Raw genomic sequence first — 72,089 nt, forward strand, 5'->3', positions numbered from 1 at the left:
TTGTGCTATAAATGGGGCAATACAAAAAGCACTCGAATCACATTTTGTTTACACCTTCCAGTTATTATTTTATTATTTGCAGACTCCAGTCTCAATTAGTCTAAGTTTCAACATAAATTCTGTGAGTGTGCAGTATTTTCTTTGCTAGGGCTTGGTTTATAAACAACTGTAGTAGATGCTTTCAAATTCTCATCTATATATTTTCCATTACATAGACCACAGGATACTTGCCATTGTTCATTTGAACATTATATAATTTACAGTTTAATCTTTATAGTGCAAATAGACTAATCACTGCATGTGATCCAAGCCAAATTTATTTTTAAAGAACAAGGAATGTTACTGAAAATGCATACATAAATATAAAAAGACTTGTGACCATTTCATAATATATTAGGGTCTAAAGGCTTTATCCTTCACCCAATGAAGTCAACAAAAAAGCCTTCAGAATCTGAACCTATTAGTTATTGAGCTACCTGAATTCCCATTAACTCTAATGGGAATTGAGACCCTCAGGAACTGGCATTCTGTCTCTGCCAATCCTATCGGAGTAGATCTTACTGAAAAAACACAACTGTCAGAGCTTTTCAAAGAACTCTTGCTGAAATCAGTTTAGATTTCTTTAATTAGCACTGTGAAATAGTATTATAGAGATATTGGACTAGATTATAGTTGGAAATGTATGATTAGAATCTCTAAACACTAACATTTGAGATATATATTGATCTCAGCAGAACATTTCAGATTAGGTCTCCAAAACGTTGCTTCTTAATTTCCATAAATTATTCACTAAAAAGTTATTAGGGACCCTCTTATGCCCTGGGCACTTCATCCTGCTCACATTTAAGTAAATGGAAAAACTTCCATTAGCTTCAATGGTGCAGGATCACGCTCTTAGTGAGGGGGGGAAAAACATGCATTTATGCAAACTTTTTTCAAAAATATCGATCATTTGTCCAAAATGGATCAATGAAGTATAACACCATAGTACTGAGAAATTTACAACAAAATAAATACCCGACAAAGTTCCAAACATAAATTAGTTTATTAAAATTTAGTAGACAAAGAACCACTGCATAAATAAAATTAATATCTGGTGCAATCTTCTTTCCAACATATTTTACAGAAAAAACATTTTCTTAAATTTTGAAACAGATGGGTATTTCAGGATTTTAAGTCCTGGAACTGATTTAAAGGACAAAAAGTTCTAATGGTGAAAAAATACATGTATTATAATTAAAGAAATGCAATTCAATTGTTTTGTTTCTCAGGGTCTCTTTGTAATTAGAGTTCATGCTCTAAATATTACAACCAGTCAATTACTATGCACAAAAAAATAAGATTAACAGAGAAAGTACACAACTATTCAAAGCTTAAGAGAACTAGATACAGTGCACATTTTCAGGACACAACCTGAATGAGTATCTCATATGATTGTCAACAATCACATTTTCGATAGTTTATGAAGTAATACACTAGTCTGTTCCGTACATCCTAAATGACCTTCTTTTAATTTTAATAGATTTTACTATTATACCTATTTGAAACAGCAGATCCTTTTACCATGTAAGTACAGTTTTCCATTCTGACATGCTGACAAATTTTAGCAAAGCACCTGTATATTTTCTTGACAGATCCAATACCTCTGGAATTTTGTATTTTAATTATCAAAAATCATGGCAGCAATATCTTGGGTTCTCAGTGATACATGAACTTTGTTTTGACAGCTATCAGACATTGTTAATTTTCCATACACATAATCTATTCAAACCAGTTTTCCTTTAGTAGAAAATATACAGCATCATCAAATCCATTTTGGTACAGTGATTCCATCTTCTTCTGGCTTGGTGGGAATAAAGCTTGATTAAGTCTTATCAGGTTGGCCACAGACAACTGCAACAGAGAAGTATTCTAAGTTGGGCAACTGTAAGGACAAACTATTGTATTTGATTTTTCTTGTTCATCTTTCCTACCCCCTTTTAGGATAGATAAATGACGTTTCCAAAATCTAAAGACTATTCAAGACCTCAGTAGATCATCCTGATGGTGTCATGATTGTCTGGTTATAGGCTTGCTCTCCCTCCTTACATTTTAGATTCTTTCACTAAGACTATTTTATTTGTAGGTAATTTAATCCAATAATAAAATTACAATGAATAAGGTATTAGACATATTAGTTTAAATGATTAACTCATTTAATATATATTATGTCTTATACACTTCACAAATGGTGCAATATAATTATAGAATAACCTTTTATTTGAAATAAATAAATAAATCAAATTTTGCAACTATGGAATCACCAAGCCTCTGGAGGCTTGTTTGAGTTGACTAGGGCAGTTCAAAACTCTCAGAACTATTGTTTCAGGTTGACTGCAGATTCAGACACACATCACTGCATCTGTTTACTTGGTTAACATTTTCAAGGTTGTCTCTAACTCTAAGGGCTAGAAACTGTTTTATGTGACATCTGAGATTCTGGAACACAATTGTGGGGCAGGAAGTGACTTCTGTGGCAAATTCCAGAGATGCAGAATCACAGAAAACAGAGGGCCTCCAAATAAACTCTTCAGCATGTACAGATGAGGCACCAAACTTTGTTTATTCAACCAAGACTCAGCTAAATGACTCAGTTGGTCAATATCAACTTATTTTCTATATGGATACATGGTGCAAATAGTAGCCAAGTAAATGTGTGAAAGATAGCATATACATGTTAATTTCACCTACAAAATCATCTTTCCAAACCATTCCTAGTGCTGAAAACCTTGTCCATATTCTAATCATCTTACCTTGAATAATGCAACTTTTCCTGTCTGTCCTCAGCACTCCCTACCTCCATTAGTTCAAAATGCCACTACCAAAGTAATCTCTCTCTCATCACTTCATCCATGTCCCTGAATCTTTCAATTGGTTTATTGCATCTCAGGATGATTTCACTCTTGTACAGAAGACTAGCACATCACTGAACTCCCAGTTAAGACCTATTTTAAGTGCTTAATTAGGCCTTTGGTGGTGCAAAGGCCTTGTGCTGGTCATCTGCATAGGAAAGAATTTGTCATACTGCATAAGATTCAAGTTCCTCACTTTCATCACAAGTGTAAAAGCAGAAAATACTGCAAGTTAACTGTTAGCTGAATGCCTGGCTTTGATTTGTAGAACACTGATCCACATTGCTGTGGGACAGAGGACTATACAAACAAGACAGCCTGCATCTCACAAGCAGGGAGCTAATCTTCCCAGTTGGAAACTAACTGGGCCAGCTAGGAGGGCAAAAAAGGAGGAGGAGGCAAAAGTGGTAGAAACTCAAATCCAGTGCATCATAAATAAAGTCAACTGATGTGACATAGAATATGAAGACACAACATTTTTCAACTGTTCTATGGTAGGAGTCTGGACAACAAGCAAGAGAAACTGGAAGTTTATATTGGTGAGAATAAATTTGATATAATTGGCACTACTGAAACAGAGTGGGATGATTTGCATGACTGGAATGTTAAAATCATTGGTTATAACTGGTTTAGGAAGGACAAAATGGGTGAAAGAACTCGGGTGTGATATTAAAGATACCATTACTTGTTTTAGAGTTATTGGTAACTCAGAAGAATAGGACCTTGAATGCATATGGATCAATGTGCTAACGAATAAAGCCCAGGAGAGTGTATTCGTGGGGATTTGTTACAGACCACTGAATCAAACCAGAAAGCAGGATCAGTTACTACTTTAAGCACCGGTCTTTAATATGAGGAAGGAAAATTTGTGCTGTGATGGGGGACTTTAATATCAGCAATGTATATAGGAAGTCTCAACCAACCAACAGAAAAAAATATCAGAGTGTCTAAAAAATTATAATTTCCTAACACAAAAGTATTGCACCCAAAAGGAGTTAACTCTATTTTGGACCTCATTATGATGGAAAAACAATCACTGGACTAGAAGTTGGTATTTGCCTAGAGATCAATGATCATGACATGATTACATTCAAGAAAGGGCAAACAGAGGACAATCCCAGGCATATTTGGTGCTTCAAAAGGGTTAATTTCCCAAAGATGAGGAATATTATGAGCAAAATGGATTGGGAGAAAAAATTTAAATCTGAATGAAAATTGTGAGTTCTCGAAGATCTTATTAGATATCGAAAAAGCCATAATTTCATAATCAAGAAAGAATACAAATTTGGCTGAAAGCCAATCCTGGTTCATTAGAAAAGTGAAGGAAGCAATTAGAAATAAAAAACCCAAATATATAACAAAGGGAAATAAACAGTAATGGATAATTAATAAGGGAAGCTAAAGACTTCAAGGAAAAAACAACGGTTGGAAAGGCTAAGGACAATAAGGAGTGTAAGGACGTGTCCCTACCAGCATCCCAGTGCAAGAAAGCAAGAAGGCCACTGATATCTGGTAGTGAGTTTCAGCTGGCCTGGTCCACTCACGGTGCCCCAATTCGTTAATGTTAAATTAATGATAGGTGGCATGTCATTGGAAAACTAGTAACATGCTGATAATTAATATTCTTAAGTGGTGTATGTATGATGATAAATGTCCAAAGGATCATACAAATAGGAAGAAAATGTACAAAAGGTGTTTACCAGACAAGTAAACAGGTTTTTCCCAGACAGGGCAGCTTGATGTCAGAGTCAATAAGCAATCACATGTCATTTGCATTTTAGCAAACAGTGGAGGAAGAAATCATGGAAAGTTCTTCATTAGCAGACTCCATGTCTCCTTCTTCACAGCTTGAATGAGCTTTACTTTGGGCGGGCGGGAGAGGGGGTAACCTTCAGAAGAGTCCATTTCTAAAGTTCACTAGACTATAAAAGAGAACGGCAAAGACCTCTAAGATGACTAAGGAACCAAGCACTATAAACTTGTGGGACATTTTGACCAGAGGGGTGGTCAGCCATCTTGCTCGAAGGTTGCTTGATAAGGAAACTGCCTTTGTTCAAACTGAAACTACTTTGAAACTACCTTGAACAAAGGCTGTAGCTTGTTGTGTACTGTAGGTTAACCACTAGAAAACATTTTTCACTTTTATTTGGTTGGAACCATTTCTAACACTATCTCTTGTACCTGAACTCACTTAAAATTCGATATCCTTTTGTTAATAAACTTGTTTTACTTTCAATCATACTAACCCATCATTGTAACAAAATGATTGCTAGCTCCTGTTAAAGAGATAAAACTGTGCATTTTGTCTCTTTAGAGCAGAGATGGGCAAATGACGACCAGCGGGACTGTCCTGCCTGGCCCTTGAGCTTCCAGCCGGGGAGGCTAGCCACCGGCCCCTCACCTGCTGACCCCCCTCCCTTAAAGCCATGTGCCGTGCGGACAGGGCCCTGGGGCTGCGTGCTCCTGCAGGGCAGTGTGGCAGGCTCCGGCCGGGTGGCGCAGTGGCCAGACATGCTGCTCTGAGAGGCATGGTAAGGAGGCTAGGGTTGGGGGATTGGACGGGGTGGAGGCTTGGGGGGTGGTGGTCAGGGGATGGGGAACAGGCGGGGTTGGATAGGTGTGGGAGTGCCAGGGGGCACGGGTGTGGATGGGGTCGGGACAGTCAGGGGACAGGGAGTGGAGGGGTTAGATAGGGGGTGGAGTCCCAGGAGGGGGTGGTTAGGGGACAAGGAACAGGGGGATTGGATGGGTCAGGGGTTCTGAGGGGGGCAGTCAGGGGGCAGGAAGTGGGAGGGGTCGGATGGGGGCGGGGGCCAGGGCCAGGCTCTTTGGGGAGGCACAGCCTTGCCTTCCCTTCCCTACCAGGCCCTCCATACAGTTTTGCAACTCCAATGTGGCCCTCGGGTCAAAATGTTTGCCTACCCCTGCTTTAGAGGAACAAACAAACCTTATTATTCCATTGAATGGTCCAAGGCTAGGGTTTAACAAGCTAGAGTTGCTGGTTCAGAACTGCTTATCACAGACACAGTGCATGGCTTGTCTGCAGGCTGTAGGTATCTAGGCTGAGCCACAGCAGCAAAGCATTTAAGGCACAAGCATTACAGGCAACCGATGACAAATCCCTTACTGGTTTGGCTTGCAGTATATTAGGAACAAAAGCAATCCCTTAAATGGTATACTATCCCATATTCCCTTGTTAACAGATGGAGATGGTAAAATTGTTAATGATGCAGGAAAGTTCCATAACTATTTCTCGCCTATATTTTGAAAGAAAGGCGATGAAGTATTCATTTCAGATGTGGATGATGTACTTTCCAGCCCATTAGTACCAAAAGAAGTTAGTCAAACAACATCTACTAGGAATAAATATTTTTTTAATCAGCAGACCCAGATAACTTCCACCCATGAGTCCTGAAGAGTTGACTAAGGAGATTTCTGGCCCACTGATGTCAATTTTTAATAAGTCTTGGAATAGTGGGAAAATTCCACAAAATTGAAAGAGTGCTAATGTTGTGCCAATACTCAAAGGGCAAGTGGACAGGTAACTATAGCTAGTTAACTTGACATAAATCCCAGCCAAAATAATGGAAAATTGGATATGATATTCAATTGATAAAACATTAAAGGATAGGAATATAAATAATGCCAGTCTACATGGTTTTATAGAAAGTATGTCTTATTAAACAAAGCTAATTTCATTCTTCGGGGAGCTTACAAGTTTGGTTGATAAAGTTAACTGCATAGACCTAATATATTTCGACTTTTAATGTGTTTGACTTAATACCGCCCCACATTCTGATTAAAAATTAGCACCACAAACTATCAATAAAGCACACATTAAATGGATTAAGAACTGGCTAACTGACATCTCATAAAATAGTTCCCAATGGGGGATTCATGTTGAATGGGATGTTTCTAGTTGAATGGGAAGTTCTGCAGGGATAAGCACTAGTCCAGACACTATTCAACATTGCATCGATGAGCTGGAGGTAAATATAAAAACACCGCGGATAAAATTTGCATATAATACTAAAATTGTCCGGGTGGTAAATAATGAGGAAACGGCAATTATATAGAACAATCTGGATCTCTTGGTAAGTGCATCCATTCAAACGAAATGTGTTTTAATACAGCCAAATGCAAGGTGATACATCTAGGAACAAAGAACCAGGAACAAGGCTATACCTACAGAATTGGGGACTGTGTCCTGGAAATCAGTGAGTATGAAAAGGATATAGGTGTCAGAACAAACAACTCAAAATTAGCTGCCAGTGCCATGCTGTGGCAAAAAGGGTTTGGATGTATAAACAGGTTTTACCTCTGTACACAGCACTGATGCAAGAGATACTGGAATACTGCATACAATTCTTGTGTCCACATTTTGAAAAGGATGTGTTCAGCAAAGAGCCACAATTTATTATGGCTTGAGAAAATGCCTTACAGTGACAGACTAAACAAGCTTAAGATTGAGGTGACATCATTACAGCACATAAATGTAGAGAGAAAATACTGGGTACTAAAGAGCTCTGCAGTCTAGTGGAGTAAGGCACAACAAGAACCAATGGTTGGAAGCTGAAGTCAGACAAATTCAAATTCGAAATTAGGCATACATTGTTAACAGTGAGGATGATTAACCACTGGAACTAAATACCAAGGGAAGTGGTGGATTTTCCATCTCTTGAGGTCTTCAAATCAAGCCTGGATGCCTTTCCGGAAGATATGCTTTAGTCAAAGACAATTTATGCTTTAGTCATACCAAATTACTGGGTTCTATACAAGGGTAACTGGGTGAAATGTAATGACCCGTGATACACAGGTCAGACCAAATGATCTAGTGATTTCTTCTGGCCTTAAACTCTATGAATCTATGAAGGCCCTTACGCTTTGTGTACAAAGGAAATTCATCCGAGCATAAGATTGCCACCTGTTCAGGTTTTCCCATGATCATCCTTTTTTGAGGTGGATGTCCTGGAAAATCTAAGTGTGCTCAGTACACACTGCCAGTTGTCCAGTTTTGTGGGCTCAGAATCATCCTGGATGTCTTGGATTTTTGTACCTCAGAGCTGACAACCCTACTGGCATAGCTACTGCAGAATAGCTCCTTGTGTGGACACAATTCTGGAATAAGAATCACTTTATTCTGGAATAATTACTCTACTTTGGAAGTTGTAGGTCATGCTGTCTAATCTTTCCCCAGGCCTTCACTGGAGGAATTGTATTAGGATAGAATAACTTCTTTAAAAAAAAAGAGAAAGATAAACATTGCTCTATAGTATGGAGTTTGTAGCCCTTTTTAACAAACTGTGCATGTGCCAATTGAGCACATTTTATAAACTGAAAATCCAACACTTCATTTTTTTAAACCCACCTAAAAAAGATTAGGTTCTCAATCCCCATAAAAAGTCAATGGGAGTTGGGTACCAAACTATCTTAGTTGCTCTTGACAATCACATAAAACAGCTAGCAAAAATAAAAATATCACCAAAATTAGTTAAAAACAAGTCACTCACCAATAAGTCTTGCTTTGCAACTTTAATATAGAGATCTACATGTCCTTTGTCTTGTGGACAGATATCTAATCGACCACTGAAAGGAGAAACAGTGACTGTTCGTCCCACAGGCAGAATAGGGAGGCCATTGGTAAGTCCACCATCAATCCATTTCTATTGGGGAAAAAGTCAGTTTATGTGCTGACTAGAGCTGGGTCAAATTTTTCATAGTGAATATTTTATTTGTTGAAAATGCAGTTTTGGTCAACCTGAAACTATTCATGAATTTGACATGAATTCACTGAATAGTTTTCTCCCTAAACATTTTTCTGGATAGAAGAGGAAGTGGCCTTTCCCTTCAAACTGTCAGTCCACTAGTTTGATCATTCACCTGGGATATGGAAGACACAAGATTAAATTTCCCCTTGACCTGATGTAGAGAAGGGATTTGAACTTGTTCTCCTTCATTTCAGGAACTATCCCTAACCACTGGACTGTGGGATACCCTGAGACAGGTATCTCATAATCTTTCCCACTATGTATAAATAATGAAGTAGGCACTGGAGTGGGGACTTGAATTTGGGCGTCCCACATCGTAGATGAGTGTCCTAACCACCAAGCTACAGCAATATTCTTACTTACTCTCTCTGGCCCAACGACTATTCTCTATTCCAATGAATAGTGACTGGGCCAAAAGGAGAGAGAATATCTCTGTAGTCTGGTAGCTAGGGAATTCATCTACAATGTGTGAGACTCGAAACAGATTATTTTTTATTTGCCAATTTTTTTTTGGCAAGTTTTTAATTCAGTTCGACCCGATTCAATTTTTTAAAACTGCTAACAAACAGAAAAATCAAGTATTTGCCCAGCTCTAGTGCTGAACCTTTTTCATTGGCCCCATTAGACCACAAACAAAAAAAATGTTAAACATGTTGAATATATATTGTCCTTCTTAGGGCACTATAAAAGCATTCTGTTTTCCTTCCCACCAAATAATCCAAAATTCTAAAGTCTGGACAACACAAAGAATTCAATGTTCAGTGGGTGACATTATACATATGGTATTACTTTTATTAGTGAATGTTTCATATATACTAGTAGTCTGGACTTGTCTTAAATCTTGACTCAGTGCTAATTTTGTTTTTTTTTGTTTTTTAGTTAACAGATTAATATGAACATACACATCAGTAAAATGAAAACCTCAAAAGCACGATACAACAGAATTCCTCAGATTATATAGAATTTGGAATACTAATTTACAATTTTACATGTTGATATAATGTACGTGTGTGTATGCATATACATCTATAAACAATAGAAATGTTTTATGTATATGTGCTTGCATATATCTATATAATAACTATAAGATCTAACAGGGTATTATAGATCAATTATTCTAAACAAAACAAAAATCACCACATTTACACAAATGAGGTAGCAAAATAAAAATAGGGATGCAAATGAACTTTTTGCAGAAAGTTAAAACTGGAATTCCAATTTCCATTGTTCAAGATGGAATTTCTATCTAATCATACATGAGTGCTTTTTATATAACAATTCTTTTATTTAAACTATTATTTTTAAAAGACCAGTTTGTTCAACTAGTTAACAATACAAGTAACTACAACAGAAAGTACTGTTTGCACGTTTTATTTATGAGGGCTATGAGCAGCATAGTACACAAACTACAGAAGTGGTCAGTCAAACTATAGTTATAGATAAGAAACCAACGTAAGAGAACTTGTCTATCCCATCCATGAGATTTCTCATTACTTCTAGAGGAGCAGTTCATTGGTACCTATCATAGAAAGGATGTAGATAAAACACCACTAAAGTGTGTAATGAAGTTATTACTGTCAGTGTTCAAATAAACACATTACAACTCACAATCAAATATTTCTGGGGAAATTCTGCACCATTGTGCAATGCAGAATGTTGCAGAAATTAACATTGTATGTGCAGAATTTCTTTTCCCCCATAGAAATGGGCTGCAGTGCTGCTAGCCACCAGTAGGGGATGCTGGACCTGGCAGAGCCCAGCTCGCACATAGAAGGCACTGCTGGGAGGAGGAGCTAGAGCAGTGAGGAGCTGCCAAAATCTTAACAATGAGTTCCCTCCTCACCCCACGAGGGGTCGTTGCCCACCCCCGCCCCTGGGACTCCTGCCCCATCCACCCTCGTCCCCTGACTGCCCCCAGAACTGGGCAGGAGGGTCTCGTGGGCCACCGTAGTGGGTGCCTACCCCACCCTTAAGAGCCAGAGGCACCTGCCAGGGGGTGGTGGTTCTTACCTAGGGCAGCTCCCAGGAAGTATACAGCAGGTCCCTCTGGCTTCTAGGGGTGGGGGAGTGTAGCGCAGGGGGAGCAGACGCTCCCCCCCCACTGAAAAGTAGTGCCTTAGGCACCAACTCCTGGGTGCCCCGGGGCTGGAGCACCCATGGGGAAAATTGTTGGGTGCAGCACACCCACCGGCAGCTCCCCGCCCTGCCCCAGCCCCAGCCCACCTCCGCTCCACCTCTGCCTCCTTCCCTGAACGTGCCACCCCGCTCTGCTTCTCCGCGCCCGCCCCGGCTTCCCACGAATCAGCTGTTCGGCGGGAAGCTGGGGAGGGATGAGAAGCAGGCCGTGGCTTCCTGCTCAGGCCGAGGGTGGCGCAGGTGAGCTGGGACGGGGAGTGGTTCCCCTGCGTCCCCCTCCCCCGGGTTACCTGCTGCGGCATGGGCGGCCCTCCTCGTGCCCCCCGCCCCAGCTCACCTCCGCCTCCCTGGGCCTGAGCAGGAAGCCGCCACTTGCTTCTCAGCATGCCCTGGCTTCCCGCGCGAACAGCTGATTCGCAGGAAGGCGGGGGGGGTGGGGTGGGGCAGAGAAGCAGAGCAGGGATGCATGTTCAGGGGCGGAGGCAGACCGGAGGGGGGCCGGGGGTGGGGAGCTGCCGGTGGGTGCTCTGCACCCACCAAATTATCCCCTTAAGTGCTCCAGGGCTGGAGCACCCGTGGAGTCTGTGCATAAGGCGCCATTTTTGGCCAGTTAAATTTAGAAGCCCTTTTAGAACCAGTTGTCCCTCGCGGAACCACCGGTTCTAAAAGGGCTTTTTAAATTTAACAACCGGTTCTAGTGAACCGGCTCCAGCTCACCACTGAGCTCGAGGGTTCCTGGCAGCTGCAGTTCCCAGCACGCCCTGAGGGAAGGAGAGGGCGATGCACAGGAAACACCATGCAAGTCTAGGACTGAGCATCAGGCTGTACGGAAGGGGCTGTGGGTATCTGGTCAGGGGGGACCCGCAGCTAGGGTCTGGGGGAGGTAGGGGGTTTGGGTGTATTGGCTAGGGGGGCCCCCGCAGCTGGACTTGGGGGGGCAGGGTTGTGGGTGCCTGGCCCCCCAGCTTGGCTCTGCAGGGGGTGGGGGAGGAGAGCAGAGAAACAGGAACGGGGTTGTCATAGGGTTCTTTTTTTAACTCTCTATTCCTGGGGGAATTTTGTGTGTGTCTGTATTGTTACAGACATACTTGCTGACAGGTATTTTGAAATAAATTACCAAAATAACTGAAACTAGCATGATTATGTAGCATTATTTTGACAAATTGAAGAATTTTGCAGCATTTCAAAATATTGCGCACAGAATTTAATTTTTTGGCGCAGAATGACCCCAGAAGTAAAGCTAACCAGTATCAAGTTTTATACACACTGATACAAATTTGAACGTAGTTTCAGAATTCTCAAACAAATAATTGAACACTAATGAGACTGTATACATCAAAAGTCCTGTCTTAACTATTAAATTAGTAACTGAAATAATCAATTTAAAGATAAACCACTAGATCAAAAAACACTACATTAGCCAATTGGCATATTACAGCAATCTTTTAAAAAAAAAACAGTGTGTGTGATACTCCATTTATTCTTTGCTTGCCCAATGCTAAGACAATTTGGATAACACAACTCAAAGGACAAAAGCACATACATTCTAACTATGAAAATCAACGACAGAATGCTGACAGGAGATGAGTATCAGGTTAAAAAAAACTATACCACATGATGGCGATAGGAATAGTAACATATTACGTTTCCCGATTTAATTATAGCAATTTGTTTCATTATATTACGAGTGTTCTGAGTGACCATGAAGTTAATAGTTGCTATTCCAGGCACCTGCTGTGGAAACATGGACATTTTATAATTTTCTGCCACTAATTAACATTATCCGGACTGGTTAAGTTTTTTGAGGAAACAACACCTATCAATCAATTTCAATAAATTATTCATGTCTAAACTATTATTATATTTATATATTAACTTGGGTCAGAAGATTATCTTCCCTAATTTGGCAGCTAGAGTATGCCTCACCAAATCTACACCAAAATCAATGGGTTTGCTAAAAGAGATTAAATTTGTTATATACTTAAAGGGACTGCTGAGTAAAGCTTTTGACCTCCCAAAAAAACAAATTTTGTACTTGGCTGAAACAATTTTAAAAACTTTATAACTTTGTTATTTTACTAATTGTAAATTGTATTTCTACAAACAACACAAGAGATAGTAAGTCCTCATTGGAGGAATGAGCTGATGGCATGTACGCAATTTATAAGTGCCCACTATCCAAGTGCAAAATAGTGCAAATTTCTGTAAACTTAATAGCAAATGATGAAGATACCTCTGGGGTTCAGTCACAGGAAATGCAGTTGTGACAGGTTTCCAAAAGAGCCCATTACCTCTACTCTGTCTGGAAATGGTTTATGGCCTTTGTCACATGAACTGAAATCAGTCCTTTAAATTAGGAGGACACTGCAAAACCCTAGCAATAATCAATGATGTGACCAATGTATAGCAAGCATTACCTCTGGCTATAACATCTGTTGGTTCAGCATCTCTTCTGGGGCTCTCCATATTCCACTATTTGGCTGTAAAGCTACCTCCATAGTGGACTGGTCTCTGCTGTAGGCCAGTCTATTTTTCAGCTCTAAAAAGGCAGTTGTCCTTGGCCCAGCTCCCTATCTGTGACCAGCCATGTGATTCTGTAATCTGGCCTTCCTTTTATAGCCAACTCCAAATCTGACAATTCCAGAAGACTGCTTCCTCTCTCACATGCCCACATATTGTGACTATGACAGTCTTCTTTTTGCCTGGTCCCCCAGAACAATTGGGTTGTCACCAATAATGTATTACTTACTCTACTGTATTTCTAATAAAAATCTCTCATCCTAATTTATTTAAATTCCCATTTTTCTAACAGTTTAACATCTCCAACTTTGTAATTTCACAACTCAAACTTTCAACTTTTTTTTTCTAATTCTGTTTATACTGCAAAATGCCCCTCCTCAAAACTTCAACATTTGTGACACCATACACATAACTTCTAAAAGGGGCTGAATTACAAAACCTTTGTTCCATAGGCTTAAGCACTGCAGTCCCTGTTCCAGGTAATTTCCATGCCATTACACAAAAAGAAAAGAAGGACTTGTGGCACCTTAGAGACTAACAAATTTATTAGAGCATAAGCTTTCGTGAGCTACAACTCACTTCATCGGATGCATACAGTGGAAAATACAGTGGGGAGATTTTATATACACAGAGAACATGAAACAATGGGTGTTACCATACACATTGTAACAAGAGTGATCAGGAAAGCTGAGCCGTCAGGAACAGTATCCCCGATAATGTCACGGCAAACCAGGTGGCTGAACTTTGTGACTTTGTCCTCACCCACAGATTCCCCCGCCCTCCCGTTCATAATAGTTCACCTTACCGGATCACTCTCCTTATAGTGTGTATGGTAACACCCATTATTTCATGTTCTCTGTGTATATAGATCTCCCCCCTGTATTTTCCACTGTATGCATCCGATGAAGTGAGCTGTAGCTCACGAAAGCTTATGCTCTAATAAATTTGTTAGTCTCTAAGGTGCCACAAGTCTTCCTTTTCTTTTTACGGATACAGACTAACATGGCTGCTATTCTGTAACCTGCCATTAAACAGTATCTTTAGAGCTATGAACATTGAAAATGCAAAAACTTCTGAATTATTGTAAGTGGTTCAAAGTGCAAAAGATGGGGAAATTCTGAAATAGTGAGCAATGAAAACCAACCCAGAAACTCAAATTGAGGATGTAAAGCATGAGGGCTGGGCTTAATGGAAGCTACATATACCAGTAAATGTAATTCTTGAAATATACTGCATCTGCAGAGCCATTCTTTAAGAGTTACATGCTTTGCTTCATGAGCCACAGAACCATCACCAAGCAGTAAAATTTTTGTACATCTCATCCACTCTTTAAGCATTCTGGAACAGATGGTGAAAGACCCCACACTCTCTAATTGCCTATACATTCCCCTCCACATCAAAGGCAATAATCTTCTGTTGCTCTCCACTTGTTGATCAGCAACAAGTGTCAGGAGGAAGACTGAGTACTCCTAAACAAATGAAGTATTACTTCCCCCAAATTGTCCACATATTTAGCTTCTGAATTGAGAGAACAGAGCTACATAAAAGTCTGAATTGACCACGAAGCTATAGCTGTGCATATTTCAGTGCCCGGCACAACAAACAGACAAGCAGCAGTGGCTGCCCTTCCTTTAGTGGAATGGAATCTAAGTCCTCTTGGACAATGCTAACTGAGCCACACCAGGTAACTTCTGAAGTGAAATGGCCTAGCCTTTCAACTTCTTGCCAAACACCAAAAAAACTAAGGTACATCCACACTGCAAACTTCTTAGTGTAGAGAATATACAAAGCTAGCCCCCTAGCAGGGGTAAAACAGCAGTGTAGACTGTGAGGGACTGATTAGGTAAGAAAATACACACCTGAAGCCTGTGCGTATGTACCCAGTATATAACCTACATGGCTCTATAGTTGCCCAAGCAATGCCTCCCCATCTACACTACTCTTTTTAGTGTAGCAACCTGCTGTCTTCCCCCCTACTGGAGCCTTCTCTGGCAGCAGAGAAAGACTCCAGCAGTGGGGAAAGGCTCTGCCAGCTCTCTGCTGCCCGAGTCTTTCCCCACTGCCTTCCCCTTGGCAGAGCCTTTAACTGATAAGTGTAGCTACACACTACAATGTGGACACACTGTGGCACTATAGTTTTCCACTGTGGCATGTAGCTACACATACCCTACGTGCTGCCACAATTGATGCAGTATAGATATAGCCTTAGATTTACAAAGAGATTTTGTCCCATTCAAGTAATAGAGAGTGCTTCTGACATCCAGTGTATTTACCCTACATTGTGAAAACAAGATCAACATCCAAATGACTCCATCTAGCAAAAAGTGAGGCTGCTACTGAATTTCTGGGGGATCTTTCATCGTGGTCTGACCCCCCTGACTCAGATTATTGCCTAGGGTGGTGCTCTTCTGTGCCGGATATGTCAGTGGAGTTGAATTGTACAAGACACTATTACATACGTCATTCCCACAACCAGGAAATGAACTCAAGTTTTCTTTTGGCAGCCAGATATTAAATTGCCAAAGATGAATGCATTTCAGTGAAGGGCAAAATGATTTATTTGAACTTATTCTGGAAAAGATCTGATGGGAGGAAAAACACTAAACGTAACATTAACATTTTGGTACATCTCAACTGAATCCAACTACAATGTTTAGAAGGAAGAAATTACCTAGAGATTTTTGTGCGTCAAACAATACTGTAATCATTAGCAGCCCAGCAAACTAGATAAACAACTGGATATTATATTAGCATTTTAAGAATGCTGCTTTCAGGTCACTACCATTTCCAAATGCATAGTGTCTCTGGCTTTCGCTATGTTTGCATAAGAATGGATTGCAATGACTTCCTCGAATGCTCTTTTCATCTACATTGTTAAATAAATAACCCTCAGTGTGTAACAAAACAACAGGCTTGTGATTCTCCCTTCCCTTCACCCCCCAAATCCATCTGAGATTTTGATGTCACAAATGAAGAGTGCTTTTGTAATTAAATACACAAGTCTTCAAACATCACAATATTACCTCTCCTTTATATTCCACTGCTTTAATTCCTGCATACAGTGGCACAAAACTGCTGGCTAGGAGGACCTAGAGAGGAGAAAAGAAAAAAAGAAGGTGACAGTAAAATAAATCTGAAATTAATAATTCCTTTTGTGTGTCATGTAATCTCAGTCAATACAGTAATCATTATTCAACACATTAGTTCCATCTACTTCACAAAAAACATATTCATCTCAATATCTGCTATGTACTGTATGTCAAAATGCGATTAAGAGTTCAGGACTGTTATTTTAGCTAAGTTATAAATGGGAATTTCAGAGAGTGCACATGGTACAAATCAATTATTCTGTCATCCATTTAATAATGTTTGGTTTAGAAGAATCCGAACTAATTTTAGATTTACTTTATTCTTTCATGTTGCTACAAAATCACAATTTCTTAATATAGATTAAAATCTAAATATATGTAGATTGTAAACAAACTGTGTGTTATTCATAGTTGCATACTGAAAAGTGAAGCTAGAACTGGTGAAAGACAGGCATTTAGCAGATACTTTGACATACTGTTTTTCTTTCTAATACATCAGTTTTTCTGAATAATAATGCAGTATGATAGGAATTGCACTTTTATAAATGATAGTCTTAAAATTCACATATGTATACCATCCATCTAAATGAATACTTTTTCTTTTCTTTTTGTGTGCTGAGCTATCGCAGAATGCGCGACAAGTTACTATTTGAACTTACATTAGGTTAGACTAAATAACCGACTGGATTTTGGCTCTCATAGAAGTGATATACAAAGATTACACTCATATGTGCAAAAACAACTCAATTTAAAAAAGCAGCCAAAAAATAATACTTTTGTATTCCACTAAGCAATTCTTTGTAATTATTGAAGTTTTACTATTACAACCCTTTTCACTGCTAACAGTGGTTACAATCATCAGGGCCAAGTGTTATGGACACATCAATCATATAACTAGTCAAAAATTACAAGAGCAGAGAAATTCCCATGGCAACAGTTTGTAGTTTTCTAGCTTAGAGCAATACACTGCAATGCAGCACACACCTAGAGAACTGACTCTACACTTTTCAGTACTGGCTACTGTAATAGAGAACATGCATTCACTGCAGATTGCTGTTCACCTGTCTTCTCTCCAGAACAAAGGACATAACTATTCTACTCTATTCTACATAGGTTTTTATACTGCACTCATCACCATAGTATCCGAATTCCTTCCGGCAGTGCACTAAACAATGTGAGTACACATTTGTCATGTTCAGGTCTCTCATCCACTCTCAAGGGGGAGAAACAAGTGCAGTGGAGTGTCTTGTTTTGGCAGGGTTTTTTTTTTAATATACCTGTTGCTATGTGTTTATATTAGAGAAGGCAAAATAAAAGAAATATGCCTTGCACTTGGAACAGAAAGTGGTAAAGTCTGTGATGTTCCTTAGTCTTCATTCCACAGTCCTGGACTACCACCCAAGAAAGTTCTACTTCCTGCACAGACAAGCTACACTTTTACTGTCAAGAGTTACATTGTGTCATAGGAATGGAGTTGTTGACCATGATCTTTTTGATATCCCTGGCCCATACCATGGAGTGCTTTGAGGAGAAGGACTGAAACCCTGAACTTGACATAAAGTTCTATGAAAAGCCAGTGGAGGATAGGTCTGAGATTCTCACTGTAGGCTGTGTTGCTGAGAAGATGTCTTGTACCGTTTTCTACTAGTTGGGGTTTCCTAAGCGCTGAAGACTTCACACCCAACAATATTGCATTGCTGTAGTCCAGCTGAGAGATGAGGAAGACATCGATAACTGAGGCAAGCTGTTTGCCCACCAGGATAATGGAGTTTCCTAGCCAACCAGAAGTGGCAGAAAGCATACTTGTGGCTTTTGTTATGTGAGAGCTCAGAGTCACTGAGGAATCCAAGAGTACTCCTGGACTACAGACTGAATTGACCAACTGTAGATATGAACCTTCAACCAAAGGAGACTGTAGACTGGAAGCAAACTCATCAAAATACTTTCCTTTGCCCATCTGCACCAATTCTTTCATGCTCAGATTTAGTTTCAGACAGCTAAAGTTCACTGCTTTCTTCTTCAACAAAAATAACCCACCAATTTTGAATATTGCCAGATTTAGCAAAATATTCAAAACTGGCACTTAAATGATGGCCTTTTAAATTCACACTTCGAGATTTAAACAAGTAGCTGGATTTTAAGTACTGTGCATCCCGCAGCTCCAATCGACAATACATGCTCAGGAAAGAAGGAACCCTACCACACGTCACTGGTTGGCCCATCCACCCCTATAGATTTTAAATAAAATCTTTTCAAATATTAATTGCCTAAAATACAGAAGATTGTATCCAATATTTTACGAGGTTTTGGGGAAGAACCCCTTCCCCAGCTACCCCAAGAATCCTCATTTCAGATCATTCACAATCATGACCAAGTCTACATGGTGGCATTTAGAAGAAAATGTTGAAAAGCACCAGAGATGTGGCCCCTCCGAGCTCCACATACTGTACACATGCACATTTTTTTTGGCGGTGTATAGGCCTGTTTGAACACTTCCTTTAGATGTGTCCTTCTCTTCCTCTTATTCTGCCCTGTGACCATGAGATGATACAATACTACACTGACATCTGATATCAAGACCCATGAAGGCAGTGACCAAATATGGTGAACTCCCTCTACTATCCTGATCTACTTTCAACACTGGTCACCACATGTTCTCTTTTTTTTAAGTGGGTTTCAGTGAATAAGAGAAAATCGTGAAACAAATATTTAAGAAGAAAGCAAAGGGACATACGTAAGTTTAAGGAATTTTTTTTAGCAAAATTTACAGAAACACGGGGTCAAATTCAATAAGCACCCTCTTCACCAGGATGGGTTAAGTAAATGTTTTGGGCCAATTTTCTGAGGACCTGTTTAGGGATGAACATGCTAAGGTGTTTATACCCTAGGTTGAGGGCATTATGTAAGAGATTTGCATAGCATCCACTCCCACCCGTCTGCCATGGGCTTTCAAAAAGGGATGATGAGAAGAATTTTTTTTTTCTAACTTTGCTTTCAATTAAAGCTTCCAAAATCCTTAAAGACTAACAGGCATGAGTGCTATATATTTTTGGAATGACAGCTTTTTGTTGTATCTGCAATGCCTATGTAATGCTATAGATGTATGCTTTGGGTAGCAAATTATTGTCCCATATAGCAATAACAATATCTACTGTAAGTACTTATTCATCCTATTTTCTCGTTGGAAGGTCGTGATTCTTCATGCAGCCTGCATTCTTTTGCTGTGCCTCACCCTGGATTTTCTGTTTCCAGGCTGGGGAGGGGGAGCTGATACGAATCCACTCTGCTCCCAATAATAATCTGCATTCTAATCCTAAAGTTTGTTAATTGTGGTCCTTATTTTGTTCCACTCCTGGAAGGCACTGTCTGAAAATTAGGGCTGTCAAATGATTAAAAAATGAATTGCAATTAATCACGTGTTTAAAAAAATTAATTCAGATTAATTTAACATGCTGTTAAACAGTAACAGAATACCATTTATTTAAATATTTTGGATGTTTTCTGCATTTTCAAATACATTGATTTCAATTACATCACAGAATACAAAATGTATAGTGCTCACTTTACATTTATTTTTTATTACAAATTTTTGCACTGTAAAAAAAAACAATAGAAATAGTATTTTTCAATTCACCTAATACAGTAGTGCAATCTCTTTATCATGAAAGTTGAACTTACAAATGTAGAATTATGTACAAAAAAACTGCATTATTATAAAAACTTTACAACCTACAAATTTACTTAGTCCTACTTCAGTCAATACTTAGACAAAAAGTTTAGTTACAATTTGCACGAAATAATGTTGCCTGCTTCTTGTTTACAATGTCTCCTGAAAGTGAGAACAGGCATTCACATGGGACTGTTGTAGCTGGTGTTGGAAGATATTTACGTGCCAGATATGCTAAACATTCTTATGTCCCTTCATGCTTCAACCACCACTCCAGAGAACATGTGTCTATGCTGATGACGGGTTCTGCTCGATAACAATCCAAAACAGTGCAGACCGACGCATGTTCATTTTCATAATTTGAGTCAGATATCACCAGCAGAACGTTGATTTTCTTTTTGGGTGGTTCGGGTACTGTAGTTTCCCCATCTGAGTGCTGCTCTTTTAAGACTTCTTAAAACATGCTCCACATCTCATCCCTCTCAGATTTTGGTCGACATTGCAGATTATTAAACCTTGGGTCAAGTGCTGTAGCTCTTTTTAGAAATCTCACATTGGTACCTTTCTTTGCATTTTGTCAAATCTGCTGTGAAAGTGTACTTAAAATGAATGTGTTCTGGGTCATCATCCAAGACAGCTATAACATGAACTATAGGGCAGAATGCAGGTAAAACAGAGCAGGGATGTACAATTCTCCCCCAAGGAGTTCAGCTACAAATTTAATTAACACATTTTTTTTTAAAGAGCATCATCAGCATGGACATATGTCCTTTGGAATGGTGGCTGAAGCATGCAAGGGCATATGAATATTTAGCATATCTGGCACATAAATACCGTGCAACGCCAGCTACAAAAGTACCATGCGAATGTCTGTTCTCACTTTCAGGTGACATTGTAAACAAAAAGAAGGCAGCATTATCTCCCATAAATGTAAACAAACTTGTTTGTCTTAGTGATTGGTTGAACAAGAAGTAGGACTGAGTGGACTTCTTGATTTTTTTTTGTTACATAACTGCACTCAAAACCAAAACAATAGAGCCTACATTTGTAAGTTATACTTTCTCGATAAAGAGACTGCACAAAACTACTTGTGTGAGGTAACTTGAAAAATGCTATTTCTTTTATCATTTTTACAGTACAAATATTTGTAATACAAATAATATAAAATTCACATTGTACACTTGGTATTGTGTTGTAATATATATTTGAAAACACAGAAAAACATCAAAAATATTTAATAAATTTCAATTGGTATTCTATTGTTTAACTGTGATTAATCACAATTAATTTTTTTTAGTTAATGGCGTGAGTTAACTGCAATTAATTAATAGCCCTAATGAAAATGTTTTATGGAACAGGAATTCAAGACAATGTTTTAGATTTCTGGGTAGAGAGAACTTTCTGAGACCCCCCTGGTAACTTACTAAACCATTACACTCACCAATGGGCTGCTAAGTCACTCTGATGGAGGTGTACCCCACACAGGCCCTGAAGGGGTTACTGTCAGCCTGAGGCTAACTAACATACCCGGCAGCACCTTGTGAGAGAGACAGCCAGGCTTAATTGATGATGAAACCCAGCTGGGGAGGGGCTGGGTGGTGGTTATAAAGCCAGAAAATTTGTAACAGAAGAGGTCTGCAGGAAGAGAGTCTGCAATCACTCTCTGGAGAATAGAAGAGTGCAGGGAAGCGGCAAGGACTCTAAGGCCTCGTCTACACTGGGTGGGGGGAGAATCAATCTAAGATATGCAACTTCCGCTACAAGAAAGCATAGCTGAATTCAACGCATCTTAGATTGACTTAGAATCACTTACTTTGTGCATCCTCGCGGCGCGGGATCGACGGCCGCCGCTCCCCCATCGGCTCCGCTTCTGCCTCTCACCATGGTGGAGTTCCGGAGTCGACGGCAGAGAGATCCCCGATAGATCAATCACTACCTGCAATCCGTGGTCTAATGGAGCAGACTTTGGCTGTGAGCTGGAACCTAGAGAAGAGGGAGGGCCAGGGTTCCCCTACCAGCCATTAAGGAAGTTGGGGTGAAAGCCCTTGAGGTAAGGGGCATAAAGAACCCAGAGACAGATGGCAAACTGGTTGTAAAGTCACTGGATTACAGTTAGGTTGGATTCTCTGTTAACCCAGATGGGGTGGAGTAAAGCTTGACCTCGCTGGAGGGCCAAATTTTGGGAACAGAGACCACTACACTAACAGAGCGACTGTCAGCAAGGGGTACCATATGGGGAAAGAGCTGCTGTACCATGCCTGGCCACAAGAAAGCAATCGTGCGGCAAGTGAACCCCTTCACAATCACCAGGTCCATTGCATACACTGATGGGACCCTACCTACTTGTGAGGAAGATTACTTTTTTTCCCCATTCTAATATTTCTGAAATATTAGAGAGCTTCCCTTGCATGAAACAAAGTCTAAGCCAGTACTGGTAAATATCCCTGAGATATGACTTTAACCCACCATCTCTCAGCTAGATCTGACTTTTTTCTTTTAATTAAAGTAAAATCAATGTTACTTACCACAGTGTGTGTGCGCACAAGGCTCCCAATGGTAGACAAGAAAATGACTATACATGAGAATTCATGAAGGAATGATATATAAGCATTCCAAAATGTTGCAAATTGTGTGGTTGTATACAGAAAGAAAGCAAAATGAGGAGATTCTCTTCCTTCCCCCAATGGCAATATAATTAATTTATTGTTTCATTCCATTGGCAGGCACTTCCTCACCTGCTGAGCCAAGCCTCTCACCTAGAACTCTGAGTGTCACAATTAGCCAGCAGTGGGATCAGGAGGAGGACCAAGGAGGAGCAAACAGCACCTTGCTTTTAAGAAAACTAAGGAGGAGAGGGGTACACTCCATGAGAAGAGACAGCTCCAGAAGTTCCTGGATAAAGAAGGCGAACAGGGAGCAGGACCAAGGGCTCATGGCCAGAATGATGAATTTGTGCGCCAGCAGCGTGGTTCAGCTAGATCTTGTGCTGCTCCACAGCCACTTCATGGCATAGTTCAAGCACCAATCCATGTGCCGGCTACAATGTCTGTAGTCATAAATACATGTAGACATTACAGGTCATGACTCAGAATGGTTGGGCAGTGGCGTTTGGAAGGGCTGGTGAGAGAAATCACAGACAGGATTTCTCTTCTAAAATACTGATAATTTTATGTTTGAGAGAGAGAGACTCCTGCCCAACAGATGTACCCCATCTCTGAGAAACAGGGAAGTGGCAGAGCTTGCAGTTTTTCTTTGCCATACAGTAAATATTTTCAGTCAGCCATAAACCCTCCAATTTCCTGATTTAATGTTCTACCAACACTTATTAATATTAATCATATTGTCACTGTAGCAGTTATTCAAACACTCAGCCAACTCAGAGAAACCAATCACTGCTGCTGGACACAAATCTATGATGCAGTCTTAATCCACTCTTAATATAACATATGAAATGCACATCAAGAATAAGACGCAGATCATTGTCTCCCAAAAGAATAACCACAACCCCAAGGTCAGGGGTGGGCAAACTACAGCCTGTGGGCCGGATCTGGCCACCAGGCACTTTAATCTGGCCCTTGAGCTCCTGCTGGGGAGCGGGGTCTGGGGCTTGCTCCACTCCAGAGCTCCAGCTGGGAAGCAAAGTCGGGGGCCAATCCCAGAAGCAGAGGCATGTCCCCCCTCTGGCTCCGGGAATCACAGTCAACGGGAGCTGCAGAGGCGGCACCTGTCGACGGGTCAGCACGCAGCGGAGCTGCCTTCCTGCGCCTCCGCCTAGGAGACGGGGGGGACATGTCACTGCTTCTGGGAGCCACTTGAACTAAGCACCACCTGAGCCTGCACCCTGAGCCACCTCCCTGTGCCCCAACCCCCTGCCCTAGCCCTGATACCCCTCCCGCCCTCTGAACCTCTCGGTCCCAGCCCAGAGCACCCTTCTGTAACCCAAACTCCTCATCCTCAGCCCCACCCCATAGCTCGCACCCCCAGCCGGAGCCCTCTCCCCCATTCCCGAACCGGGAGCCCCCTCCCACACCCTGAACTCCTCATTTCTGGCCCCACCCTGGAGCCTGCACCCCCAGCCACAGTCCTCACCCCAACTCCAATTTCATAAGCATTCATGGCCTGCCATACAATTTCTATAGCCTGACGTGGCCCTTACTTTGCCCACTCCTGCTCTAGGTAGGTCACAACCTGTTAAGCCATCAGTTAGATGCCCCAGAGTGGGCAAAACATGATGACAACACAGGCCACCTCTCTCCACTCCCATCCTGTGTGTCTTTGGAAACACTGCATATATCTGCGCTGAGATCAAGAAGTAGTCACTTGCCACCCCCCTTCTCCTCCCTATTCTCAGAAACTAGTAAAACAGCTTTTCTCAGACAATCCAAGGCTTGCCAACACATCCTCATTTCCCCACTCCCTCAAGAGCAGCAATCCCTCTCCTGTCCTCCTACCACAAAGTCCTCTGTATCTGGTTCCTCCCCACTTGATATAACCAAAATTTTGGTTAGACCAGCTGCTAATAACATGAGTTATTAAATCTTTACTGCACAGAAACATCAGTAGGTATTCACTAACAGCAATGGCATTGGCACATTCCCTCCAACCAACTAGGCATGCATGAAGCGGCTTCACAGAAACCTTAATGTTTTTTCTTCTTTATTGGTGCTTATGCACTGTAATCCTACCAGACTGCACAAGCAAAGAAGTGAACCTGTTCTTAAACATCATTCACTGGAGTCCCTCAGAAACTTAATGGGTGCCGTACAGTACCTTGGGTAAAACTTAACTCACTGCAGCCCCAAAACCCTCAGACGCCTTATTTACCCATTTCTCTGCTCTGTAATACTCCTCTCCTCCCATTCTAGGAAGCAGTCACATGTCTATTCCCCCCCCCCCAAACACTTTGATTACTCACAATAAAATTGCCACCCATGACTCAAATTAACATATTTAAGGATGAGATAATCACAAGGTTTCTATGAAGTCACTTCATGCATGGCTGGGTAGTTCGAGGGAATGTGACAAAGCCACTGCCGTTAGTGAATACCCACTGATGTTTCTGTGCAATAAAGATTTAATAACTCATGTTGTTTGTGACCAGTTGTTTCTGTTAAAATATAACATGTTTCTATTTTATGGCGAGGTTTATTACGAACACAGCAGAATAATAAAGAGGCTCGTCAACCTCCAGCCACTCAGTCCAAAACTCTTTTTATCTTAATGGAGGCTTGTGGTTAGCTCATCCTTAAATGTATTAATTAAAGAGTGAGCTCACAGCCATCTCTCTCCACAAGGCCTGTGATTTCTCCAGTCATTGGTATTTCTCAGTTTAACAGTACAAGGCAGCAGAAAGAAACAACATTTTTTTATTTTGGGGAAAGTGAGGTATGGGATGGTGCAGGAGTGCAACAGAGACCATCTGGCCAAGTGTAGCACAGCCCTAGGGCTTACTGAGCCCGGGCCTGAGAGTCCAATCCTGGTGCACAGGAGTTTGACAAACTTTTCTTGAGTTCTAAGTCTGCCAGGGGGTTGGTATGGGAACCCATGCCTGCCCACTCCACTGGGTTCCAGCTCAGGGACTTCAAGTCTGGTAAGCAAAATCAGGTTTCTTCGACTCTGACAATGCCCTGATCTTTTTCCTACCTTTCCCTGGATCTTTGCAGACTCTCCACCCTGTCGATCAGTTCATCCCCCTCTGTACTGTTGTTTCTGGGAAGCTCTTTAGTAGTTTGCTGCCAGAAGCATTTTTCTTCAGCCTGCTCACTTCTCTGGTAACTGCCCTGCCACTCTGCCTCCCAGCCCTTTTATCTTCCCAGCTGCTTCAAGGCTTCCAATCGGTAGCAGCCTGCAGTACCTGTATTAATTCTTTGGTTGCTGAGCCAGTATGGGATACATTCACTCCAAGACAGGGGGTTTCTTTCATTCAGGAACCACTCAGTCAAATGACTCTAAATTTCAATCACAATGTTATCCTGCATCCCCATGACACACACCTAATTTCAAAGCAATCTGAGTAACCAATCAGATTTGAAAGCACTTACAGTGTTGATAAGTGAAAAGTAATGCACACTGGAAAAAATAATCCCAATTATACATACAAAATGATTGGCTCTAAATTAGCTGTTACTACTCAAGAAAGATCTTGGCGGTCACTGTGAATAGTACTCCGAAAACACCCGCTCAATGTGCTGTACTAGTCAAAAAAGCTAAATGTCTTAGGAACCATTGGAAAGTGATAAATCATAAAACAGAAAATATCACAATGCCACTATAAAAATCCATGGTATCCCCACACCTAAATAATTAATGCAATTCTGGTTGTTCCATCTCAAAAAAAGATATATTAAAATTTGAAAAAGTACAAAGAAGGGCAACAGAAATTATTAGGGATATGGAGCAGCTCCATACAAGGAGAGATTAAACAAACTGTGATTGTTCAGCTTAGAAAAAAGAAGACTGAGGAGAGATATAATTGACGTGGTATAAAGGCAGTGAATAGGGAAGTATTATTTACGCCTTCACATAACACATAAACTAGGGGTCACCAGATGAAATGAACAGGCAGCAGGTTTAAAACAAACAAAAGTATTTGTTCCCATAATGCACACTCAACCCAGGTAAGTTATTGCCAGGGGTTGTTGTGAAGGCCAAAACTATAACTGGGTTCAAAGAATAATTAGATGAGTTCATGGAGGATATGTCCCTCAATGGCTATTAGCCAAGATGTGCAGGGATGCAACCCCATGCTCTGGGTGTCCCTAAACCTCTGACTTCCAGAAGATGGCACTGGATGACAGGAAATGGTTCACCTGATAAATTGTTCTGTTCTGTGCATTCCCTCTGAAGCATCTGGCACTGGCCACTGTCAGAGACAGGACGCTGTGTTAGATGGACCATTGGTCTGACCCAATATGACCATTCTTAGGTACAAGTGTTGAGCTTTAAAGCCCATAAAATGTCAGGAATGTAAATCTTGTAGGCATTTTTCTGTATTGTTGTATGCACTCTGTAAATAATGTACATTTTCTTAAATACTGTTCTCAGTTTGGGTCTCACAAAGATTTTGTGGGTGCTATGCATAACTTTGGGTAAAACTCAACAGACTGAGACCATTTGATCTGCATAACATCAATAGTTTGAGCTCCTGCTCTGTACAAAAACATACTACCTAGAAACTTTTTGAAAAATAGCTAGTTTTTTTTCAGGGTTTGTATCTCTGGAACTCCTAGCCCAAATTTGGGTCACTACCCTTATCCTCCACCATCATGAGGCACACCAAATTTGAAAGGAATCTGATTAAGCATGTTGATTTTAGAAGACTTAAAAACATTGACCTTTAAACAGAAGTTGTGACACAACCTTAACTATAGTTGTGCTGCTGTGCCACTATATTTTTGCTTGCCTTGGTTATGTGGGCAGTCCCACTGAAGTCAGTGAAATTACTCAAATGAGTAAAAGGAATACGATTTAATCCAATTAATTACAAAAAAAAAAAGATATCCCAGACTTTGGGAGACAGGCATGCATTTTCATTTACAGAAGTGATATGCAACTTTGTTACCTTAATGAGGTCCTCCCTGGAGGCAAAATTTGAAACCAAATAATTTTTTCCATTTTTAGTGTTGGTGATTGATACATAGAGACGATTCTCTGCTATCTCATGAGCATTAGAAGGAAGAAAAGACTCTATACCTGCCCTATAATAAAGAAAATGATTAACATTATTCACCATTAATTATTGAACAGCTTATAAATATTTCAGAAGTGGAAGAAAGCTGAGCTTTCCATAGTACAAATAGCCTTCTATACTTTCTCAATATTTTCACTAATTTTGAGTTTTATATAGAATTGAACTTAGAAAAGTACATTAAGATACATACCTAAGTCGTGTCATGAAATCATAACCTGGTGTCGCTGCACCAAAGTACTGTTTTCTAATTTCCTCTGCAAAGTTATAGGTAAACGCCTCACATTCCTGAAAATTAAAATGCTTTGTATGAAAGGTTCTGTAGTTATTAAAAACCATGTCCACTTGAATTATACCAAATAATAATTATAAATAATTGTTGCGTAATGGTTTATCCATAGCATATTAATTGATGAGAGAGTTTACTTTACCAAAAAGTTACAAGATAACTGATGAAGTCTATGTTTGCTCACATCCCATTACAGACAAACCAGATGTGAATAGGATAAATAAATTACTTCTCCACACCACACCATCTCACTTGTGTATACCACGTGGGAAAAATGTAAAAGAAACTTTTATATATTCATAGAAAATAAACAGCATACCTTAGGGATTTTTTCTTTCACCTGATGTGTGTGCTTGTGTGAATATATATATAAAATCCAAAAGATATGCTGTTTATTTTCTATGAATATCACCCATTAGATGAGGAATCTGCTGACATGTAACATTGCAGAAGTTAGCTTTTATATCAGTGAATTTCAATGGAAAGTGACATCTTAAAATTCACTTAACCAATAAAAATACAGATGTGGTATTTCAAGACAGCTGTACAAAAAGTAAGACTGAAAAGGTATTTAAAGGCTCCTTCCTCACTGATGCAAAAGCAAAATTTCTGCAGTTGCTGGGAAAAATTAACAAGTACTGGTGACAACTGAAGTGGGTAGGCAAAACTGACAGATAAAAGACATTCTGAGAGTAAATCTTCAGTAAATACAAGCAATTTACAATGGAATAAAGGTAATATTGCATCTCACCCACAAGAGATTTGACAGAGCCTAGACTATCTACCCCTTAGGACTTTCACAATTCTGATCCTGTAAAAACACCCCAATAATTTCTCTCTTACATGTAACTTAAGGCAGGCCTGCCAAGAGCAATTCCAGGCTCCAGGGCAGAACAATCAATGGGCACTCTTGTGGTACGACCAGAGCTTCCACATGGCATCCTTCACTGCCACCGGTACCACCCCATATGTGCCTAGGAGCCCTGCAGCCAGCCCAGCCGATTTAAAAAGTGGCCAGGGGCTCCCAAGCCCTTTTAAATTGCCTGAGCCCCTGGGCAATTGCCTCCTCTGCCCCCCCCCCCCACATATCGGTGGGCCTGACTAAGGGCCAGTTCTCTGAAGCTGCTGAACACAATTACTTTATGTACAGTAAATATATTTTTGTGACAATATATTAAATTCATATTTACTTGCAAGTATTGAATATACTGCTATCTCTCACCATTTTATTGACAAGTCTTGCAACATCTAGTGTTTTTCTTAAAGTTCCAGGTCCTGATGTCATGTTATAAAGGTAAGAATGTCAATTTAAAAAAAAAAAAAAAACCTAAGTTTCCAAACCTCATTGTTGCAGATCAAAGCTTAGAAATGTGAACCCTAAAATGTCAGAAGCTCAACTGTCAGAAGGCAAATAAAAAGAACCCAATATTTATTTGCTTTTAAGACGATTTTCAGAGGGTCTAACTTTGGACTTTGAATGCTTGAGATTAGCAAAACTGTATTTGTATGAATTCCTATACCATTTTGTGAAAAGAGTTATTCCGATTCTAGTATCTTGAAGAAACCTGCAAGTTTTCAAAACTGATTTTCAAGAAACATGTTGTACCTAAATGCACTTTAAGTGTTCAGTTGTACATTAGAGTGGTCTATAACTAGTTTAGAGTTTTTTGGTTAATAGCTTTCTGCATGATGAAATACTGAATTAGATGCAATAAATAAATAAATTAAAATAGAGTCTTGGATCAACCATTTGGAGACATCTGGTTACAGGGATTTTTGTTTGTTTGTTTTGGTAACATGTTATAAAATAAATGCTCAGAAAAGGTAAAGATTGACAGCCCTGAAAACAGAAGGCATCCTATCCACAGAAGAGATATATACCATTGGCAGCAGTAAAACTTTCCCATACCTACAGGTATTAAATCTGGCCCACCTAAGCAATCACCTAAATGCCAGAGAAAATTTAGTCTCCCTACTCAGGCTCTCTGGATAGATTGGCAACATATGTGTGAATTAATGCCAACTGTGACAGATTTGTACTAGAAACAAATCTTCACTCTAACATGTCTGAGAGCAACTTATTTCTCATGTCAAAACAGATATCAGATAAAAAGAAAAGGAGTACTTGTGGCACCTTAGAGACTACCAAATTTATTAGAGCATAAGCTTTCGTGAGCTACAGCTCACTTTGAGCTGTAGCTCACGAAAGCTTATGCTCTAATAAATTTGTTGGTCTCTAAGGTGCCACAAGTACTCCTTTTCTTTTTGCGAATACAGACTAACACTAACACAGACTAACACGGCTGCTACTCTGAAAGATATCAGATAGGAACTACTGACAAACTGCACTCTATAGGGCATTACCAATTCCAATTCACCTGTTCATTTCAAGTGAATAAATGTGGACACACTATGTATTATAGGCTATTTTTTTATGACAGAATCTATTCATAATACGAATTATTCACTTTTGCTATCAAAAAGAACATCTCCCGTTTACAACTACTCAAAGTTACGGTAATAAGATATTAGTTAAACTATTCAAAAGCATCAGTGTGACTTAGGCGCCTAAGTTCCATTTGCAAAAGTGACTTAGTATTGATATGACTAAAGATGCAGAAACTAGTGGAAGTTAAGTGCTTAACCTGCTTAGGCACTTTTGAAAATCACATTCAGCACATGTCACATCCCAAGTGAGTGCCCTAACCCCTGGGCTAAAGCTTACAAGGGAGCTAAGCCACCACCACTTCTTCACTACCCATGTTGTGAATCTAGTCCTCCTTTCCTTTGTTTTAATCAAAAAGCCTGAACGTAAAATGAAATTTTTTGGGTCGAAATGTTTTATTTTGACATTCCTGGATTTGTAGGAAGTTTTCAAAAAACATTTTCCCTTCAACGCAAAACAAAACTTTTTTTATTTTTTTTTTTAAATTTTACAGCAAACTGAAAAAATCCATTATTCACCAAGCACTAATTACAGCTCACCTCACTTTTAGACTCTCGTCAGATTCAGAAACCCACACGAGAGCTCTGTAATCAGGGATGGGAGAAAGTCCTAATTATGATTTGTCTAACTTAGCCATATTTGAAAAAAAACCTAATTTGTCTAACGAAGTTGCTTTTATGGATATCAAATATGTCTATGTTGGAATGTTCTTTGTAACATTCTTTGTTCATGGTTTGGCTCAGATGGAATTTTTTTTTTTTTTTTGCTAATGGTAAGAATACAGAATTACAGTGATAGAAAAAAGAAAAGGTGTACTTGTGGCACCTTAGAGACTAACAAATTTATTTGAGCATAAGCTTTCGCGAGCTACAGCTCACTTCATCGGATGAAGTAAGCTGTAGCTCACGAAAGCTTATGCTCAAATAAATTTGTTAGTCTCTAAGGTGCCACAAGTACTCCTTTTCTTTTCGCGAATACAGACTAACACGGCTGCTACTCTGAAACCAGTGATAGAAAAGTTGAATAGAAATTTCAGTAGAAATACAACATTTGAATGAAACACATCTATCCACAAGACGGAACTGTCTTTGGGTAACATCCGTGTGAATTAAAAGATACAGTAGAACCTCAGAGTTATGAACATCTCAGGAACGGAGGTTGCACAATTCATAAATGTTTGTAATTCTGAACAAAATGTTATGGTTGTTCTTTGAAAAGTTTACAACTTTATACAGCTTTGAAACTTTACTATGCAGAAGAAAAATGCTCCTTTCCCTTTATTTTTTCATAGTTTATGTTTAACACAGTACTGTACTGTATTTGCTTTATTTTTTTTGTCTCTGCTGCTGCTTGATTGCGTACTTCCGGTTCCAAATGAGGTGTGTCGTTAACTGGTCAGTTCATAACTTTGGTGTTCGTAACTCTGAGGTTCTACTGTATTATTTTGTCCACTGGAAGGCTCACATAATTTTCCATTTGTGCAACAGAAACAGAATGATGAAAAAGTTAATTTTTAAAAATGTAAAGAAAGGCTAGAGAGCTCAAATAATGATCTCTGTACATGCAAAATTTCATCATCATCAATGTAATATGTACTTTATTCCAATAAAAAAGCAAAACCAAAAAACTTTTCCTACATTTTAACCTATAAAAAGGGCCAGGCTGGAGAAAAACCCTATTTCCCAGAAGCCCAGTATAAACAGAAATGCTATCTTGGCAAGTAAGGGTATCCACTAAAGAGAACAAAGGCTGGAGGCAGGATGTGTGACATAGCTGAAATTGATACCAGTCAATGGAAAGAGGACAGAAGGAAGAAGTGAGCAGAGCAATAGAACTGAAGTTAACAGAAGAGAGAAATGGACCTAGCTAATCTCAGCCAATTTATGCATCCTAATTTTCCTCTCGCCTTTGGTGAGCAACTTTTTCAGTCTCTGTTCAACACGACCTTTAGCCTGTGCATCTTATTAACATAAGACAGGAAACCCTCTTTAAGAAGAAGATAGATATCAATTTTACTATTTCATCTATCTGATTTCTCTAGTCTGCCAATGCCATACCCCTCTTTTCTGACTGGAGCTTCGGACAAATAGCCCTTGTTCAGGCCCCAAACGTGGTCACAAAATGGGAAAACCAAGAGTCTGTGACACAGAGTTTATTTTCCCTCTGATCCCTCAAATAATATTTTCCTGATAATATCAAAATTGGTATTTTATCATTGCCTAACATACTGATATTAAATGTTCAATATGTCAATGTTTAGCAAGATTTGGTCTTCAATGCTGTATTCAGTCATTTCACAAAGAAGTAAAAGAGGCAAAATACATTGTTGGAAGTTATGTATATTGAAAACTAAACCCTTTCAGGTATGTCTACACAGCAGTTAAACACCCCCGGCTGGCCTGGATTAGCTGACATGGGCTCTAGGGGCTGTAAAATCACTGCACAGACATTCACTGACTAAGAAGTGAATGATAATTTAGTTTCAATTTTACATTTTGGGTTGGATTCTCCAGTCTACTAAGGCTACTTTGGGCTGCATAAGAAGTGCAAAGTGGCCTTCAAGCAGCCGAGGCAGTGGAGAATTGTTGCTGCAGAGAACTCTCCACCAGACAGCTCTGCTGCTTCACTACCTGTCTCCCTCACCACTTCCAGGCTAAGGAGGAGGGGATATTTTGGAGGGGTAAAGCCTGGGTGGGACAGGTAGGGGAATGGCAGAGCAGAGCTCTGCCATGCATCATCCTCCATTGGCGTAAGTACACAGGGACAGCCCGAAATTGTGCAGGGCTACTTAGCCCTGAATCAGAAAGCCACAACTGGCTTCCTGCAAACATGCCCTCAATCATCCACTCTTTACTCCACCCAATCAGACCTTGGACAAAATAGAGAATCAAAGCCTATAACTGTATGTGTTTATATCAGTCAAGAAAGAAAGCACCTACAAGCTCTTTATATCTCCTTCCTTACATGGACAGCAGTGCATGTTTACTGAACAGTGTCAGCAGTTGGCTGTAACTGTCAGCCTAGGACAGAAACTGATTACCACTCTACAGCAAACTTTAGTAAATTAGAAAGCATATCACCAGCAAAAATCTCACTCATCACTTCCCTCATATTGTCTCCTAAACCCAGGTTTCTCAACCTTTTTCTTTCTCAGCCCCTTCTGCCCCCAACATGCTACAAAAACTCCAGAGTCTGGGTGGTGATGGTAAGGACTGGGGGCTCTGGGCTTCAGGTGCTTCCATCTGGGCTCCAGACCCTGGGCAGGGACCTCGGGCGTAGGTGTAGTTTGACTTCTATTTGGGGTGGGAGTGGGGCAGGGCCAGCAGGGCTCGGGAAGGGAGTGCCACCTCCACCCCTGACTACCTCAGCAGACCGCCCAGCTTGTCTGGGCTGGGGGAGGCGCAACCAAAAATTGTAACTCAAAGGGTAAGGGGTTCAGCTCAAAAGTTTGAAAACTGCTCAGGGTGCAGGGAGAGGGGTCCTAGGGGCTGTGTACAGGCGGACACTCAGGGTGCAGGGAGATGGGTAGCTAGGGGCTGCGCCAGGAGACACACACACACCACTGCTATCGCTGCCCCCCGAAGGCTCTGCGGAACGAGGTCCCCATGCCCTGGCAACTCATACTGGTTGTACAAGCAGTAAAAGGGGCTGGGAGCTGAGGAGCCGCCACAGCCCTGGGCACCAAGAGGAGGAGATGAGGGAGCGCTGCACTGTCCCCTCAATGAAACCTGTCGGAGCAGCAGCCACCCTGCACTGCCCAGCTCCAGCTTCCCTCCATCAACCTGATCAGGAAGCGGAGCTTCAGGGGTTGGGGAAGAGCAGTGTGTGGAGCTGCCGCTGGGACTGCCCTACTATGGTTAAGGCACTGCAGTTTGGGGGTCAACGCACCTCCGATTTCCCCACCAACTCTGCCCATGGGCTCAGGGCTTCTGCTCCACAGGGCTCCAGGGCTTGGGGCTCACGGACCCCGGGAAACCGGCTCATGGATCCCCAGGGGCCCACAGATCCCCGGTTGAGAACTGCTGTCCTAAATTACAAGGATACAAATAGTGTATGTGCGTGCACACGTGTATGTATGACTTTACATACATCAACAAATCTTCATCCATATATGACTTTAAAATTATACAGCTGAAATATAATCTTATGATGTAAATTGAGCACATATTCCATTAGTTGGTAAGTGTTTTTAAAAACCGTATGAGGAATATACAGACTTTTTTTGTTAGGGAAAGCAAAGAGTTGTGAGCTCTGCTCCTAGACAAGAACTAAAATAACAAACACACAAAATAAAGCAGTCAACCAAATAAAAATAGTGTCAACCTAAAAACCTTACTTTAGGAATTTAAGGGTTTTGTTTTGTTTTTAAATCGCTATATTCTAAATGAATTAGTTACTTTTCAATTACCTCTATGTTTTCTGGCATTGTTAACAGAACTGTGGCAACCAGTGATCCTGCAGAAGCTCCTGCAAAAGCCTTCACAACCTTCAGTAACTTCTTACCATGCCTGCAAAGAGCAGATGCTGCCCCCAAGTGGTATATACCCAGAAACCCACAAGCTGCAAATGACAGGTTGAGATGTTTCATTTTTGCTGTGGAAACAAAATTTTGCCATCAGGAGATGGATCAGTTAAATGCTTTAACACATTTATTTTCTGCTATATAGCACACAAAAGCAGAATATCTAAAAACAGCGGACTTGTTTTCAAAAGAGCTGAGCACCTTCAACCCCCAATTAATTCAACAGGAGATTGTAGGTGCACAGCATCTTTGAACTTCAGGGCAATTGTGTTCAAAATGCTGCTTAGTCAAATACTGCTCCATTTCTATTGTTCCAACTGGAAAATTATTTTTATCCACAACAAAATATTAATAAAGTGTTTTTTTATAAATATTGTATTCCTTTGTTAAATTAAAAAGTTTAACACAATATATTGAGTAGATACGTTTTCCCATATCTGGCTACCTAGTAAAGACAACTTTAAAAAAAAATAAAATCAATGATTCTAGTCATTTTCCAGAACTGTTTAATGGATTGGTACAGTTTAAACCCATTTTGATGCTGGTTGAGATGGTTAAAATTGCTCCGAATTGTAGGTAATTACATCTGGTCATATTCACTTTAAGTGTGCAGTACTGACTCTAAAATAGTCCCCTTGGAAAAATACATTTTTCTCTTTCATTATTGGAATTAATATACTTTAGAAATGCTACCATCAGCATCCAATAATGCAGAGACAAATTTATGTAAAAGGCATTTCTTATTCAGAGAAAAGAAAACACGTTATAGTTGCAATTGTGAGAAGACAAAAGAGACACAAACTATAGTTATAAAAAAGTAAAACAAAGCACTTTAAAGGAGGTAAAGGTCTAATTTAAACTAACAAAATGTAAAAAAGGAAATTTAAGCTGAAATTTAATTTTTAACTTCCTTGTTGTCCCCAGATATATTACCTTGGATTTTTGAAGAAATAGTGGAGCTATGAGAGGCACAGTGCCTTATATTCATTTATACTTACAAGATTTAGAATTTCACATGCAATTGGGAGAAAGGAGGTTACATACGTGGCTGCTCATTGATTTCAATGGGACTACTCACAGAAGTAAAGTTAAGCAAGTATGTAAGTGTTTACAGGATCAGGGCATCTTCCTACCTTAAAGCTTAGCATGGCATCTAGAGCACTTAATATTAAACGCGGTGTTAACTAGAGCTCAATTGCCCAATATGTAACAAAGGAATCTGAGTATCAGAGGGGTAGGTGTGTTAGTCTGTATCCACAAAACAACGATGAGTCTGGTGGCATCTTAAAGACTGACAGATTTATTTGGGCATATGCTTTTGTTGGTAAAAAACCCACTTCTTCAGATGCATCATGAGTTTTTCCTCACGAAAGCTTATGCCCAAATAAATCTGCTAGTCTTTAAGGTGCCACCAGACTCCTTGTTGTTTTTAAAGAAATCTGAAATCTCTTACAGGATTGAGTCTACTCTCAGATTTAGGGAGGACAAGAGTCCAAAGCAATATCATTAGATCTCTTAAATTCAAAGCTGTGTTTATACAAGGGAATTTTAAAAACAAAATTCCCACCAGTGTTACCATGGGCTCAACTGAACCTGCGCCAATATTAGAGAAAAAAAAATTTCCCCAAATTTATCTTGAGTAGACAAAACCGTAAAGATCTAACTTCTTACATACCTCTAAAAACTTGCAAGATTCTGCTATTGCTGATCATAAAAGCCATATACTGTGTGGAAGATAGTTAAAATAAGCAATAAAAAACAAGCAAAGTATGCCACAGAAGGCCTCACCCTTCTGATCTCAGACCTTCAGCAAAGGATTAGGAAATGAGTGTTAAAAGGGGATGGAAAACAAAGCTAGACCATATTGTTCCAGTTACTCGCTCAGCCTCAAGATACCTTTAGCTCCTAAAAACACAAAGGTCTAGATGAATGCCTAATGAGAACAGATTTGTTACTCTAATTAACTATATCTTTAAATTTCCTTTGTAAATTATCTTCCTCTTTGCACTACCAAACCCCAGTAATTAGCTTATGTATTTTTTCTCCATATAATCCACTTATTTCATGTAACTTCTTCTATATGTTTGGACTGGACTTGTAAATCATACAAAAATAAAAGCTATAAAACTAATTCTCTTTGAATATATTGCATTTTAAAGGTAAATTTATCTGAGGGTGCCAAGGCATGCCAATGTTACTATAATAATAAGGTTGTTAAACCTCAGTGTGCTTTTCAAACATATGTTCACATAAAGTTACAGTGATGGATTCCCCCTGGGGTGCCACCTGAAACTGGGGTACCACCAGGGTCAGGGGGGCTCAGTGGTACCCCAGTTCCAGGTGGCACCCCAGCGGGGAATACTGTGCTTTATACTGTGCTGCTGTGATCAACCTGCACTTTCACCAGCACACATACAGGTAGGTACACGCTCAGCTGCAGTTACATGAAGACGCAGTGTCCAGCCCCTACATGGGAAGGTGCCAGCTAGAGCGTGCGTGCCTGAGAACTTCCCAGCTACTCAGGCACGCACCCCCTCTGGAGTGTAAACCCAAAATAATACTGTCTTGCGCTGCACAGTTTTCTGGCCCAGTTATGACTTCCACACATTGGTTTTAGATAAAGCAAAAACAAGTTTATTAACTACAAAAGACAGATTTTAAGTGATTATAAGAGATTGCAAACAGATCAAAGCAGATTACCTAGTAAATAAACAAAAACCTCAAACTAAGCTTAATATACTACATAGATAGGGTGAGAATTTGCTATTCACATCCGAAGTGAGGGTACAAGCAGGCTGCTGTTTCTTAAGGAGCAAGCTGCACTAGCGTACAGCTTGGAATCCCCAGGTGTTCCGTTCACAGGCTGGAACGTACTGCAGGACTGTAACTTTACACACTAAACATTTGAGGGCAGGGCTATCTCTTACATGTGTATGTACAGCAACTAGCACAATGGTGCCTCTATCTCTGTTGGGCTTCTGAGAAATACCATTACACAAATAATAGTAAAAAATATTTTAAAAATAACAACCCACAGCCTAACATTTGCTATAGACTTATTTCACCAAAATTTTTAACGAGAATTAACAAAAAGGAACTGCCAACAAATGGGCCATTTTTATGAACAAAAATATACTGAATGAGAGCTATCAAGCAGTTTAGATACGATAAATATTTGCACTAAAGGAAAAAACTTAAAATATTACATTAGCATGCTGGATGGTTAGCTACCATGCATTGCTAGTTCAATAAACAAGCTTACAATTTTAACTTGGACTTTATCTTGAGAAAATAAGCAAAAGCATGAAAGGAAGAGATGCAAGGTATTCACAAATCTATACTCACACTGGAGCAGCTTTCCAGGGATTGTAAAATAACTATCAATTTAATAAGCATCAAGAAATCAGATGGGGTAAATACTTATGAGAGTCTTCCTTTGGTATGTCTTCAAAACCACAGAAGCCCCAAGTGGGTGAGCTGTATCAAATGCAAAGGCTCTAATTCAAAAACTACTTAAGTCAAAGAGAGTCCTTCCATTGATTTCAACGGACTTCTGATTGAGCCCAAAGCACACACAAAGACTCCATTACTAAGTCACCTGATGCTACCAACATACAAGCTACAGTTATGGAGTAAAGAACTACAAAATAATACCAGATTGTGTCCTCGTCATTCAGCAAACTGCTTCAGCTTCTTCTAAATCATCAGCCAATTCCCAATGAAGTATACAGAAAGACTTCTGCTGACTTCAACTGGATTGGACCAATAGGTGTATTTGGTAAATAAAATCTATTTTTTAAATTGCAGAATGTACCCCAGTGAACCATAATCATTATTATTTAGTGCACTGTGGAAAAAATATAAAACCCTTTTTTATTAGCAATAAAAAATTCCTGTATGCTGTGGAGTTTTTTTGTTTTTTTTTTTTTTACAAAATACTTAACTCTATATTATACAGTAATTTGATGAAAAAAAACAAGATATTTGGGGTTTAACTGAGAACAAAAGTATTAAATACCTTCCATCATGAGTTGTCTTTCATCATATGTTGCTTTGGGCCCTTTCCCATAGGCTGTTTTAACTTTCTTAACACCAACAGCGGTTGCTATGTCCATTATCAGCCATTCATTCTGTACCTGGGACACCCATATTAAGGCAATCAAAGGTTAATCTTTTGAAGGAAAGAATAAAAGAAATGGTTGCAGGAAAATCTCAGCTTATTTTTTTCTGAAGTATTTAAAATAATGCTGTGAAAAATTACGATGTGTTTTTTAAAATTAGCTGGGCATGTTTTCCTTAGAAAGATGAATAAAAGCTCCATGTCATTTACATATTTGTACAGCGTAACACTCTTCTATAATATATTATATGCTATTATTTATAATAAACAACAGCATGCAGTAATTTATACTTTCAAAGCTGAAACAAATCTAAGTAGATGTCCAAAACTAGATACAGTAGACCAGTGGCTCTCAAACGAGGGGCACTGCTTGTTCTGGGAAAGTCCCTGGTGGCCCGGGCCGGTTTGTTTACCTGCTGCGCCCGCAGGTTCGGCCGACTGCGGTTCCCACTGGCTGCAGTTTGCTGCACGAGGCCAATGGGGGCTGCGGGAAGCGGTGCAGGCCGAGGGATGTGCTGGTCGTCCTTCCTGCAGCCCCCATTGGCCTGAAGCAGCAAACTGTGGGAGCCACGATCGGCCAAACTTGCGGACACGGCAGGTAAACAAACCGGCCCGGCCCGCCAGGGGCTTTTCCTGAACAAGTGGCGGCCCTAGTTTGAGAACCACTGCAGTAGACTATGCCACTTACAAGCAGTATGTGCAAAACATGATGTACAAAAACCAAGATTAAGTTTATATTTCATAAATGATCTTGTCCACTGCTTCAATCGTGCTTTCACAGTCTTAGGCTTTTCTCCTTGCATACCTTCCTTAGTCATACTCAAGTTCTATGCTCTAATCCAACCGTACCAAATCCTTTACCTCTTTTTCTGGTCTTTGTGCCTCATCCCCTCCCACACACACAAGGACTAATTCCAGAGTGAGCTGTAGCTCACGAAAGCTTATGCTCTAATACATTTGTTAGTCTCTAAGGTGCCACAAGTACTCCTTTTCTTTTTGCGAATACAGACTAACACGGCTGCTACTCTGAAAAAAGGACTAATTCCGTTATTCAGTAAATCAAATCATCTCAGTTCATGCCCTCCTGCAAGTCTCTCCTAAACACTTATTTCTTTCAGCTAGTCTTCCACCTGTAATCATCTTATTTTTCCTACACTATAACTACACAGAGGTTTTATTTTTCTCTTAACAAAGCTAGAACAACAAGAAACCTATACGGCAAGTTACATATCTTCTGTTACTTCCCTACCTCCCCCGCTTAGTCTGGTCATTTTTCTGAGTTAGTGTCCAAACCTGCAATCCCTTATGCGAGTAGTCCTCAATTCATCAAACCCTAAGACAGTAAACTCTAGAGGAAGGGATCTGGTCTTGTTGTTGAAAGAGCACCATGAATACCTATACCACAGAAAAAATAAATTAAGTAGATACTTACATTATATGTGGATTTAACATGTGTGGCTCTTAGATGGCAGTAACGCAGAACACCAGTCCAAAACTGATGAACTTTTAAAAATATGCTACCATGCAGTACATCCTCCTTCAATGAAGGCCATTGCCTTTGGATGCTACATATGCGTTTAGTGGCCCACATTCCTCTGCCAAGTAGCCCCTGAATCCAGATGGTGTAACAATAAATGGATGTGCTCAGAGCAGGATCATTTTACAGCCACAGACTTGTAATGAATGAGGTAGTTACACCACGACCAGATGAGTTTAATGTTGGACATTACAAGGTTATGCAAGGGAGATGTTCCATCATCTACTAATAATATTTAAAATACCTGGTGGAAAACACAGAAAGCCAAAATCAAGTTGAATGATGATAAAAAAAAAAAAGCTGTATGTTAAGGGCCTTACCCTACAATGGGAGCCATGTAGAAGGTAATCAGTAACACATCATCAAACTGATCCATAAGGACTCTGCTTGCACAGATTAATTGCAGGATTGGGCCATATTTTGCAAGTGACAATACAAGCTCTAGAGAAAGAAGGTGAGGTAATGCCTTTTATTGGGCCAACTTCTGTTGGTGAAAGAGACAAACTTTCAAGCTGAAGAACTGTGTAACCATATCTCTTTTATTAACAGAAGTTGGTACAAAAGATATTACCTCACCTGCTTTGTCTTTCAAATATCCTGGGACTTTTTGAAAATGGATGGGCCTGGCCCATCCCCTTTTTGCCATGAACCTGCCCCCGCCCCATCTCTCTGCCCCATCAGCAGCTAGTGGGGAGCCTGGGCAGCTGTTGGATGCCACACCACAGACCCTCCACCTGTCCGGGACAGGGGGTGGAGAGCAGCCACAGGCCCGTGTCCCTGCTCTGTGGCCCCCCGCCCAGGGTAGGTGAAGGGTTCGCGGCTCCCGGCCCACTCTGGCTTCCAGCTTGGCTAGGGACAGGGCCTCGGCCGGAAGAGGCGGGGGCCCCTGGTCCCAAGACTTTTGGGAGGGCTCCACTGCCCCTGCCAGAAACCAACACAGCTACATCATTATCAATACTCGCTCGAGACAATTACATAGAAGAACTGATAATGCATTCCTTGTCTGGAAGTTAATTAATGCTGCGTGTCCAAAAAAAAAAAATGTAGGAGGGAAGATTGCCTTGATTTCCACTTCAAATAAAACACTGTCCGATCCTGATAATCCATGACCATAAAGGGAAAGCATCATCTTGAAATGTAGTCAATTTCAAATGGGAGTGAAAGGCAGCTCAAATGGGAGGGAAAAGTCACTACACCTGCCCATGAGTGCCCCTTCCAACGTAGTCCCTTTTCCAATCACATTTGTTTTATTTTAGGAATTTTGGAGTGATTTGTTATTGCTTCAAACACCTGCACTGACTATGCAAGAGAAACTGGGCAACTGCCTATACAGTGTCACCCAATACCAGGGCCAGTCTTGGGGCGGACGAGGGAGAGGGGAACCTGGGTGACTATTCAGAGTGCAAGTGGCCAAGGGGGTGCTGTGTGGCAGAGCAGAGGTGCGCGCTGCTGATGTAGCATCAGAAACTCCTCCTGGGTGGCAGGAGAGCGCCATGTGTGCGGGGCGCCCAGATTTCTCCCCAGTTCCTCCCAGCAGAGGAACATGGGGGAGGGGAGGGGAGCAGTGACACACAGATATGGCTCCCCCACCATGTTCCTCCATGCTCCCCTGGCATAATGACAGGTTTCAGAGTAGCAGCCGTGTTAGTCTGTACCCGCAAAAAGAAAAGCTACAGCTCACTTCATCGGATGCATCCGATGAAGTGAGCTGTAGCTCACGAAAGCTTACGCTCAAATAAATTTGTTAGTCTCCAAGGTGCCACAAGTCCTCCTTTTCTTCATGCTCCCCTCGCGGATTGTGATGGGGAGAATGAGGAGCAACACCAAGCGCTCCGTTGCATCTAGGTCACTTTCCCCATCTGGGCTGTGAGGCGGGCATCAGGAGCCGCTGCTGCGCTCTGCCCTTCTCTTAGGCCGCCAGGTGGGGAAGTGAGCGGGGATGCAGGGAGGGAGCCCTGTTCTCGCTCGTCCCCCTCCCCCGCCCCCTAGGGGAGTGCGGACAAGCAGCCGCTAGAGGGGAGCGAGCAGCAACGCCAGCAGCTCCCTGCGGCCAGGTCAGTTTCCCCAGGTGGGTGCAGGAGGCGGTGCAGGGGCGACGGAGGGCGGGGAGCCCGGGGCGCCATTTCCCCTAAAGCCGGCTCCGCGCAATACACGCACGGGGCGGGGGTACAGCAGCGACGGGGAGATCCCCCACCCCGAGGGGGTCCGTTGGGGGGAACCCCTCCGCCCCCCCCACACGCGGAGACAGGCCAGGACAGGACGCGCCGCCGCCTCTGCCGGGATCTGCCCGGAGGCCCGGGGTTAAAGGCAGGGGGCGGGGCTGCCCGGGCACGCGCTGCGCTGGCTCGTAACGTCAGAGGCTCTCGCACCCACGCACCTCCTCTCCCGGCACGCGCCGACGCGCCTATTGTTCCACAAACTCAGCGCCAACGACCCGAGCGACGCCCCCGAAACTTCGCGAGATCTCGCCTCCCGCCCGCTGGGACATCTGGAGCTCGAGTCGCAGGCGTGTGACGCATCAAGAGGCGAGACAGAATTCACACGATCCGCCGCTCTGCGCCGTCCCACCCGGCTCGGGCTCGCGCGCCTCACCAGGGGGTCGGTGCGCGAGGACAGACGGAACTCCCGCGTGTCGTGCCCCCTCCCACGGGGCGCACGTGCAGCGTGCTCGCGTTGGAACGAGGCACGCAATTTACGCCAGAGGAGTCGCTGGCAAAGTCCTCCGCGCCCCCGCCCCTCCCTCACGCGCCTAGGGCGTGGGCGACTGGCCGGGATTCTGCGCGAGCTGTAGCAGGTGCGGGGCCCAGCAGGCGCTGGAGCCCCGGGGCCTGAGCAAGGGGGAGGGTCCGTGAGCTGGGCTGCGGGGCGGCAAAGAGCCGCTGCACCCGGGCGTCTCCCCCCCCCCCACTACGCTTCTTGCTTAAGGCCTGGGGCGGGGGCCAGGCGGCCCGCCCAGGTTCCCGGTGCATGAATCAAGGTGTGGGCATTCCATGGATTTATATAGGGGCATTATGATATTTTTGTCGTATTATCGATCCCTTTCGGTAAAAAAAGTGTTACATTAGCTATCCTCCAGTCAGCGGTGATGCAAGGGGGCGCGGAGGGGTGGTGGGCATGCAGGGTCATGTTCCTCCCCCCCAGGATGCTCAGTCACTTGGTGCAGCTGGGCTCCCTCCTTGTGATACAAGAGGCTTTTAAAGAAAAGGAGTACCGGTGGCACCTTAGAGACTAACAAATTTATTAGAGCATAAGCTTTCGTGAGCTACAGCTCACTTCATCGGATGCATCCGATGAAGTGAGCTGTAGCTCACGAAAGCTTATGCTCTAATAAATTTGTTAGTCGCTAAGGTGCCACAAGTACTCCTTTTCTTTTTGCGAATACAGACTAACATGGCTGCTACTCTGAAACCTGTGAAGAGGCTTTTAGCTACTCTTTGCTGTGTAAGGAAATCAACAGTACCATGTAAAGCAGTCAGGGCAGGCATCTGTAAACATCCAAAGATGGGGCAGAAAGCATAGAAATCCTCTCTCCCAATTAACATAACAAAGGTGGTGACAGTGTCGTCATGCTTAAACATGCATAGAAATGTAGTTAGTTTCAGATTTAAGGCCTTTGATAAGAAATAATGATAGATAGAAATCCAAAATAGCAACTATAATAATTTTATATTAGAGACATCAGAATGGAGGATTTGGACTGAATTGACCAATGGCAGACAGAAGATTAGGATGAAATAAAGTTCAGCAGGGCGGGGCTGAGCTAACTCCAAAATGTCTGAAGGGAGGAGTGAGAAGGAGCTTCTCAACTAGGTTCAGCAAAAATGACAAGTAAAGCTGTTTGGCTAAGCAGGTATCACCCCACGGGGAAGATCCATGCTGATAACTGGAATTGAGAAAGCAACCAATCAGAGAAGGCCAAAAATTGTATATAAGGTAGAGAGCTGACAGGCTTGGGTGTGTGTGTATGAGTGGAAGAGAGCAAGCAGGAGCAAAGTGAGAAGAGCAAGAAGCAGCAGTAGCTGACAGAACAGAAGGACCCTTGAGATGGTACAGAGGGATTATAAAGAAGGAAAGTAAGTATATAATTCCTTCTTCATTATAAGGAATGCATGAGTATGATTGTAAATAAAAGTGGATGCCTGCGTTTGAATGGATTTGTACTTCACCCATTCTATGAATGAATAAGCATCACTTACAGAATGTTGTTTAGCGTTCGTTAAGGTATAACATTGTAATATTGCTTTATACATATGTATGGAAATCTGTTACACTGTAATAGATTTAATAGCATTGTATTAAGGTTTTATACATGTATAAGGAGATCAATGTGTGCCATATTATGCAATGTATCTGCTATATGGTCTGTGTAGCCTATGTATATGATTCCTAACTGCAATACAATTGTGTTATGCTATGTGTTCTGTATTATAGTGTATTCTTTCTTGATTATTAAGAGTATTGTAACTGATTATTTTCTTTGAATAAATGTTGTTTTGTTTTTGAAGAATTATGTTTAAGTGTCAATCCTTTGAGCAGAAAGCTGTATCTGTGTCTTCTCATGGGTTAAGAAAACTAGTCTGCTCTGTGGAGTCCTCTGAGGGTTAGAGACAAACTCCTGGTAAAACCCTGGCAATTACTCTAGGGCAGGCCACCTCCTTTTACTCCTTGAAGCAGGCCAAATTGATAATTGGTTTACAGTTACAAACAGGTCATTATTGGGGTGGTTGGGGTCCACATTTTGGGGTAACACCTATGAGACAGCTGAGCTGGCAACCTGCGAGCTGCCCCATGCTGGGAGAAGCAAAGGCAGGAGGAACAGCTGGGAGCCGCAGGGAGGGGCCAGTGCTTTCCACAAAGGGGGGAGGGAAAGCTCCCAGCATACTTTTTAGTCCCAGATTTTCCTAAAAACATGTTCTGCAATGTTCAGCCCTCTACTGGACAGTTCTGATAGTAAGGTTTGTTACCCCTGTGAAGAGTCACTATGCAACAGTTTGATTACTCCACTTAAGGTAACAAACAGTTCAGATTAAACACAGCACTAGACTGATTTAGATTAAAAATAAAACAAGTTAATTAACAAAAGAAGACAGGATTTCATGGGAATTCAAGAATAAGAGAAAAAGTTATAAATGGTTACCACAAATAAAAGTGAAAACATGCACCTAAAAGTCTTAAACTTAATCTATCAAATTTTGGTTCAAGACCTTGTTTACGATGCCATTTCTCACCCATAGACTTTGAGCAAGATGGTGACTGACCCTCTCCTCGGTCAGGATCTCTCCAAGAGGCCCAAAGATGCTAGTGCCTTTGTCATCTTAAGTGATAAAGAGATAACGTAATAGGTAGGGCTGTCTGATTTTGAACCTGTGCTAATAACTTCATATAGGGGAATTCATAACTTTACATATAATTTTGCTACATATATTTCACTATGATATTATTAAGTGAGTTGTTTTCAAATGATATCTCAGAAGGCATATTTTGTACAAAGATTATCACAAAAGCATGTGGGGCCTAAATAAAGGAGTAGTTTTGGTCACAATACCTTTGCCATTTCTCAAGAAAAGAAATTTATACAAAGAGCTGACATGAACTATACAGAAGTTTCAAGATGGCAAGTGGAAAATGAAGAGGGATATAAAGAGAGAGAATCAGTGGGGAAAGACTTAATTTGAAATTCTTTTTTTACTGACAACCATTAGACATATTACTCAGAAGTGAATACATTTACATTCTGTCATCCACTGAACACCTACTTATTATGAACTCTGCATAGTAAATCTACATACAGTGGATGTAATATATATGGTTTGGGATTTTAGTGAAAGATTAAATACAGTGTCTTGCAACATTAATTCACATTGGCTTGGATTAAAATACTAATACATAAATTGAAGGACCATAAAAAAGTTTATGGATTTATGGTAATGTATTAAAATGTGAAGAGATGACTAGTGGGGTATCAGAAGGATCAGTGTTGATCCTATTTTATTTAACATCTTAGTAAATGTTCAATAAGAGGAGATATAAGACGAGTGAAACTCACAGATGACACACTTGGGAGTTGCCAGCAAGAGTGAGGCCAGGACTGCTGAAATATTAGATAAAAGGAAAAAATAACACAATCAGGTTCAACTTGTTAAAATACAAGCTCCAAAATGATTATTCATCCTTTTTTCCTGTGAATTAGGACTGATGATCTGGCCTATATACTGTTCTGGTAGGAAATAATTTGGAGAACTGAATCATAGAAAGCAGTAAATCAAAGAGACCTAGTGCCGTAATAGACATGAAATTAGATACAAGTTTACAATGCAATACAGCATCAAAAGAACTCAATGAAATTTTGGGTGTCATATGCAAAGACATTTTTTCACAGAGCCGGATGATCATAGTCATTGTCTCTTTCTAGCTGTAGGCCAATTGAACCTAAAGCATTGCATTCAGATCTAGGCTCTGCATTGCCAGAATGAGAGAGACAAAATTGGAAATCAGATAGGAGCAGGAAAAAAAATGAGAGGTAGGCGGCCTAGCTCGATAGACTTGAAGCCTAGGGCTGTCAATTAAACATGGTTAATTCATCTGATGAACTAAAAAAAAAAAATCATGATTAAAAAAATGTAATAGCTCTTAATCGCACTGTTAAACAATAGAATACCGATTTAAATTTATTAAATACTTTTGGATTTTTTTTTTACATTTTCAAATAGATAGATTGCAATTACAACACAGAATACAAAGTGTACAGTGCTCACTTTATATTATTTTTATTACAAATATTTGCACTGTGAAAATGATAAAGAAGTAGTATTTTTTCAATTCACCTCATACAAGTACTGTCGTGCAATCTCTTTATTATGAAAGTGCAACTTACAAATGTAGGGTTTTTTGTTACATAACTGCACTCAAAACCAAAACAATGTAAAACTTTAGAGCCTACAAGTCCATTCAATCCTACTTCTTGTTCAGCCAATCGCTAAGAGAAGCAAGTTTGTTTACATTTATGGGAGATAATGCTGCACATGTCTTAATTATGTCACCTGAAAGTGAGAACAGGTGTTCACATGGCACTGTTTTAGCTGGTGTCGCAAGATATTTACATGCCAGATGCACTAAAGATTCATATGCTTCTTCATGCTTTGATCATCATTCCAGAGGACATGATTCCATGATGACGCTAGTTAAAAAATAATGTGTTAATTATATTTGTGACTGAACTCCTTGAGGAAGAATTGTATGTCTCCTGCTCTGTTTTACCCACATTCTGCCATATATTTCATGTTATAGCAGTCTCAGATGATGTCCCAGCACATGTTGTTCATTTTAAGAACTTTCACTGCAAATTTGACAAAATGCAAAGAAAATACCTATGTGAAATTTTTAAAGAGAGCTACAGCACTTGACCCAAGATTTAAGAATCTGAAGTGCCTTCCAAAATCTGAGAGGGATGAGGTGTGGAGCATGCTTTCAGAAATCTTAAAAGAGCAACACTCTGATGCGGAAATTACAGAACCCAAACCACCAAAAAAGAAAATCAACCTTCTGCTGGTGTCATATAACTAAAATGATGAAAATGAATATGCGTCGGTCTGCACTGCTTTGGATCATTATCGAGCAGAACCCGCATCAGCATGGATGCATGTTCTCTGGAACGGTGGCTGAAGCATCAAGGGACATATGAATCTTTAGCGCATCTGGCATGTCAATATCTTGCAACGCTGGCTACAACAGTGTCATGCAAACGCCTAGCTTTCAGGTGACATAAACAAGCAGGCAGCATTATCTTCTGCAAATGTAAACAAAGTTGTTTGTCTGAGCGATTGGCTGAACAAGAAGTAGGACTGATTGGACTTCTAGGCTCTAAAGTTTTACATTGTTTTATTTTTGAATGCAGGTTTTTTTGTACATAATTCTACATTTGTAAGTTCAATTTTCATGATAAAGAGACTGCACTACAGTACTTGTATGAGGTGAATTGAAAAATACTGTTTCTTTTGTTTTTTACAGTGCACATATTTGTAATAAAAATAAATATAAAGTGAGCACTGTACACTTTGTATTCTGTGTTGTAATTGAAATCAATATATTTGAAAAAGTAGAAAACGTACAAAATATTTAAATAAATGGTGTTCTGTTATTAACAGCACGATTAATTAATGTAATTAATTTATTACATTGTGCGATTAATTGCAGTTAATGTTTTTAATCGCTTGACAGACCTAATATTTACCTAAGGTGGGGAAGTAGAGAAATCATGACAATCTACAAATATTTTAAGGAGGAAGAGGAAAGTGGGTATAACTGGTACTTTGCAGAAATAAAATGGCCTGTCACCGAAAGTTCGAGGATATTGTACATTATTGATTCATAACTTAATTTTTCTATTATGCATTTCCCTTTAGTTTGGTTGATTGTAGGTGTCCTGTACTGTATCTGAAACCCTTAACTGATAGCCATCATTATCAATTGGAGTGAAGTGTCTTGCATAATCACTGAGTCAAATTTTCCCTTATGCAGAGAGCTAGTATAAGGCCTCTGCATCATTTAAGTCCTAAAAGTAGGGCTTAAATGGTGTGCAGTCTTTGTGGTGCCCTCTGCACAGGGGTGAATTTTGTCCTATTGTTGCACAGACACCTTAATGGGCTAACTGACAGAGTGTGTCAATGTTTCCATTGAATAATATCTTGGAATTAAGTACACATTCATTATAATCTACTAAGTACAGGGAAAAAAATTCAAAATGTCAATCAATTTTGACTTTTCCATTAGAAATGTCCAAAAGATTATCAATTTTTATTATAGTTCCCTAGTTCAGGAGCTCTTCTAAAATACTCTGTGGAAAGTTAGTAAACTGATAACAGCGGTGGGGGGGAGGGAGGAAGACAATTTCAAAATTAACATTTTTGGTATAGATTACCAGAAGGTCATTTAAGTGATTTTTCAGATATTATATTAAGTTATTCCATGAGGCAGTTATGTACGTGGCACAGTGTGTCTGAATCTTAAACTCAAATACATGGCTGAGAATAAATGGTGCACAGGATGGAGTGGTAAGAAGATGGTGTGAAGAGCCTTTTGCATATTAGAAGCACCACTTTTTTTTTTTTTTTTTTGAAGAAAGGGTCTGATTTGTGGAGTTTATTCATGACCTGCGCAGGTCATGAATGTTCTTCAGGACGGCAAAGACTACATTTTATATCGGTAACTCCACTGGACTAGTCCAACTGCTGAGTAATGGGTTGTTTTGTTTTCTCATATTAATTCAATAATAAGTGATGCTACCAACCACTGAAGCTATGGGTAGTAACTTCCCTTGAGAGCCTTTAAATGGCCAAACCAATATTTAAATGTTAAGTACAAAAATATTCATAAGAAAGCCGTACTGGTCCATCAGACCAGTGGTCCATCTAGCCCAGTATCCAGTTTCAGACATTAGCTAGTGTTTGATGCTTCAAAGGGAATGAACATGATGGAAATTTTGAGTGATCCATCCCCTGACATCCAGTCCCAGTTTCTCACAATTGGAGGTTTAGTGACACCCAGAGCACAGAGTTGCCTCTCTGACAAATCTTGGCTAATAGCCAGTGATGAACCTATTGTCCATGAATTTATCTAATTCTGTTTTGAACTCATTTATACTTTTGGCCTTCACAACATTCCCTGGAAACAAGACTGTGTGGTGTGGCTTTTTAAAAAACTTGCTGCCTATTAATATCACCAGGTAACTGCAAGTTCTTGTGTTATGTGAAGGCAAAAATAACACTTCCATATTCAATTTCTCAATGTCATTCATAATTTTTTAGACCTCTCTCATATCCTCCCTTAGTCATCTCTATTCTAAACTGGACATTCCCAAGCTTTTAAAATCTTTCCTTGTGTTTAAGCTATTTGATACCTCTAATCATGTGTGTAGCCCTTCTCTGCATCTTTTGCAATTTGGATATATCTATTTTGAGATGGGGCTACCAGAACTGTACTCTGTATTCAAGGTGTGGGCATATCATAGATTTACATAGTAGCATTATGATATTTTCTGTTTTATAATCTATCACTTTCCTAGTGATTCCTAACATTCAATTTGCTTTTTTGACTGCCACTGCACAGTGATCGGATGTTTTCAGAGAACTATCCATGATAACTTCAGCATCTTTCTTGAGTGGTAATAGCTAACTTAGAGTCAATCATTTTGTATGTATGGTTGGAGTTATTTTTTCCAGTGTGTATTACTTTCTTCATCCAGACATATTCTCAGTAATTTTGAGATACAAATTTAATTTTTTGGGTTATCTTCTCCATAATAAAGTGTTGCACTATGGACCAATAATGCAAAGGTCACTTGTAACCCACTAGCAGTCTAGTAGATAGGGGGAAAGTAGTAGACTCGATATATCTGGAGTGCACTAAGGCTTTTGACACTGTCCAATATGACATTTCTCATAAGCAAACTAGTGAAATATAGTGTAGAGGAATTAATATAAAACTGGTTGAAAGACCATACTCAAAGAGTAGTTATCAATGGTTCACTGTCAAACTGGGAGGATAAGAACATAAGAATGGCCATACTGGGTCAGACCAAAGGTCCATCCAGCTCAGTATCCTGTCTACTGACAGTGGCCATTGCCAGGTGCCCCAGAGGGAGTGAACCTAACAGGTAGGGACCTATTTATCTCTCTCTTGCCATCCATCTCCACCCTCTGACAAACAGAGACTAAGGACACCATTCCTTACCCATCCTGGCTAATAGCCATTAATTGACTTAACCTTTAACATTTATCCAGTTCTCTTTTAAACCCTGTTATAGTCCTAGCTGTCACAACCTCCTCAGGCAAGGAGTTCCACAGGTTGACTGTGCACTGAGTAAGAAGAAATTCCTTTTATTTGTTTTAAACCTGCTACCCATTAATTTCATTTGGTGGCCCCTAGTTCTTATATTATGGGAACAAGTGAATAACTTTTCCTTATTCACTTTCTCCACACCATTCATGATTTTATAGACCTCTAACATATCCCCCCCTTAGTCTCCTCTTTTCCAAGCTGAAAAGTCCTAGCCTCTTTAATCTCTCCTCATATGGGACCCGTTCCAACCCCCTAATCATTTTAGTTGCCCTTTTCTAATGCCAGTATATCTTTTTTGAGATGAGGGGACCACATCTGTACACAGTATTCAAGATATGGGCGTACCATGGTTTTATATATGGGCAATAAGATATTCTCCGTCTTATTCTCTATTCCTTTTTTAATGATTCCTAACATCCCGTTCGGTTTTTTGAGTGCCACTTACCGGTCTGTTGACCATTAGACTTACTGGTTTGTAATTGCCAGGATCACCTCTCAAGCCCTTCTTAAATATTGGCATTACATTAGTTATCTTCCAGTCACTGAGTACAGTAGCTGATTTAAAGGACAGGTTACAAACCATATTTAATAGTTCCGCAATTTCACATTTGAGTTCCTCCAGAACTCGTGGGTGAATGCCATCTGGTCCCGGTGACTTGTTACTGTTAAGTTTCTCAATTAATTCCAAAACCTCCTACAGTGACACTTCAATCTATGACAATTCCTCAGATTTGTCACCTACAAAAGACAGCTCAGGTTTAGAAATCTCCGTAACGTTCTCAGCCATGAAGACTGAAGCAAAGAATTCATTTAGTTTCTCTGCAGTGACTTTATCGTCTTTTAGTGCTCCTTTTGTATCTCCATCATCCAGGGGCCCCACTCGTTGTTTATCAGGCTTCCTGCTTCAGATGTACTTAAAAAACATTTGCTATTACCTTTTGAGTTTTTGGCTAGCTATTCTTCAAACTCCTTTTTGGCTTTTCTTATTACATGTTTACATTTAATTAGGCAGTGTTTATGCTTCTTTCTATTTACCTCACTAGGATTTGACTTCCACTTTTTAAAAGATGCCTTTTTATCTCTCACTGCTTCTTTTACATGGTTGTTAAGCCACGCTGGCTCTTTTCTAGTTCTTTACTGTGTTTTTTAATTTGGGGTATACATTTAAGTTGAGCCTCTATTATGGTGTCTTTGAAAAGTGTCCATGCACCTTGCAGGGATTTCACTCTAGTCACTGTACCTTTTAATTTCTGTTTAACTAACCTGCTCATTTTTGCATAGTACCCCTTTCTGAAATTAAATGCCACAGTGTTGGGCTGTTGAGGTGTTCTTCCTACGGCAGGAATGTTAAATGTTATTATATTATGGTCACTATTTCCAAGCTATATGTTATAGTTACCTCTTGGACCAGATCCTGCGCTCCATTCAGGATTAGATCAAGAGTTGCCTCTCCCCTTGTGGGTTCCAGTACCAGCTGCTCCAAGAAGTAGTCATTTAAAGTATCGAGAAATGTTGTCTCTGCATTTTGTCCTTAGGTGACATGTACCCAGTCAATATGGGGATAATTGAAATCCCCCACTATTACTGAGTTTTTTATTTTGATAGCCTCTCTAATCTCCCTTAGCATTTCATTGTCACTATCACTGTGCTTGTCAGGTGGTCGATAATAGATCCCTACTGTTATATTCTTATTAGAGCATGGAATTACTATCCATAGAGATTCTATGGAACCTGTGGATTCATTTAAGATTTTTATTTCATTTGATTCTACATTTTATTTCACATATGGTGCCACTGCCCCCCCTCCCCCCATGACCTGTTCTGGCCTTCCAATATATTTTGTACCCCGGAATGATTGTGAGGAATGATTGTCCTCACTCCACCAGGGTTCTGTGATGCCTATTATATCAAAATCCTCCTTTAACACGAGGCAGTCTAGTTCACCCATCTTATTTAGACTTCTAGCATTTGTGTACAAACACTTAAAAAACTTGTCACTGTTTATTTGTCTGCCCTTTTCAATGTGTCAGATTTTTATGTGAATGTTTCTTGTCTGATCTGGCCCATACTTTGTCCTCTTTCATCCCCTCCTCCTGACTAAAACCTAGAGAATCTCTATCAATAGACTCTCCTCTAGGAGAAGTCTCTGTCCAATCCACGTTTGCGTCTGCAGCAATCGGCTTTCCCCCATCTCTTAGTTTAAAAACTGCTCTGCAACCTTTTTAATGTTAAGTGCCAGCAGTCTGGATCCACCTTTGTTTAGGTGGAGGCCATCCTTCCTGTATAGGCTCCCCATCCCAAATGTTTCCCCAGTTCCTAATAAATCTAAACCCCTCTTCTCTACACCATTGTCTCATACAAGCATTGAGACTCTGAAGCTCTGCCTGCCTACCTGGCCCTGTGCATGGAACTGGTAGCATTTCTGAAAATGCCACCATAGAGATCCTGGATTTCAGTCTCTTTCCTAGCAGCCTAAATTTGGCATCCAGGATATCTCTCCTACCCTTCCTTATGTCATTGGTACCTACATGTACCACAACCACCAGCACCTCCCCAGCACTACACATAAGTCTATCTAGATGCCTTGAGAGATCTGCAACCTTCGCACCGGGCAGGCAAGTCAGCATATAGTTCTCCCAGTCATCACAAACTCAGCTATCTATGTTTCTAATGATCGAATCTCCCATTTCTAACACCTGCCTTTTCCAAATGACTGGAGATCCCTCCCCCAGAGACGTAACCTCAGTGCGAGAGGATACCCCAACATCATCTGGAAGGAGATGGGAAGGTTTCCCTCTGTGCCCGTTCCCTCTGTTCCCGTTACTGCTCTCCGTCTCTGGGCCTTTCATCCTCCTTAACAGTGCAAGGGCTGTCTGACCGGAGGTGGGACAAATCTGCAGTGTCCTGGAAAGCCTCATCAACATACCTCTCTGCCTCCCTTAGCTCCTCCAGTTCTGCCTGGCCTCCAAAGCCCGTACATGATCTCTGAGGGCCAGGAGCTCCTTGCATTTTCTCCTACGGTTACGTAGGTTAATGATAGGGTTTTTGTTTAAATACAGAAGTTTTGATTATAGTGTGGTGTAAAGGTTTTAAAGAATGGCAAGCGTACCTTGCCCCCTTCCCACTCCCCTTCCGAACTCCCTCTCGAAAATTCCTGTTAGTGGCCCCTGTTTGCAAAGCTCCTGGTCACTTGCTCACTGCTTTATAAAGCCCTGGCCTCCCTGATAGCCCCACCCCCTGTCTAAGGCTCAGCCAATGAACTGAGGTAGATTTCAAACCTTGTTTAGAAGCTCACTGCTTCCAACTGCCAGCCACAGCACATGGTCCTTCAAACAAACAGACAGACAAACACAAGCTCAGCACACAGCATGTAACCCCCAAACACAAACACACACTACAGACAGCCACTTGCCCCAAGTGTCCCGTATTTGCTCCTCCTTCACCTGGAGAATCCCTCTCGAAAATCCCTGTTGGCGACCCCTGTATGAATGCTCTTTAACTTGCAATAAGGGATTTGTGTCTCAGGGATATTGTGCTTTGTTTAAGATTTCTAGATCATATTGTAGTAGGGATTATTAGTCACTTAAATAAAAAGATACTTGGTTTTGGAGAGAATACCGCCTGTGTCAATTACTTTGTTGGAAGGGTATATATGAGTCCTTTAGTGTTTCTTTAACAACCCCAGGAAATTTTACCTCGGAAAGAACAGAGTAAGGGGGCAATAGGCAGGTTATTATATCAATACTACAAAATCTATTTTCAGGGTAACAGGCCCAGTGTAGAAGTAGCCCTGGGGACAAGTGAAGTAAGCTTGAAGAGTGAAATGGATGGCTGCTTCATTTATTAAGGAACTTCAGGCTGTTATTTAGGGTGGAGGGAGAATCAGGGCAACACTACACCCTTACAGTGCCTCTCAGAGAGGTGGTGCAGTAACTCCTGATCAAGTCTGGAAAGGAACTGTCAAGAGCTCATAGAGGGGCCTGAGAAGACTGCTGAGCCCAAGGATAAAGCTGGTACCCAGCAAAGGGCTGAGTGGAAACTTTTTTCTCCATTTTCTCCATCCACTTTATGGATCCTTGGATGGGAAAGGACTTGGAGGTTTGGCCATAGGGCAATACTCCAGATCATCCATTCACCAGGAAGAGACCATTAGTTGAACCATTGGAAAATCACCACTACAGGACGGAATTTGAAGCAATAGGTTTGCTTCCAGGTAGTGGCATGCTGTGGTTATATCAACCCTTCTTATATGGTACACCTCTACCCCGATATAACGCTTTCCTCGGGAGCCAAAAAATCTTACCTCATTATAGATGAAACGGCGTTATATCAAACTTGCTTTGATCCATCAGAGCATGCAACCCCGCCCCATCACTGAGCACTGCTTTACCACCTTATATCCAAATTCGTGTTATATTGGGTCACGTTATATCGGGGTAGAGGTGTACTATTTTCTTCCCCCATTCCCTTTCTTTCTCCCCATTTTATAATTCAAAACATTGTTAAAAATACCTATCACTCCACCCCTTTTCTTTCCCCAAAACCTCTAATCTTTCCCACTATTGCTCTGTCTTCCCTCACAAAACTATCCTATCCTTATTCTATTTTCCTTTTCCCACTTTTTCCCCTTATTTCCTCCTAAAAATCTTTTTCACTTCTTTCTTTCTTTCTTTCTTTCTTTCTTTCTTTCTTTCTTTCTTTCTTTCTTTCTTTCTTTCTTTCTTTCATAAAATATAAATAACGGAGACTTTTTTATGTGGCTTATGAGGAGCATGTTGGCAAATAGCAACAGGTAATTCATCTCCGTTGGTGGAGAGGCATCCAATATTTCTTTACACATATCCGGTCCTAATTTCCAGTTAATTACGCTAGTCTCCTTTTCCACCCACATTATCCCTAATATTTAGATTTTACCACTTTCCATGAGTCCCTACTTCCAACTCCCTACTTATTAAGATTCTACATGGTTTGCATGCCCATTTCCTTCTTTGAGTCTTCCTCCTGCTTTCTCCCCTCAGCCAGTCATCACCACTTTCACCAAACTGACTTTCCTTGTATTGCTATGCTGCTAAAAAAAATATTTTAAGTCTTCTACTTACTGTTGACAACTTTCTAGTCTGGTGTAACCTGCAAATCACTACTTGTATGTGCAATCACCATAATTTTCTTTTCTTTTCTTTTCTTTTCTTTTCTTTTCTTTTCTTTTCTTTTCTTTTCTTTTCTTTTCTTTTCTTTTCTTTTCTTTTCTTTTCTCACCTGGTCATCCTCATTTTTTTAACTCTTCTTCCTCTTTATCTTCCAAAGCACTAAACTAATAGAAAATACATACATCAGTTCCATTTCAAATGGACAAGGGAACTTTTAGTGACTGCCAGGAGGTCCTGCCAGGTTCACACAGGCCTGTTAGTGAGAGATATGTTGGTGCATACTAGAATTTACACCCCAACTCGTGCACTTTAGTGCACTGTGTAGACCAGCCCTTTGTAGTAATTATGTGTTGGAGATACGATAATAGGTGTGCATGTATAAGTATAGAGTACTTGTTATTACACTTGATAATGCCAGAACTAAGAAGTTTAAGAGAGAAAGTTTCAGGGTCTTTACGGAGGCCTCCCAGCCACCATGTGCTCAGAATCTTGTGACTACCCTCCCTCTTCCAACTGGAATCTTGGTACTGAGAAATACTGGTAATGAATAGCTAAGAATTGTAACATTCAAGGGAATTCATCCTCATTAAGAGAAAGGTAGGAGGGATCTTTGTCTAGTTAAGAGGACTGAGAAAAAGTGAAGCAGTAGATGGCAGAAAAGAGGGTCTCTGAAATATCAGCAGTTTCTAAAAGCTTGTTTAAAAATGAATCTGAGGATTTGAAAAACGGGGGAAAAAATCTAATCTGCAGCACTCTGGAAAATCCTGAAGAAGCATGACTGCTCTATCAGCTTTTGCAGTATGCCTCATAGGAGCCCTGAATTCCCATGAGAGGTAGAGGTGAAGAGAGTGGGACTGTTCTGATAACATTATCTGCCAAGAGAAGGAGATTTTGTATTGACAAAGCAAGTCTTTGATAAAGGAGGAATAATCACTACAATACTATTTTCCACTTAACTTGATATCCTACAACTATAAAATCTACATTTGCTGGGATTTGAAGCTGTCAGACAGATTTTTAGAAAAGGTGACTACTGCAAATCTTGCTGACATGGAGAATAAGGAAATTGAGGCATATATTAATCTAAAGAAGACCTGAAGTGGTAGGCTCACTGTGCTTTCAATTAACTTATGATTTTCAGGACAGTATTTGAAATATAATTCCAGAATGCATATGCTCGTGTTCAGGCATACAACTCTCATCTTCCTTTTTGTTCTGTCCTTTTCAAATGAAATATTAATGAAAGTTTAATTTCTACATCAGTTATGCCGCAAATGCACAGAGAAGGATAATTATGTGGCAGTTCACGTGGCCATATATACACAGGACTGTGCCTATATATTGCTCTCTTTTTCCCTTTGAAATCCTTTTAACACACACCTGCAAAGATAAGTATTTTTCTTTGTCTTGATAAAGCTCTACAGTTTAAAAGTTGGCAAAAAGTGAATTTCAGAATGTTAGGCTAAGCCCGCAAATGTTTACTTTTTATTTGAATTTATTCCCGCTATAGGTTGGAGTATACATTGTCATCATCTGTAGGGGCAAGGTTGCGGAAGATTGGCGAGGAGCTAAGTGGTGGACTGAGTATGTGACTGGATGTAAGCGGAGGATGCAGGCAGTTTCAATGAATTTTGTCCGACAGACCCTGCCAAAAGATATTGTCGCATAGCTCAGCATATTTTTGCCTGTAGAGGAGTCAGTTTATGTAATAAGCATAAATTACATATATAAGAATGTAACCAGTTGTTGACCCCATGTAACCCTGAGATAAGCGTGAAGAATATAGTACCGCAGAGGAGTCCTGGCTGGTCAGCTGTCCCGAACGGCCAGAGTCCCCTGCAGCCCCTCCGCACGTCCTAGAGGCTCCCCGCGCAGATTGGAGCGTAAGTTCTTCCTTTCTTCAGTAAAGCATAGTTTACTATTCTTAGGCCTGAGTGTCCTCCTTTCACTGGTATCTCCCTCGCAGCCCTTGCGGGCACATCACCCCATTCAAATCAATAGAGCTAAGACACTTTATACCAGCTGAAGATCTGACCTCTTCTATTTATTTCTTTTTCTTACCTGCTGAATTCTTCCCTTTTCCTCCTATCTCACTGCCCTACTCAGCTCACTAATAGTCTTCTCTATGGCAAATATCCACGGCCCAAGTCCTTCTCTCCAACATCCTCCCAACTTAACTTTTGGATCTTCTCTTCTACTTTTAAAGCGGTTATTTGTAAACTCATCTTATCGTACCTTGCTCCTGCCTGTCCCCTGGAGCTTGCTCTCAGGCATTCTTGATACTCGTGTTTTTTCCTTGTAGACACACATGCCTTATAGAATCTTGTACTGGGGAAGAAACAAGGGGTCAAGGACATATGAGTGCAAGCTAAATGTAGCAGCAAATAAGGAGAGCAGCAGCTGGGTCAAGGACTCAATTCATAATTCTGATGATAAACCTTGAAAGTCCTAACTTGAAAGTTTGTGCCCTCACTTCTCACTACAACCTACTCTCAAACTGTGACACCACTTGTCAGTGCTGGAGAACCTTGGGGAGACCACAGAATTATTGGAAGAACAACAAATTTCACAGTTCAGGAGCCTGTACAGCCTCACAGGGGAAATTCAAACTAGAAATATTTCTCTCCTTGCAAACACACTTGAAAATGTTGCAATATTTCCATTATTATTTACCATTTATAGACATTTTTAAGTGCTGGAAATGATGCATGACTAGTTTGGGCAGGATTTTGCTGTAAGTGCATGGTGTCTGAATAAGGCTTAATACTGTGATATTTGGCTGCCTCTAAGTTACTGGAAAGTACTCAGTTTTTCATATTTGATACTAACCTAATTCCCAAGCCATTACTTATGCCAAAAAATGCTAACTATGGAAACCACAAATGAAACACACCAGTATAATGATACTGTAAAAGTGACCATATTTGCAGGAACTATATTGCATGGCACTAGACACTCATTTTAATCATGCAAAAAAAAAATCCTCCTAAACATGACCTTGTGTTCTTTCTAGCAGCTACTTGGGGTGTAGGGAAAGATTATCCGGTTTTTAAACTGGACATTATAAAGGCACATGCTTAAGAAAGCTATGGTCATTATCCAGACCTTAGACTCATTTGTATTTTATATAAAATGGAGGATTACCTTGACAGAATATATTTTTGTTGCTGCTGCTGCTACTGAGTAGATTTGAGCTTTAAGATCTGCAATCAATACAGGTTAATCCAAGTGGAAATCATTCTCACTGTTAGTTACAAGCTGTGCAAGATCAAGAAAGCAGGCTCCTGGCTCAATTTGTGATGTACAAAATGGTCCATAAATTATTAATGACATTGTATCCAAGCCCTTAGTCTAACTTCTGAGCACAGAACAGTTTTGTCTCACTTGGCTTATTGGACAGGATTGTGGTATATTAACACCTGGGGGATAAATGGCTTTGTCTGTGCATGTTTGTATTTCTATTTCAGGCTATATTTAACTGTTCTGTCCAACTGATCTTTGCCTTCCTAAACTTCTGCGAATTAGAGTGGAAAATATTTCACCACGTCAGCTCTGGAAGAGCAAAAACAACTAGGAAAGCAAAACAGAATGGATTTAAATTCTGTATCCACCATTTACCATTATATCAGTATAGAAACTACTTTACGAAAAGGTTAACAAACTGACATAAGTCAGGAAATTCAGAGTTAACTTTTAGTCTGCAACTGTTTTTGGTGTGACACTCCAGCTGAAGTGACTTGTATCTTCCACCATTCATAGTTTTAGCTTAAATGGCTCACAGTGCAGGGAGAAAAGCCATTTGACTTGGAAACCAAGAACTGTGTTTCGCTGAAACTCTGAAAGCGGAGCTATCTGTGTTATGGGCTTTGCTGTGGCTTTCAGCCTTCTCTGTTTTATTTAAGTTGAAAAGCAAGTATGAATACATTATTAATATAGTGTAAGAAAGAATCTCCTACAATTGGATATCCATTAATTTCTCTTCTTATAAGGAATGAACCTGAAGTCCAAACTCTAGAACCAGGATACTATTTATGTCAATTGTCCTCTTTGAGCAGCCTAACCTTCATCTTCTCTATATTTAATCAAGTCAGGTATGAAACAGCTTTGAGGTATGGGATTTATTTTCAGAGACATCAGTCACAGAAAAGACAAATGCCTTTGGATTTGGATTGGATTTTGAAAATTGGATTTTCCCGGGGTCTGAAGTGAGAAGCCAGAAGACTCTTCCCGGAACATGAAGTACTATGCATTTTTTGCTGGAGACATTATGAAATCAGTACCTTAGATAATAGAATAGAATACTTTGTTTCTCTTTCAGTTTAAGGGACAGAAGAGCCTTTTGTGCTGTTCCTAAATTGCAAATTAATGCAGATAGCTAAATATTAATATGCTTTAGCTGAAACCTAGTGCTGATTACACATTGGGTAGGTATAGTACTGTAATTTATTGTAATGTACTTTAATTTTCTGTAATGTAATTTTGTTACATATTCTTAACTAGCGTTACTTTGACCTAGATGCCTATTCAGCTTGTTATATGGCTCTGGAACATCCCTTGGATGACTAGCTTGGATAGCCATAGATAGCCAGATAAAGCAAGCTTTTACATAAAATGAAAATGTAGGGCTAGTTGGTGGCTGGCCTTGCACAGGTGGGCAAAGAATGAGATTGTATATTTCTTGTATGCATCTGCAAATAGGCAGTCCCAGTCCCAGACCTTACACATCTGAGTCAGACCACTGAGGCATGAGTTAAAAAGTCAAGGCAAGACTATACCTTTGTTTGCTGCAGTTCCCCTACCTTAAAAACCAATCAATTTCTATCAAGCACTGTAAAAAGTAAAGGTTTATGGATGAAAAAATTGATGGAAGTGCTAATTATTATTACTTACCAAGCTACATTTTCATCCCTCATCAACTTTGCTATGCCTCCACTGTCTAAAATGATTTAAGCCAAAATTATTCTACCAATGAACTCAACAACATGAAAATTACACCTTCCAAACACTTCAAGACCAGATCCTGCAAACACTTGAGTGTGAGTAGTCCCATTGACCTCAAGTTTGAACAAATAGATTGTGTGTAGGTATACACACAAATTACATCCTTTCCCCAGATGTTCAGAACAGAGTTTCCCAACGTAGTTAACAATAGCTGTAGACTGAAACATGGAACTTAGTATTTCACAAATCTCAATAAAATCTAAGCAATACTTCATTTTTGGAAAACATCTGGTTAAGTAGGGCTGAGTATTCACATGGAACATTTTTGTGGCATGCACTGTAGAATTATTCTGTCTTTCTTTTTTGAGTGATCTAAAAATTTAGTGACTTAGATCATTGGGGACACTGAACTACTTTTGCTGAGAGGTGCCCGTAAGCTAAAAGCTGTCTCCATCTGGTAAATAGTCCTTACTTTCATCACACAAGTCATTTGTTTCTATTAGTAATTTTCATATCACAGTTTCTTTATTTTTTCAAACAACTGAACATAATGAAAAAAGAGTATCTATTGAACAAGTTCAACACAGTCTAAAGATTGTATAAATGAAGAGCTGCTAGTAAAATAAAGGAATTCTGCAGTACAAAAGTACAAATTTATTGTATTATATTCCAAGTACATAATGTTTCAAATTAGAATATTTCAAATTAGGTGAAGATGAATAGCACAAACATTAACAAAACAAAGAGTAACTTTTAAAAAAAATAATTAAGATCAGATGAGAAAGTTAGTAGTGATAAAACATGGCACATACATTAAACTGTGTACTGTGCATATGACTACGACATGATACAAAGTGCATTTGGAGGCTGAGAGCATATCACTTCTGAATTTCATTTTTAGAGTTTAATTTCTCATCCTTATCATTGTATTAGTTATTTTCATTTCATTCTTTCTTTTTGCATGGAATACGGTAGTGATTTGAATATATATTTCAGTTTTATCTCCTTTGACCTAGAGGTTGACTCTAACCCCAACAGAAAAACCTGATAATACAGTAGGGTATACGGCAGGAAACCTCACCAGGCTTGTGAAAGTAAGGAAAGATTTTTAAAATCATTAACATAAAACTGATCATTAGAGAACTATTTTGTTCTTTTCAAAACTAGAATAAGTCAGAGTAGGACAGCTGTATCTCACGTGCCTGTGGAGATATTCGGTGAACATTTTATAATTTAGCCCCAGCTTCCACGCTCTGCTCTGTCAAGAAGTGCCATTTGAAGGCCAAAGGGAGAGACTAACTAGGCATTTGCCTAAGACACCATCCTACAGACAGTACATATAAAGATGACAGCCAAATGAGTTGATATGTAGATGTGCATGTTGATAGATAATCCCCATATCCTTTGGCCAGAACTGTTGCTGCTACTGCTTCCTCACTGGTATCCACTGGCATTTTAAAATGGAGTCTTCCTTTGATGTGATAAGCACACAGGACCAACGTCACTGGACAATGATCTCTCCAATATTCCTTCTGCTTTATGCCCTGTATTTAACTAGGAGAGTGTTTACATTAAGATACTCCCTGCCTCTCCGCAAACTGTTGGCTTCTACTGCCTTCTGAGGGGAGCAGGCTTGTACTCCCTGTAATGTTGTGAATTAGGGGGACTGCACCTGGGAGAGACCAGTTACTGACTGACAGGCTACAATGGGAAGAGAAAAGCTATAGCAATTCAAAGGCTCACAGAGATTTATGAACTGAGAATCTGAACTCTAACACATAAGACAAAATGACTACTATACTGATTTTTAACTTTTATACTTTCCTACCTGTATGCTGCCGACCAGATCTATATCAGAATTTCAAATCTGTTCTGTTGATTTTTGTTTTTCTTCTCTCAAGAAATTTGAATTTGACCATGATTTGGGGGACACAACTGCATGCCTTTGAAGGTATAACAGAACCCAGGTGGGGCTCTGTCATGGATCCACAGCATCTGCGCTGCGCTCCAGCTTTTAAACAGTCTCTTGGAGGAACCTCTTTAAGTGTGGCAGACCCCATAGGATCCCACTCTTCCTTCAGGGTAGAAGCAACCTCACTGCCTCTGAGACAGCCCCTGTGCTCCAGCACTCCTCCCTCACATGGTGAGCTCTTCCAGGCCATCCAACTCAGATAGACTCAGTCAGAGACTTTTCCCCTCTTCAGGGACCAGTGCAAGTATTTGCAGTTACACTAGGCAGTGTTTTCAGAAGAGAGTAGGGATTATTAGTCCACTGGAACACAGCATTGGAAGACCTTACGGTAGCATGAGGGGTGAAAGTAACTTAAAGGACTTACCGGTACGCCAGAGTCCTGAGCAGGGAGCAGGGCCTCAACTGGAAGGGGCATGACCTCAACCAGAAGAGGTGGGCCTTTAAATCCCAGGCTCGATTTAAAGGGTTTGGGGCTCCAGCTGCGGTAGCGGTGGCTGGGAGCCCTGGGACCTTTAAATCACTGCCGGAGCTACCAGCTGCAGAGGCATCTGGGAGCCCCAGGGCTTGGGTGAAATTTAAAGGGCCCAAAGCTCCTGGCTGCTGCTACCACAGCTGAGACCCAGGCCCTTTAAATTGCCGACAGAGCCCCGGGGGCTCCTGCCCGCCGCTACCTCGGGGCTCTGGCGGAGATTTAAAGAGCCCGGGGCTCCACCGCTGTACTGGTGGCCAGGAGCCCCTGGCCCTTTCAATCAGTACTGGAGCCCTCCACTGCTACCCCAGGGCTCTGGCTGCGGGACTTGGGCTGCAATTTAAAGGGCCCGGGGCTCCCACCCACCACTACCGCAGTGGAGCCACGGGCCCTTTAAATTGCCGTCAGAGCCCTGGGGCTCCTGGCCGCCTCGCTACTCAGGGGATCTGGCAGTGGGTCTCTGGTGGCAATTTAAAGGGCCCAGGGCTCCAACTGCTGCCGGGAGCTTCAGGCCCTTTAAATCACTGGCCTGGTGAAGCCGGTCTGGTATGGGGCACCGGCTACCCACCTCTGGGTAGAATAGAGAAATAAATGTGAAGCAATTACCTCACTCACACATGCCCAGTATCAACCATTACTTCAGAGTTCTGATTTACACCTCTGATCTTTAAAACAAGTTGTCACCGGGATGAGTGGCTATGGCCAGCTAGCTGCTCAGTTAACTGACCTCTTTGTCACCTCTTACTGGTCTTTGTTTTTAGGTGCAAATGTTCTGATCATTGGGGATTTCCCCTGGTGTTCTGAGAATTCTGTAGTGCTGTGGGTTGGTTTCAGCAGGTTCCAATCAGTTCCTTAACAACCCATTCATTGCACCCCAAACAATGAGGTGACACACCAAATGTCTCCTGTTTTACTCCAAGAGCAGATTTAACGCTTTTGCCTCCACTGAGCACCAATGGAACGTACAGACACAAATTGAGGAACGCATATCAGCTGTCAAAAGTTACCAAAAAAAGTCCTACTTCAGAGATTCACATGCCTCAGAGTATCCAGGACTATAAAAAGAGGCTCAGACAGCATTGCAATATTTTCCTAAAGTAGTGCCATAGATGACAGATGGAGCTCCATACTGGCATAAAGTATGCCCTCCAACCATAGAGTTGTCTAGGTAAGGTGGCCCAGTGTTACAACAGATATCAAAGATACACAGCCTGACTGGGTCAGTTCTTTATTCCCTTCATGGGGAAGTTGCAAGTTTGTAGGGACTCTCCTATATGTCTAATGGAGAGACAAATTAATAAAATGTGTATGTTCTTCATATAAGAGGGAAGATGAAGTCCAGGACTGCATCAACACCAAGTGTATATTACCCAGTCTCATCTTTAACAAGTCATCTCTTTTCATATTTCTTGACTTCTGAATACTTACAGTAGATTTTCTTTATACATTGAGACACTGGTGCCAACTTTGTGATTTGCCGGGGGTGCTTGACCCCTGCTCATGACCCGCCCCCTCTCCACACCTTCCTCCAAGCCCCCACCCTGCCCCGCCTCTCCCTGTCCCATTCTGCCCCCATCCTCCCAGCGCCTCCTGCACCCTACTGAACAGCTGGTCCAGAGCGGGTGGGAGGTGCTGGGTGGGGGAAGGGGAGGAGCTGATCGGCAGGTCTGCCGGTGGGTGCTGAGCACCCACTATTTTTTTTTGAGTTGGCGCCTATGCATGGAGACTTCATTGTAATGTCATCTCTACTGTTCTCTTCTGGATATTTCTTTGGGCAGCCATGTATGCTTTCATTTCTTGCTCATGGACTGTGACTGAATTTTGTTGTCACACATTCATGCATTAGTTATAAGCATTGTTTTTAGTTTGGCGGAATTTGCAGTTTTTTTAGATGACTTATTTTCTCAGATATAATCCAGACCCAATTTCCTTGATTTCTTCCATCTGTTCACTGGAGATTATTCAATGATCTTCCCATTATGGTAAAGTTTTGTGATCTTTTCACTTAAGGTCCAATATGCCTCATTGTGCCCATATCATATTCCCATTATTGTCTGCATTCATCTACTTTATGTTCTCCAGTTTTTATCTGTGATGGGAATTGTACATGGCTTATTTTTACTACAAAGTGTTACCTATTATCACCTTTACAGATGTATTCTCTGTCATCACACATCACCACATTAGGTGTTTGCTCATATGTTTCATATGCCAAAGTTTAGACACTTGTTTGTCTTTAAAAAAATCAAACTCTGTCTCTTACAAGGCATTGCCAAATGAATGTTTACTATTTTAAAAACTTTCCCACATTATTTCTCAGTCATATCATTCTTCATATTGCATTGGATGAGCTCTTTAGTAGGTAGTCTTCAATTCTTTGGTCAGAATGAAGTCAGCTTTATTGTTAAAAGTTCTTTGTAGATGATAAATCTGAGGAACTATCACAGATTGTGGTGTCAGTAGAGAATGTTTTGGAACGAATTGATAAAATATACAGTAATCACCAGGACCACATAGTATTCACCCAAGAGTTCTGAAGAAATTCAAGTATGAAATTGCAGAACGGTGATATGTAACCTACCCCTTAAATTAGCTGCTCTACAGATGACTGGAGGATAGATTTTTAAATAGGCTCCAGAGGTGATCCTGGCAATTACAGGCTGGTAAACCTAACTCCAGTACCAGGCAAATTTGTTGAAATTATAGTAAAGAACAGAATTATGAGGCACATAGATGAACATAGTATGTTGGGGAAGAGTCAACATAGCTTTTGTAAAGGGAAATCATGCCTCATGATGCTATAGGAATTCTTTGAGGGGTTCATCAAGCATGTGGCAAGGGTGATCCGGTCGATATAGTGCACTTGGATTTTCAGAAAGCCTTTGACAAGGTCCTACGCCAAAGCCTCATAAGCAAAATAAGCTGTCATGGAATAAGGAGGAAAGTTCTCTCATGGATCAGAAACTAGTCAAAAGATAGGAAACAAGTTTTCACCAAGGAAAGAGGTAAGTAGAGGGGTCCTCCAGTGATCAATACCAGAACCAGTGCTGTTCAATCTATTCATAAATGATCGGGAAAAAAAAGGGGATAAACAGGGAGATGGCAAAGTTTGCAGACAATACAAAATTACTTATGATAGTTAAGTTCAAAGCTAACTGCAAAGAGTTATAAAGGGATCTCACAAAACCAGGTGACTGGGAAACAAAATGACAGATGAAATTCATTGTTGATAAATGCAAAGTAATGCATATTGGAAAAAATCCCAGATATAAATAGAAAATAATTGGTCTCAATTAGCTGTTACCACTCTTGAAAGAGATCCTGGAGTCATTGTGAATAGTTCTCTGAAAACATTTCATCATTTGAGTGCAGTCAAATGAGCTAACAGAATGTTGGCAACCATTAGGAAAGTGATATATGGGACAAAAAATCATAATGCCACTATATAAATCCCTGGTATGCCCACACGTTGAATACTGTGTGCAGTTCTGTTTGCCCCATCTAAAAAAAACAGTATTAAAATTGGAAAAGGTACATAGAAGGGTAACAAAAATTATTAGGGTTATGGAACAGGTTCCACACAGGGGGATTTAAAAAAACCTGGGTCTGTTCAATTTAAAAAAGAGATAACTAAGGGGAAATATGATAGAGGTCTAAACAATCATGAATGGTGTGGTTAAAACATGTTATTTAACCTTCACGTAACACAAGAATCAGGGCTCACCCAATGAAGTTAATAGGCAGCAAGGAAGTACTTCTTCACACAATGTACAGTCAATTTATAGAACTCATTGCCAGGAAATGTTGTGAAGGCCAAGACTATAACAAGGTTCAAAAAAGAACTAGATAATCTCATGGAGGATATGTCAATCAATGGCTATTAGCCAGGATGGTCAGGGATGCAACCCCATTTTCTGGATGTCCCTAGACCTCTGACTGCCAGAAGCTGGACCTGGACAACAGGGGATGGATCACTTGATAATTGCCCTGTTCTGTTCATTCCCTCTGAAGCATGTGGTGCTGACCACTGTTGGCAGAGAGGAGACTGGGCTAGCTCAACCATTGGTCTGGCCCACTATGAGTATTCTTTTGTACATTTTGTGGCCTTAAACACTTTTATATATTACTGAGCACTAAAGGCCACCTTAGTTGCCCTATAACTGAGCACTTTTTTATTAATTAAGTTATATTAACACTATTAGGTCATCTTCTAATGTAATCATATCTAAAAATCTCCCACTGCTTTCCATCTTTACCTAGCTCTTTCTCAGTGTGGAGCTGCTCTTTCATACATACAAGGGAGAGTCAAAATATTTGAAAAGGCAATACCAAAGAGCATGTCAGGTTAGTGCTCATTCCCATTCAAAGCTTTATGGGTGAATACAGGGAAAAGTCACAATATCTTTAAAAATCTCTGTGCCTGTCTATTAATATGGTCATCATTAGACTGACTTTAATCAGCCCTGAGGCTCAAAGTTGCCCTCCTAGATTACACTTTTTGCTCACGTCAGTATAGCAATTGTACTCAGTTATTTGAACAGCACAACTGAAAGATGTTACTTAGAAGTGCAAAGATAAGGATGAATCCCTGTGCCTTGCTTTTTCTCCCATGCTGTCTCATAATCCTCATCAAAATACATTTGTTTATCCTACCATCACTTATCTTCGTGGTCTGATGAAAGGTAAGTGTCTGTAGATGTCTAGGCTGGACAAGGAACTGGACTTTGAGTGGTGGCAGGAGTGCATTTTGTGGAGTGGTGAGTTGGAGTAATTATGAAGTATAGCCAGGCATTTGGGGGTTGTGGTATCACAACTGAAGCATAGGCAGACTCTTCATGAATGGGTGCCATGCCAGGAACAGCATATGCATCTGGCAGAGGCGGATTGAGTTTTATTGGGGTCCTGGGCACGAAGAACATTTAGGCCCTCCCACCTCATTAAAAACATGAATATATCAAAATGCAGAGTGGCAGTGACAGGGGCTGTGTTTCACAGAGGGGGATCTGATAAAGTAATCATCTCCCTTGCCGCAAAGTGCAGCCCTCTTCCTGGTGTGGGCTGAGGTGGGCCTTAGCCTCCGCTCACCACAGGACCCTGTCCCCTGCTCCTCCTCCTCCCGCTGAGGCCCTGCTTCCTGGCCAGACTGGAAGCCAGAGCTGGATCAGAGTAAGAGCTACGCGGCAGCTTCCACTTGCCATGGGCAATGCGCCCCAGGAGGCGGGGACATGGGCTGGGGTGGTTCTTGGGCATCCCAGTCCCTGCCCATGGGAGTTGGAGGGTTTGGGAGTGGATAAGGAAGGGGATTGGCTAGTGTAGGAGTGGGGGATGTGGGAGTGAGGGGAGAGGGATGGGGCAGGGAACAGTGGGGAGGGGAAAGGAGATGGGATGGGGAGAAGGAAGTGGAGAAGGAAAAGAGAAGGGGAATGTGTGTGGGGGGGAAACAGAAGCTCAGCACACCCAGACACCACCCCTGCTGAGTCCCATCCCCCTCTCTCAGACCCCCCTGCTGAGTCCCAACCATCTTCACCTGACCCCCCTGGAGAGTCCCATTGCCCGTGCATCCAGAGCCGCCAACAAGCTCCTGTGCATCCAGATGATTCCCCCAAGCCTGGACCCCCACTGAGCTGCCTGCACCCAGATAGCCCCACACAGAACCCCACACCTGGATCCCCCACACTAAGCTCCTCCACACTTGGTTCCTGCCATGCTGAACCTGCCTGCCCACACCTGGTACGCCTGGCACGGAGGGGCAGGGTCCCAGGATATTTCTGGGGCAGGCCTGGCCCTTGCGCTGGGTCAGGGTAGAGTGCAGGCTTATCACTGGGTCACTGTCCCCAGCGGGGACTGCAGGGTGATCTCCCACCTCTATGCAGCCAGTGGCCTGTGTTCCCCACTGCCATGCTGAAGCCTCCAGATTTATTTATTGACAAATAAAATTTGCAGAATTTTAAAATGTGGGAAGAATTTATTTATTTATTTTTGGCAGAGAATTCCCTCAGGAGTACTGTCTTCTGGCTGTTTCCCAGACTCACACTCTCATCCTTCTGGAGGTCCATCTACCTGGGGCAGCTTCCTATCAATATATTGCTGAAAGAGCCTGCTCTCTATGACTCCTTAGCTACTGTAGCAGCTACCCCTACTGCCTGCCCTGCAACCTTCTTAGCCCCCAACAGCAGTTGCAGGGCTAACAATCAGCCCCATCTGAGGAGGCAGCTAGTTTCTTCTTAACCCTTTATTGGCTAGGACAGATAGAGTCTGTACACACCCTATAACAATAGCATGTACACTCTGAGCACTATTTTAATTTTTCATGGTGGTTTGATGAAAAATGAATTGATAAAGAGTTAAAAAATCACCCTTTTTGGTGATTTTTTTCACTGGATTGTCTCATTTTTCTTTGTACCCCTTTTTCAAGAAATCTGTGTGTGGCCACATTGCTGTTGAGCAAGTGCTGATTCCTGGAATGCCAGTTATACATCAGTAGCATTTGTCTGTATGTAAGAACGTAAGAATGGCCATACTGGGTCAGAACAAAGGTCCATCTAGCCCAGTATCCTGTCTTCTGACTGGATCCGATGAATCCGATGAAGTGAGCTGTAGCTCACAAAAGCTTATGCTCTAATAAATTTGTTAGTCTCTAAGTACCACAAGTACTCCTTTTCTTTTTGCGAATACAGACTAACACGGCTGCTACTCTGAAACCTGTCTTCTGACAGTGGCCAATGCTAGGTGCCCCCTGTAGAATATTTTATAACTTTACAGCCATAACAGAAAGTGTGTCCACCAAGGTGAACCCACCAAGTTGTTATTTGATGACAAAGCTGGCATAGTGTCAATGCTATCACTCATTTTGAGGGGGAGAGAGTTAGGGATGGATGAATCAACTGCTTGCTAAAGAGCTTGGAATCTTAGAAGAAAATTCTCTGAGCTAGAACTGAAACTAGAAGTTCAAATCTCACATCTTCTAAGAGCTGTTTAAATTCCCATGCAACTCCCTATCCTTATTATTGACAACAGCTACAAACCCAGACTAAGACAGTTAGAAAAGATTAGCAGCTCTTTCCTAACTGTCTTGGTCTGGACTAAACCAGTACCACAGCCTACTAAAATCTCTGGCCAGCAAAAATATCTCATGATTTAGCTTTCTATATTTACTTACCAAATGATGGAAAGTTTTAAAATACAGTACCTACTTTTACTAAAACATGCCACTTAAGTATTGAATAGGGAAATTTCACTTGCAAATTCTAGAATATTTAATATATGTGAAATACAATGAATTAGATGAACTGGTCTCATATTGACAACTGAACTGTGACCAACTTCAACATTTGCTTGGATATGAATTTATTAGGACTAGACCAGTCATATGAAAGAATAATTAATCATCAACACACAATTTGATCCTGAGATACCTAAGAATGTCAGTCATGTTTGGAAGGAACATGGACACATCTCTGTTTGGTACCTCTTATAGAGGTCAGATCAGTAACCAAATTCTTTGGTAAGATTGCTGAACATTCCTAGGCTATTTCTAATAATAAAAATATTCTCCAGGAAAAAAAAGTGAATCTGATGTTACCATCTATCCATACACTTGAAGTCAAGGCAAGTTGGCCTTTTGATGAAAAAAAACCCCAACAATTGAATGCTTTTATACTCCAGTGTGCCAAGGGATACATGGCTTTGAAACAGTCACTGCTTCCCAGCCTGTTATTATCTATTAGTTGAATAAAACCCTGAGAAAACAATACTTCCTCTTAGTCACTGATAAGATGCACTGGCCTCTGCAATGCTAATTTAGCATGCCAGATGTAGCAGCAGAGACTATAGGTTTTGCACTGTGGAGAGAATCAGGACAGCAGCGACAGCCACAGTGGGATATTGTAAAAGCCTAAAACAAATCATGAAAAATATTCAAGGGACTGAGAAAAGAAGGAAGGAGGAAAAGGAACTAAAGGTAGGAGGAAACTTTAAGGTATGTGCTTAAGTAACTTTCCCCTTCCTCAAATCAGGGGTCAGCAACGTGTCGGTGCACGGACACAAGTGTCC

The 72,089-nt window shown here is 40.9% G+C and overlaps 1 protein-coding gene across 6 annotated transcripts; it reads right to left on the reverse strand.

Moving 5' to 3' along the window:
* Positions 1-1,026: 1,026 nt before the first annotated feature.
* PNPLA4 (patatin like phospholipase domain containing 4) lies at positions 1,027-43,348 on the reverse strand. Of its 6 annotated transcripts, XM_043499922.1 has the most exons (10): positions 43,050-43,341; positions 40,568-40,916; positions 39,034-39,151; positions 34,902-35,086; positions 27,952-28,046; positions 27,633-27,768; positions 16,339-16,404; positions 8,402-8,554; positions 7,543-7,601; positions 1,767-1,893 (listed from the first exon to the last, which is right to left on the reverse strand). In XM_043499922.1, the coding sequence occupies exons 2-9, from the start codon at positions 40,724-40,726 to the stop codon at positions 7,584-7,586; spliced, it is 930 nt and encodes a 309-aa protein (XP_043355857.1). In that variant the 5' UTR covers positions 40,727-40,916; positions 43,050-43,341; the 3' UTR covers positions 1,767-1,893; positions 7,543-7,583. The 6 variants fall into 6 exon arrangements, with proteins under 6 accessions (XP_038236951.1, XP_043355964.1, XP_043355939.1 ...); XM_038381023.2 differs by lacking the exon at positions 7,543-7,601 and having other exon boundaries at positions 1,027-1,893; positions 43,050-43,333; XM_043499888.1 differs by lacking the exons at positions 1,767-1,893; positions 7,543-7,601 and adding an exon at positions 7,629-8,009 and having other exon boundaries at positions 43,050-43,348.
* Positions 43,349-72,089: the final 28,741 nt, after the last annotated feature.

This window comes from Dermochelys coriacea, chromosome 1 (assembly GCF_009764565.3).
Source record: "Dermochelys coriacea isolate rDerCor1 chromosome 1, rDerCor1.pri.v4, whole genome shotgun sequence".
NCBI classification, from domain to species: domain Eukaryota; kingdom Metazoa; phylum Chordata; order Testudines; family Dermochelyidae; genus Dermochelys; species Dermochelys coriacea.

Bases quoted from the DNA above. Each gene is read 5' to 3' on its own strand.
- PNPLA4 (XM_038381023.2), bottom strand. From the start codon at position 40,726: ATGTGGGCCACTAAACGCATATGTAGCATCCAAAGGCAATGGCCTTCA. The intron at 28,047-34,901 runs GTAATTGAAAAG...TTTAATTTTCAG, and splicing joins CAATGCCAGAAAACATAGAG to GAATGTGAGGCGTTTACCTA. The intron at 1,894-8,401 runs GTGAGTGACTTG...TCTCTGTTGCAG, and splicing joins TTGCAAAGCAAGACTTATTG to TTGTCTGTGGCCAACCTGAT.